General features: G+C 51.4%; 1 protein-coding gene across 1 annotated transcript; it reads left to right on the top strand.

Moving 5' to 3' along the window:
• Positions 1-27,611: 27,611 nt before the first annotated feature.
• Positions 27,612-62,817, top strand: KCNK5 (potassium two pore domain channel subfamily K member 5; the record flags this gene model as incomplete). Its single annotated transcript, XM_079712775.1, has 5 exons — positions 27,612-27,797; positions 57,845-57,956; positions 59,141-59,307; positions 59,618-59,786; positions 61,952-62,817. 5 exons carry the CDS (start codon positions 27,612-27,614, stop codon positions 62,815-62,817), a joined length of 1,500 nt encoding a protein of 499 aa, XP_079568901.1.
• Positions 62,818-70,840: the final 8,023 nt, after the last annotated feature.

Here is a 70,840-nt window from a genome sequence, read left to right as displayed (position 1 = left end):
CAGACCAAGAATGCTGGCTGGGAGAGCCTTTCAGAAGGAAGGAGGAGGCTGGCAAGGGGAGGGCAGGGGCCTGAGAGCCAGCTGAGCCCAGGGCAGGGCACCTTTCACTTCTATCAGTCATCACTGACTGGGAGCCACATGCCAACAGTGCATTTGAATAATAAAAAGAAGTAGCAGTAACATTTGTGTAGCTTCATAATATCCCCAGGGCCCCCCACCTTTATTGAGTCTGTTTTCCAGGCCAGAAACCTGGGAGGCATGCTAGGCTCTTCTCTCTCCTTCACCCACTCAGTCCTCGGCCCCCAAGACCAGTCTACCTTTAGAAGACTCTGTGATTCCTGTCCTTTCCTATCCCCTTGGCCTCTGCCCTTGCCCGGACCACCTTCCCCTCCATCCCCTGGTGTTAACAGTCTCACCTGCCCGGCTCCCATCTCCCTGCCCCCTCACATCTATTCCATTTGCTATGAAATTTATCACAGCACTCTCTTGCCTAAACCCCATTGTCCTCAAGACAAAGCCCCGTATTCTTCCTTTGGCCTTCAAGTATGACCCCTACTCTGCTTTGCAGCCACCTCTGCTCCCCTTCTGCAACTCTACCCTGCAGCTCTGTCATCCTCAAACTCACCCCCATGCCCCAGCCACACACATATACCCGCCAGTGCTCTCTTGCCTCTGGGTCTCCTTTTTTTCTGTTGTGGCGAGCAGGGGCTACTCTTCGTTGCGATTCCCGGGCTTCTCATTGGGTGGCTTCTCTTGCTTCAGAGCACGGGCTCTAGGCGCGCAGGCTTCAGCAGTTGTGGCACTCAGACTCAGTAGTTGTGGCTCACGGGCTCTAGAGCATAGGCTCAGTAGTTGTGGTGCATGGGCTTAGTTCCTCTGCGGCATGTGGAATCTGCCCGGACCAGGGCTCGAACCCGTGTCCCCTGCACTGGCAGGCGGATTCTTAACCACTGCGCCACCAGAGAAGTCCCGGGTGTACTGGTTTTATAAAGGGAAAAGAAAAAGTGAAAAAACAAAAGAAGGAAGGGAGAGAGGGAGAGACACAGAGACAGAGACAGGGAGAAGGAAAGAAAGAAAGAAGAAATAAGGGAGGGAGGGAGGGAGGGAAAGGTTGACTCCTGTCCAAACTGTAAATCAAGCTTTTCACAATTTGGGGCCCTGCCCTGCCCAAGTTTCTTGCCTCACTTCTCTTCACTTCCCTGCACAAACTTTCTGCTCCAGAGAAAATGCAGTTCCCCAAAGCGCATGCTCTTTCCCACCCTTGAGCCTCTGACCCTGCTGGCCCTGCCTGGACCACCTCTGCTGGCCCTGGGGGTCCTGTTCCCTTCAGGACTCAGCTCTCCCGTGTCGGCTCCCTAGCCCTGAGAGATGCTTCCTCCTCAGGGCTCCCGTGACACGGGCACACACCTCCCTGGTGGCACTCACCTTGTTGCATGCTAGCTGTTCACACAGATGCCACATCTTCCTCCCACCAGACTGCGAGCCCCGTGAGAGCTGAGACCAGGTCTTACTCCTCTTGGATCCTAGAGAACCGAGGCTGTGCCTGGCACGGAGCAGGTACTTGGGTGTCTGTTGAACTGAACAGAAAGGCTTTTGACTCAAATTCTGCGCTTTATTCACCAGCACACCATTCTTCCCAGCCCTGCTCCAGCCAATGTGCTGCTCAGGCGAAGTTGGGGGCTGATCATCCAGCCCACATGGCCCCCGTGGGGCTCCCCACGCTTCTCAGACATAATGACTTCCTCTGCCATGATGTCCCCCGTCCCATTTTCTTGTGGGTCCTCAACCCTAGTGCACTGTACACCCTGGACAGGCACAGGAGATTCAGGGTCCGAGCCGAGAAGGGCACAGTCAACACTTCAGAAATCCCTCTCCTGGCTGCCCCCATTTCCACTCTCTCTCCCAGCAGAAGTCACCACAACCTGACACTTAAGACAGTAGATTCATCATTGCTGCGCTAAATCTTTGCATAAAGAATTACATACACCCCTTGTGAATCTGGCTTTGTCAGCACGTTTGTGGGACACACCCAGTTGTGCCATCATTTTTATCATTGTTTGCTATCCCAGTAGAAGGATATTTTGTAACTTATTTATCCTTTCTGCCTTCCATGGATTGTTGGTTGTTTCCAACGATTGACTCTTAGGCATGATGCTGTCATGAACATTTTGGAACAGTCTTGTGGTGAGCAGACATGTGCCTCTCTGTTGGAAAGAAACCTAGGAAAGAAATTGTGTGGTCATAGGATATGCAGGTGGTCAGCTTTAAAGATATCGCCAAAGAGTTTTCTGAAGTGGTTGCACACCATTGATTTTTTTAAATACAAGGGAAAGTCTAAGCTTATATAACCCTCTGCATTGTCCCCCCGCCCATTTCATATACACTGTGTGTGGTTGTGCAGGGGCAATAGTGTTTGAGGGGAAGGAGGGGAACTGGGGGTTTAGAGGACAGGGCTGGAGGAGACAGATGTCCTTCAGCACTCTTTATGCCTTCGGAATTTTGAAGCATGTTAAAGTGTAACCTAGTAACAACCTCTTTAATTAACAAAGAAGAAAGGGGGAAGCCCATGTGCAATTCAGACACCTTCTTGGGGTCTTTGTAACAGCCCCTTGTTTCCACCCAACCCCAGATCCCCGTCTGAGAGTGACACTCCCCACACGACACTCCGCCCTTAACTTTTACCTAAATGCCAAGGGTTATCAGGGAACAGAGAGCCCCTAGTCTGAGGGGGGAGGCACCGTCCCCATCAGGAAGGAGCCCCCAGCACGACATGGGGAGCAGGGATTACAGAGCCCTGGAGGGAACAGAGGAGACAGAACAATGGGTGTGAAGAAACACACAGATTTAATCACGTTCCAGATTTGTTGGAGATAATTGCGAAAGACTTGTTAGCTAGGAAGGGTTGGAAGGGCAGGATGACAGAAGGTAAGGGAAGAAGGGAAATACCACCCAAAAGCCCGTGGAGGGAGGCGGTGGTGAGTATATGTGGACAGTGGGGTGCTGCCTCCCATCTCCTTCCCTCTCAGAAACTTCCACCACCCATCATCTCCCCGCCACACGACCCCCCTGGACACTTCTCATTCAAGGACATCTCCCACGATCTAGTCACTCAGACCCGGGGGAATAAAGAGAGGGTCCCAACCCACCCACCCCAGCCCCCGGGACCAGGGGGGCACCTGAGCCTCTGCCTGCAGCCAAGAGGAAGTGGCTGCTGAGCTGGGCCTGGAGGAAGGAACCAGCACCTTCTGGCTGCATCTCCTCCTCTCCACCCTGCATCCTCTGAGAGGGGCTGAGAGAGGAGAAGCAGAGAGTGGAGTGTTGCTGTGACACCTGGCGGAGTTGGGGGCTGTCACTCGTTCACTCACTCATCCATTCACCCCGTCAGTAAAGTCCTGCTGTGGGCCAGGCTCGGTGTAAGGAGCTGCTGGCAACGGGCTGACGTTGCTCTGCTGAGCTTGTGACTAAGACGGTTCCCTGGCTTGATGTGATGCTAGAGACGGGCAGGAAGATCCCCTCCCACACGGGGCTTTCCCTCTAGTTGGCCTGAAAGCCCACCCATTATTGCTGCTTAATTATAGATCGGCAGTGGATCGAGGGGCCGAAAGCCCCAGGTGGGGAGGGAGCACTCTTAGAAAAATAATTCAAAACGGCAATTTTTACAAAAATATATGGCCCTGGGAGCACATTGCTGGGGTCCATCGCAGCCTGGGAAGCACCCCCATAAACAAGGCAGATGCTGAAGCTGGAGCTTCTTGAGCTTTGCGGTAAACGCAATTCACTGCTTCTTAGAAATGCAGAGATGAGTGAAAGGAACCCATCCTCAGGATAAGGCTCTTGGAAAGGTGCTGGGCACTAAGGGATGGCATTTGGACAGGTCAGGAGGGGCTCCAGGAGGGGCGAGGCCCAGAGAAGATGGGGAAAGGGACGGTGCCGAGGCTCCTCCCACACCCGGCTGACCTCCTCCCACCTCCAGAGGCTCTGAGCACAGTCTCAGCTCCCCAGGGAGAATCTGCCTCCCTGATTGCAGCCAATGGGAGCCTCTCTTCCCCTTCCCAGCAGAGTCGGGGAGAGTGTGCTGTATGCAGAAATGCCGCCCAGTTTGAGTTCCCCTCACCTGGGGGTGCCTTGAGAAGAGAAAGCAATGCCCCCTGCGGGAAGATGGGTGGGCTGGATCTACACCAACCCTGGGTGGACCTTCCGTCTCTGGGTATCAGTCTTCACTCTGCTTCAGTGCAGACGTTGGGATAAATCAGCTTATACCAGCCAAAGGCTTGTGAAAGTGCAAGGTCTCCCAAAATCTTCCTAGCCCGGGACTTTTAAAGGAAATGATGGTGTCTATTCCATCTCCAACTCTTACTATTTTAATACATTAAATAATCATTTTTCTCACCCTGAAGGCCTTTCTAATTATGACACAAAACCTAGAAGTCATAAAATAGAAGCTTGATAAATTCCATTCCAAAAAATTATATATATATATATATATATTTTAAAGTTCTGCATGACAGAAACTACCATAAACAAATCCGGAGGACAAACAACAAACTTGGAATAGTATTCGTGGTTAATGTCATAAACATACAGCTAATTTCCTTCATACACAAGAAGCTCCTACAAATCAATTAAAAAAAGAAAACTTACAATCCTCAATAGAAAAAAGTGAGCAAAGGACATCAACAATCTACAGGGGAAAAAAATTCAAATGACTCTTAAACATTTGAAAAGATGCCAACCTCATCTGCGATAAGAGAATTGCATATTTAAACTAACACTAACATATCACTTCCACCTATCAGATTGGCCAAGATCAAACATTCGTCAGTACCCTGAGTTGGCAAAGATGTGTAGAAACAGCACTCAGATCTTTCTGCTGAGCAAGTAAATTGGAACAAACCCTTTGGAGAACAGTCTGGCAACAGCTATTGAACTTATAAATGCATGTTGAATTTAACCCAGCAATTTCACTTCACCAGGGAAGCCCTCAACCCACTTTTAAATACATTCAATCCCTAATCTAAACATGATATAACTTGTCATTTTGAAGTTGTCCAACAAATCATGCTTTTCCTTAGACATAAGTGGCAGTTCCATTGGAAAAACTCAAAGTTAGTCTTTATACATTATGTTTAATTAAAATGAACGCTATAATATAATCTTTAATAATACATTTCTAACATATATATATTTTTACTGAAAAACACTTAAATAGGGCTTCCCTGGTGGCACAGTGGTTGAGAGTCCGCCTGCCGATGCAGTGGACACGGGTTCGTGCCCCGGTCCGGGAAGATCCCGCATGCCGCGGAGCGGCTGGACCCATGAGCCATGGCCGCTGAGCCTGCACATCCGGAGCCTGAGCTCCGCAACGGGAGAGGCCACAACAGTGAGAGGCCCGTGTACCGCAAAAAAAAAAACAACAACACTTAAATTAAAAAAAGTGCTGAAATGCCCTTTTAAAAAAATGTTGGCAGTTCTCAATACTACATATCAGTGTTGAAAGTGTCAGAAACTTTTGAATAATTGAGAAATGCTATCGAAGCTATGACATTCTTGGCTTATAAGACTTCATAGCCGGACATGTGTTCCCTCAGCATCTGGCACCACAGCTACACAAATGCTGATAAAAGAAACCAGGTGAGAGTTAAACATTTTCTTGTAGATAGTCCCTATTTTCAGCAATTTAAAAGTACTCATGATCTTACTTGAGGCTTGCAAAACTTCTAGTATCTATCTATCTATCTATCCATCCACCTACCTATCTGGTTACTCCCATTTTATAGATGAGGGCATGGAGGCCCAGAGAGGTTTACATCACTTGTCTAAGGTCACATGGATGTGAAAGCCAGGTCTCCAGCTCTCTGACCTGTCACTCAGAATGGCTGTGGCTATAACAACCACCAGCCTCCCCCATCTACCCCTCCCCATTCCCCTTGTATTCTGGGGACAAACCTGGTGCTTTTGTGATAAAGTAACTCAGAGCAATGGTTCCTGGGGGTCTGGGAGGTTGAAGGGTTGTCTAGTGGTGGGGACCTTAGTGGGGGCCTTTGTAGGGGGCCGGGGGCAGAGGGCATTGAAGTCAGCGTCAGCAATTCTGCTCCGTGAACCGCTGAGTGACGCTCAGTGCTCATCAGTGCCTGACGGGGCCAAAGCTCCTGGAAAACCGCCTGACTAGGCTCTGGTAAATGTTTAAGCACTGGGTGGCGGGGGGTGGGTAAGTAGTAAGTCTTGGGGTTTGGGGGCAGGGAGGGTTCAGGGGCAAGAAGCACGGAAACAGAGACTTGTGGGTAGTTGCTCCCACCTCCACTGTGTTCCTCGGAGGCCAAGAAGGGGCTGCCATCCCAAGCAAGGAACCCCTTTCCCCACCAGCAGCCCTAATCAGTCAGTTAAATTGGGACTGGCCACTGAATTGGGGTTTGGCTGCTTCCCTTTTGGGGTCAGACTCTTCGGAGTACGCAGCTGTCTGAGCTCCCTACCCCCATCCCTTTGCCATCTCCTGACAGGGCCAGTCCACAGGCCTCTGCTTTCCCGCTCCACCTCAGATTCTTCCTGGGTATGAAGCCACTGATCCCTGAAAGCCTGAAAGTCCCCTGGCCCAGGCAAGTGGAAAATAGTAAGCGTTCATGTGGCTGAGTCATGGAAGAGAGAATGCAAGCTGGACCCATGAACGAGGCCTGCTCTCCCTTTGGCAAAGGTCATTCATTGGGCTTCCCCAGTGGCCTTGCCGCCGGCTTGGAGCCCTCGCCTTTAACAGCCAGCACCCCTTCCTCACCATCAGTTTCATCACCACCACCATCTGATGGCTGGGCAGGGTATTGTTGCACAGCTGGAGCTTCATTCCACATATTCGGTCTGCCCTGGATTTGAACCAGTTATTTTGGGGCCAGGAGATCTCTTAGCCCTATGTTAAGGCTATTGGTTGCCACTTTCCCTCAGTGGCCCAATGTTCACTACTCTGGTGTTTGCAGCGACTTTATAAAACATAACCAGTGCAAATAATGAAAAGTGTATACAAACATGTCCTAGCTCTGTCTTTTCAGGGGGCCGAGAAGTAACGATACCCCAGTAACAACAGCCCAGTAAACACCCAGATCTCAGTATCTAAATGCTATCCTTCACTAAAAGAAACCAGGGCTCCTTGAGGCAATGGCTGATTCCAGGGTTGGAGCAGGGAAAGTACAAATGAGCCTGGAATATTTTCTTGTGCCAGAAAGTAAGGAAATGCTCAAAGAATGATGAGAACATGTCAAAGGACACAGGAGCCAGCTTGAAAGGGGTCTGTCTGGCCCAATCTGGGACAATTTGATAACCAAAATAAACATAATATTAATGCATTTCCACCAAATAAGTAAAATAAGAATAAATGAGTCCATGCAGATATAAACAAACAAATGGAGAAAGGAAGGTTTTCCTTGTGGTAGAATGCTAACTAAAAATTGGTAGAAGGAATGCTGGAAATAGAAAAATTCCCGTTTGGTAACCACCAAAGTGGTGTCTAATTCAGACAGGAGTTGTCAACAGATGCTAAAGCTGGTGGAGAGAGAGTCAGTAAGGATCAGGATATTGGCGTAATTCCATAATATCTCCCTACAAAGTATGAATTAATTACAAAGGGGGAGATGTTGACTTTGTGATGTCGGAGCCTGGCGGCCAGCAACTTGACCAAATGTTGAAGACACAGAACTATTTCTGTAGTAGTCCTGTCAAGAATGTTTTCATGGACTGGGCTGGTCGGAAGAAAACATCAGATGATCCCAAGTTGAAGGTCATCCTGTAGAATACAAAGTCTGATTTCTTTTTTTTTTTTCGTTTTAATTTTTTTAAATTTTATTTTTTGGCTGCATTGGGTTTTTGTTGCTACGTGCGGGCTTTCTCTGGTTGCAGCAAACAGGGGTCACTACTGTTCATTGCAGTGCACAGGCTTCTCACTGTGGTGGCTTCTCTTGCTGCGGAGCATGGGCTCTAGGCACCTGGGCTTCAGTAGTTGTGGTGCCCGGGCTTAGTTGCTCTGCGGCATGTGGGACTTTCCCGGATCAGGAATCGAACCCATGTCCCCTGCATTGGCAGGTGGATTCTTAACCACTGCGCCACCAGGGAAGTCCTGAATTCTTTTTTTTCTTTTATTGATATAATGTATCTTATTTTATTTTCAAGTTTTATTGAGATATACTTGAAATATAATATTATATTAATTTAAGGTGTACAGCATAATGACTTGATATATGTATATATTATGAAATGATCACCATAGTAAGTTTAGTTAACATCTATCCCCTCACATACTTACAATTTTTTTCTTTTTTTTTTTTTAATTTTATTTATTTAATTAATTTATTTTTGGCTGCGTTGGGTCCTCGCTGCTGCCAACAGGCTTTCTCTAGTTGCGGTGCGCAGGCTCTAGGCGCACAGGTCTCAGCAGCTGTGGCTCTAGAGTGCAGGCTCAGCAGCCATGGCTCACGGGCCCAGTTGCTCTGCGGCATGTGGGATCCTCCCAGACCAGGGCTCGAACCTGTGTCCCCTGCATTGGCAGGTGGATTCCTAACCACTGCACAATCAGGGAAGCTCCAATTTTTTTTTTCTTGTAATGAAAGCTTAAGATCTACTTTCTTAGCAACTTTCAAAAATACAATGTGGGGCTTCCCTGGTGGTGCAGTGGTTGAGAATCCGCCTGCTGATGCAGGGGACACGGGTTCGTGCCCTGGTCTGGGAAGATCCCACATGCCAGGGAGTGGCTGGGCCTGTGAGCCACGGCCGCTGAGCCTGTGCATCCGGAGCCTGTGCTCTGCAATGAGAGGCCACAACAGTGAGAGGCCCGCGTACCGCAAAAAAAAAAAAAAAAAAAAAAAAAAATACAATGCGGTATTAGTAGCTATAGTCACCATGCTGTACATTATGTCCCTAGAACTTATTTCTCTTATAACTGGAAGTTTGTACCTGAACTCTTTAGGACTGCTAAGGATGCAAAAGTCAGAGAAAGATGAAGAAACTTAGATTAAAAAAGATGGATGAGGGGAACTCCTTGGCGGTCCAGTGGTTAGGACTCTGTGCTTTCACTGCTGAGGGCCAGGGTTTGATCCCTGGTCGGGGAACTAAGATCCCGCAAGGTGCAGCACGGCCAAAAAAAAAAAAAAGCTGGATGAGCCATGACAACATATAGCATTGCATGGTCCTGGATTCCATCCTGAACCAGAAGAGGAAAAACACATCATTGGGACAGTGGACATCTGAACAGGGTCTATGAGTTGAATGGTAGGGTCTTACCAATGTCAGTTCCCTACACTGGAGAGCCCTAGAGTGATTCATACAGGAGCTTATTCTTGTATTTTCGGGCAATCATGTCTGCAACTTGCTCTGAAATTCAGAAAAAGATTAATGGGTGTATATTAAAAGAGAGAAGGTGACAAAGGAAATGTAGAGAAATGTTAAAGAATCTGGGTGAAAGAGACAGGGGGGGTCTTAGTACTGTTCTTGCAATGTTTCTGTAAAGTTGAAATGATCTCAAAATGAATTATTTAAAAATTTTAAAACAGAAGTGTACCGGAGTGCTTTGCAACTGGCACAGAAGGTAAGGGGGAGACTGCTGTTATATGATGTGTTAGAATGTGGGATTATTTCCGGAGGGTATGCAGTGTGTGTGTTTGTGGGGGGAGGGGGTGGCAGTGTTGCCCTGGAGTGTGTGCTTATTTATTTTCCATCCCCCCAGATTAACCCCTTCTTCCCCGGGGCAACAGGTGATGCAATCCGTGCTGTGGCCAGGGAAGGGTCACATCTGAGCAAACACCAAGCCCGGGCTCAGCTGGGATGAAGACTGTGCCAAAGTGTTTGTGACTCTTCATGCCTTATCATCCCTTCCTGTCACAACTGAGTGTTTCCCTGCCATCTGTTTATACAGACACTTATAAAACAACACAGCCTCATGCCTTGCTTGCTTAAACCTTGGGAATATCAATATAGTGATGCTGGTTGAAACAACTTGCATCCTGTTTCCCTGGCTGAGTTTTCCCACCCCGTGTGGTCCTCTGTCTTGGATAGGAGAGGGGACTCAGAACAGAGAGTAGGGAACCTCCAACTTAAAGTCACCCAGCAAGGTCATGGCAGGGTGGGGTTGACTGCAATTCAATGCTGTAGGTATTTACCATGGGCCTAAAACGGGCAAGGTCTGCCACCAGGCAATGAACAGGAATTTCTTTATACTGTTCAATCAGGCATAGAGAGGCAAGAGAAAGGAAGGACACCATCATGTCATCATCACCGTCATCATCATTATCACTGTTATGGGTTGTGTCTCTCCAAAAATGTTGAAGTCCTAACTCCTGGTACTCAGAATGTGACCTTATATGGAAATAGCGTCTTTACAGATGATCAAAGAAGATGAGGTCATTAAGATGGGCCCTAATCCAATATGACTGGTGTCCTTATGAAAAGGGGGAATTTGGACACAGACACACAGACTGGGAGAATGCCATGTGAAAGTAGAGATTGGGATAATGGATCTACAAGCCAAAGGATGCCAAAGCTTGCCATCCAACCTAAGAGAGAGGCAGATTCTCCCTCACACTCTCAGAAGGAACCAACCTTGTCCACACCTTGACCTCAGACTTACAGGTACTATGAGACAATAAAGAACAGTGAGACAGGGAATTCCCTGGTGGTTCAGTGGTTAGGACTCTGCGCTTCCACTGCAGGGGGCACAGGTTCAATCCCTGGTCGGGGAACTAAGATCCCACAAGCCATGCAGCACAGCCAAAAAAAAAAAAAGAACAGTGAGACAATAAATTTCTGTTGTTTAAGTCACCCAGTTGTGGTTCTTTGTTAAAGCAGCTCTTGGAAACTATTACGATCTCCATCACCATCAGCAGTGGCATCACCACCAACACTACCATCATCTGCACCAACATCTTCACCAACATCTTCACCACCATCACCACCACCATCACCACCACCATCACCATCACCATCACCGTCATTACCTTTATCACCTAACTGTCCTAGATGGAGCGCAGCATACGCCATCACTGTTCTGAGCACTTTATTTATCTGAGCTCATCTAATCCTTATCATAACACTATGAGGTAGGTCCTATTACTATCCCCACTTTCCATAGAATATGAAACTGAAGCTCAGAAAGGTTAAATCATCTTCCCAAGGCCATACAGCCAGAAAGTGTCTGTGCATTCGTCCCCAGGACTGCTCCTTTCCTCTTACCTCAACTGCCATCTTTCTCCCAAGCCATCAGCTGGTGTGTCTATGTCCCAGGCCCATCATCTCCTGTCAGAAGCCTGCTTTAATCAAACAAATGCTTCTGCCTCATTCCTATGCTTCTCTGACCATTAGGGTCACATAGGAGCACGTGGGGATCATGTATTGGGGTGGTGCCATGCACGGAGTCCTGCCCCCAGTCCTGGTCTACTCTTCGCCCTTAGAGTACCTGTGTCCCCACAGACAAGACTGTCCCAGCCCTGATGCCATCAGCCATCAGCAGGGGCATCAACCTCCTTTGGATGCAGTATTCAAGTGGATTGTAATATGTTTTTATTGCTCCAGTTGATAACCAGGGGCATTAGCCAGGTACACAGTAATCATGACTCAGAAGGAAATCAATCTGTGCTGTGTGCAGGTATTCCCAAGGGCTATCAGAAAGGGCCCAGGGGGAGTTTGAATTTCCATGATCAGTGAGAACACGTAGTTCCCCACACTTCTCATTGTCCCTCGCACCATTCTCAGCACATCAAAATGCCCCCATCAATGTCTGTGGAATTATTTTTGACACATTTTCAACCCACCCAGAGCCTCTAACCTTTATTTATCAAATTTACTTGCCCTTCTCCCATCCCTTCCCATCTTTATCTTAATATGTATTCCTTGTGGAAAGGGTAAGTGGTGACCAGTTTCAAAAGCTCTAATAGCGTTCTCAGGCTTGGGTCTGTAGTTGATACTTTTAGCCTATTGTCCAACTGTTTGCAGAACCTATAGCTGTTTGCAGAGCCTGCAGGCACTTGAAGATTGCAGGTGTTCACAGAGCTTGCCTCCTTTTGCAAAGCCTATAGCTGTTCACACATCCCATAGCTATTTGCAGAGCCTCTGGTCTGTAAGTGTATTTAAATTTTTAAATCACAATTTAAATTTTTAATTGTTTTAAAATATACAGCTGTTAGCAGAGCCTAGAGCTGTTTGTAGAGACTGTAGCTGTTTGTGGAGCTCTCTGTTATTTGCAGATGCTGTTGTGTGCAAAACTTGTTGAAGTTATCACTATGCTTGCTGGATGCTTGGTTTCTGGCTGGGCTTTTCTCCTCAAGCTAAAAATGGGCATGTCTTATAAAGCAGAGACTGTCTGTCCAGTGTGACGCCAAGAGGTTCAAAGTTTACTGAAGTAGGGACTCCCCTGATGGTGCAGTGGTTAAGAATCCTCCCGCCAATGCAGGGCACATGGGTTCGATTCCTGATCCGGGAAGGTCCCACATGCCGTAGAGCAACTAAGCCCGTGCGCCACAACTACTGAGCCTGCGCTCTAGAGCCCACGAGCCACAACTACTGAGCCCATGAGCCACAACTACTGAAACCTGTGCACCTACAGCCCGTGCTCCGCAACAAGAGAAGCCACTGCAATGAGAAGCCTGAGCACCGCAACGAAGAATAGCCCCTGCTCGCCACAACTGGAGAAAGCTCGCACGCAGGAATGAAAACCCAACCCAGCCAGAAATAAATAAAATAAAATAATTAAATGTATTAAAAAAAAAGGTTACTGAAATATAAGGAAAGGCTCCTGGAAGAAGAGGTTTTCTATACAGTTGGGAAAAAATCACGGAACATACATGGACCCCTCAGAACAATTCACAAAGCACATGGAGGATGTGAGCTAACTTGTAGGATCAGCTCTACTGGTCCCCACATACATCTGGAACAGCTACACTTCATGCAGACCCCTCCCATGCTGTACCCCACCCCCACCTCATGCCCACAGCTTTCAAGCTGCACCTCCCAGCCCCCTCCCTCCCCCTGCATCAGACCAAATTACACAACTACCTCTGTCCTTTCCTTCCCTCATTAAAACTCCTTTCCACTCTCAGGGTGCTGATCCTAGCAAACCCTCAAGGAGAAAAGAGAACTGAAAAGCAAATTTGCAACAAGTTCTTAGCTACTGGGATGTGCTACCCTGATGGGACATTTACATTTTGAAATAAGATCTTTGGAGGCTGCCATGCCTTCCCCCCATGGTACACCCCCTGATGGTGAGATCTGGGGCACAGTGACAGGCAGCAGGCATGAACAGGGTGCATGGCAACCTGGCTGCCCAAGGGGAAGGCTTGCCCTGCAAGCACACTCCCCTTTTTGGCCACAGCTGTAGTCAAATTGAATCTTTGTTCATCGAATCCTCTTTTCCCAGTGACTCATATGCCCATTTCAGAGCAAGGACACACTAGGAATGAGAAGTGGTTCCAGTCTAGGCATGAGCTGAAGGATGATTCAGTTGGTCCAAGGCAGTGATTGTGACTGAATAGAAATATCTGCCTCTCTATGTTCCTATGTGCTTGTCTTCTTAAACCTCAACTTGGACTCTGACCCAGTACATGTAATTGATGGCTGTTTGGGTTCTAGTCCTCAGTTCAGAGGCTAGACCAGTTCTCCCCAGTTTCTGCCTCACCCCATGGGATCGGTTTGCATCCTTGTCTCAGCAAAGCTTCCTCTTCCTCTCCAAGAGCTCTGAAGCAAGCCACAGCTGGTAACATTTTGGTTTTCCAGCCTGGGAACAGGAGCAGGGCAATTTGATCCACTTGGGAGAAGACAGCTGCCAACAAACGCCATCTGGGTGCTGTGGGCCCCGAATCTGGCTCTTCAGTTTCCTGAACTCCTAGTCCTTCAACCTCACTGCCCTCCTGGGTTTTTCATCCAGGTGTGCCAAGAGCATCTTACATGTAAAAAGCCCAAGGTGAGCTCATTATCTCTCCCCCTCCACTGTACTCTCTCTGTCTTAGTCCCTACTCTACAATCCACCCAGTTGTCTATGCAAAATGAATTCTTTCTCTCTGTATCCTGCTAATCGTACCTCTGAAAGGTCCCATACTCTCCACCTTCTGCCGATCATGCAGCATCCCCATCTCATCCTTATCGGGGCAAAACAGCAGCCTCCTTCCTGCTGTCACCAGCTCCCATCTCTAATCCAGACCCCAAGGATCAGCATTTGGTCAGTCAACAGTAATGACTGAGCACGTATAATGTGCTCATCATGAGGGACACCACACCTTGCCAACACCAACAGAGAACAAGAAAGACACAGCCATGCTTCAAGGAGTTTGTAGGCAGTAGAGTTTTTCCTTTAGTACTTGTCTGGAAAGAATGCTTCTCTGCTGTTTGGTTTTAATATTTTTAAGACACAAGCAACAGGTGGTCATTGAGAAAGAACTTGAAAATGCACTTAAGTATAACCAAGAAGATAAAAATCACTCTTTTTTTATTGAGACATAATTGTCATATAACGCTGAGCGAGTATAAGGTATACAACCTGTTGATTTGATACATTTATATATTGCAATATGATTACCGCCATAGCATTAGCTAACACCTCCTCCATCACATCACACAATTATCATTACTTTTTTTGTGGTGAGGACATTTAAGATCTAGTCTCTTAGCAACTTTGTAAAACTCACTCTTAAACCCACCACTCTTTCTAACTCCTACTACCTCCCCCCAACCCTCTCCCCCCTCAAAAAAAACATTGTTAACCTTTTGGTGTATTTCTTTCCGGACATTTTTCTTTTTCCTATTTGAATGTTTTAGAATACCACTGATGTCCCTTCCCACCTCAAATGTATTTATTTCTTCAGCAAATATTTATTATTAAGCACCAGGCACAGGGCTGGGTGCTGGGATCACAGAGATAGACAACCTAGTGGGGGAGACAGCAAAGAATCACACACATTAATACATGATTCTCAACTGTGATGCTTCTCATGAAGCCAGGGTGTAGGGAAGCATGAGTGCACATGAGGGGGCCACGAGCTCATCGTGGGGACTTGGGAAAGTCAGAGAAGGCTTCTCCAAGGAAGAGCAGGGCTCGCCAGGATGGAGGTGGAGGAGAGGGTGTTTGGGGAGGTGGAGACTGAATTCGTGACTAGGCTGATTTCTCCGTTAGCTGTCGCCAGTACAGTGTCAGGGACCCACAGCACTAAAAGGAGCCCATGCAAATATTTTAATTTCTTTTAAAACCAGAAGAAAAAAATGGACTTTGGGTTGAAGAAAATGTTTTAAATATAATATTCATGCATTGGTCTTTATATTAATACATTTGTAAAATATAATTTATGAAAGAAGGAACCTCACAAAGGCAAAAGTGCCCTTGAAAGTCACAATGTGGTCCTGGCATGAAGACCATGTGGCTGAAGCAGAGAGAGTGGCCTGAGAAGGTGGTGGGAGATGTGACCAGAGGGGCAGGTACGGGCTGGATCCAGAGGCCACATTAGGAATGTAGGACATTCTCCTCTAGCGATAGGAAAACAGAGAGGTGACAAGATTCTTTGAACATTTTATGTAATCTCTAAAAAGGAAATGTCTTTTAGACATAATGCCATATTATACCTTAAAATTATGCCACAATGCCATATTATACCTTAAAAATGTGAATATCTGGGAATGAATACAGTGATGGTGGCATGACATTGTGTATGTAATACCACTGAATTGTATGCTTAAAAATGGTTAAAGTGGTAAACTTTATGTTATGTATATTTTACCATAATAAAAAAAATAGAAGCAGCAGATAGCCAATGGTCAGGCAAAAAATTAACAAAAACTCCTTAATATCATCAAATGTCCATTTGGTGTTCACATTTTCAATTGTCTCTTTAAAAAAATTTTTTTTAAATTGTAGTCGATGTACAATATTATATAAGTTACAGGTGTACAGTATAGTGATCCACAATTTTGAAGGTTATGCTCCATTTACAGTTATAAAATTTTGGCTATATTCCCTGTGTTGCACAATATACCCTTGCAGCTTTTTTTTTTTTTTTTTCTTTTTTTGCGGTACGCGGGCCTCTCACCGCTGTGGCCTTTCCCGTTGCGGAGCACAGGCTCCGGACGCGCAGGCTCAGCGGCCATGGCTCACGGGCCCAGCCACTCCGCGGCATGTGGGATCTTCCCAGACCGGGGCACGAACCCATGTCCCCTGCATCGGCAGGAGGACTCTCAACCACTGCGCCACCAGGGAAGCCCCTTGCAGCTTATTTTATACAGAATAGTTTGTACTACAATTGTCTCTTAAATGTTACAAATAGTTAAGCTGTTTTGTTTTTGTTTATTACTGTTTCAGTCAAGAACCAAATGTAGTCTATACACGTAATTGATTGCTCTCTTCAAAGTCCCTTGCAATCCATAGGTCTCTGCTCAATCTTCCTCCCTCCCATCTTCTTTCTTTCTTTCCTTTTTTTTTTTTTCTTGTGACTTATTTGTTAAAGAAACCAAGTCATTTGACCTGGATTATGGCAATTTTACCCCTGTGGTGTAGTTTAACGTGTTCCTCTGTCCCCTGTATTTCCTAGGAATGGTAGTAGTATCTAGAGACTTGATCAGATTCAAGCTCAGTTTGGCACAAGTCTATTTCAGGGTGGTGTTGGCTACTTCCCATGGGGGCACTGCTTTGTCTCTCTTCCGGGGAGGTTGACAGCTGCTGACAGTCATTGCCTAGGACATGAGTCTATCAGGGGGTCATGGCCCTGTGGCACCAGGTGAAGAGGGGAGAACAGGATGAAGGCTGGGGTGGTCCCAGTGTCTCCCTGTCCATCAGGGAAGGACTTCCTGGTGAAGGAAGGGGCAGCTATGGTCCCTGGGCTTTTTTCTCTCCACTACCTCTGAGCACCAATAGTCCTAACCCTTGGTAGGGAAGCTTTCCTGTATAGGAATCTGCTCCTGATGAAGGAAGACAATTTCAGATGGGCTTTCCTTGTGCCTAAGGTTTTCAGGTTGTTTTTTATTTTTTTTTCCCCCCCAGGGTGCTTGAATTTTTTATTATGGAAATATTCAAAATATTGAAAAATAGAGAAAATAGTATAATGAACCGTCAGGTACCCCTCATCCAACTTCAACAATTATCAACATTTTGTGAATCTTTTTCACTTCTCTGCTCCTCTCCTTTTCTTGCACTAGAGCTGGGATTGGCCAAAACCATGGGCCAAATCCAACTTGCCTCCTCTTTTCGTAAAAAAAAGTTTTATTGGAATACACCATGCCCATTCGTTTCTGTATTGTCTATACCTGCTTTTGCATCACACCGGCAAGGGTGAGTAGTTGTGACAGAAATCATGTGGGCCACATGCTTAAAATATTTGCTATCTGGCCTTTGACAGAAAAAATTTGCTGACCCTACGGTAAAGTATTTTAAAGCAAATATTAGTCAGCATATCATTTCATCTGTAAATGCTTCAATGTGAACCTCTAACAGATAAGAGCTTTGTTAAAGCCATATCTGCAGGTTTTCAGTTTTAAAATAGGCAGCAGAGCCACCACTGCTGTGGCCCAGCAGGTAAAAGCCTGGCTTTGGAGGAACATGGGACTGGATGCTGGAGGAGCTAAGCTCACTTGGGTCCCACCTTGTTTAAGTACTCAGAGGTCTTTGCCATCAGACCCCCCTGGGTCTCAATCCTGGCTTCCCCACTGACTGGACTGGGCAAGTTACTTCCCCTCCCTGAGCAGCAGTTTCCTCGCAGGTAAAATGGGAATAATTGCCAGGCTTACCTTAGAGGGTCCTTGTAAGGTTAAATGCAGTGATGTATTTAAGTGCTGAGTTCAGAGCCTGGTACATGAGAAGCACACAGTGCCCGTGACTCATATCATGGCATCACTTAGACTAGTCCCCTCCTTGCCCTGACAGTAAGGTGGTAAGAGGAAAGGGGCTAGATTGTTCACCCCAATATGTTCACCTTCAGTAAGGTCCCAATCAGTGGCTTTTCCAGACCAAGCCAGCTTGGGTCGCTGACACAAGAATAGGAAGATTTCGGTGGCTGGTGATAGGACCGGGGTGTTTTATGACCAGGACAGGGATCCGGTCTCTTACGACATTAAATGAATAGTTGCTTACGTGTTACAAGTCCCATGATAAGGTTTGGGCTCCAGTGCCTGGTGAGCCATCACCCGGAAACACATCTCAGGACTCCAGGGCTGAAGTCCAGCGTGCACCCAAGTTCTGTTTATTGCCTGGCTCGCTCTTGACACTGGCTCAGAAAGCAGAAATTCCAGGAATCCTGGTTCCTCCTTCCCCTTGGCATCCTCCTCATCCTCCTCCCTGCCCCGCCCCCTTCTCCACCAATCCTCAGGCCCCTCTCCCATCTGGTGGACAAGTGGCCAGTTGTCTCTGGGATCTTTATGTCTCTCTCGGGGGCAGCCACGTTGGGGCCGGATGGGGCTGTCGTGGGCATGAAACAGTGAGTTTGAGCAAAGCCTTCTGGGGTTCCTTAGAGCGGCCAGAGGGTGAGGGACGTTGGGGAGGCAGGCTAGGAGAGAGGCTCCTATGCAAGCCAAGGACTCAGGCAGTGGGGGATGAGAGGCAGAGTATCCTGGGTGCCAAACTCTGGGATGCTGCAGGGCTCGCCTACAGCAGCGTAAATTAGGGGAGCTCCGAAGACAGTGATGAGACCCCAGAGCTTCTTAGCATCTCCTGAAGCATCCCTGCCTCCCACTGCCCCTGTTCCTACCTTCCTTCTGGGGCCCACAGTCTCACGCCTGCACTGTTGCCAACGCCTCCTAAAGGACACAGCTGCCTGGGTGAGCTCTTGAAAATGCTGCAGTGATCAGGACACTGGCCTGCTTGAAGCCCTTCCAGGCAGAGTGCTTCAACTGATTTTTGTTTCACACACTCCTCTAGCTGCCTGGTGAGGCCTGTGGACTTCATCCTAGTAAAATGTTTTTAAATGCCTAAAATAAAATGTGCCGTGTTCCAAAGGCAACCAATTATATCAAAACACAATTGTCAAAATCGTTCTTAAAAATGACATCTGTGTATAGTAATATATGTAGTTTTTAATTAACGTGTTGTATTACAAGTTATAGCAGTGGGTCTAATAACTGATATACTTTGTTTTTGTAACAATATTTTGAGATATCTGCCACCATTTTCTTGTGATAGCCAAAGAACCATGCTATCTGTGAGTGACCGAGTCTCAGAGGCTGTTAACGCTACTGCGATTTGTTACTGAAGTGGATGCTAAGTTTCAGATAATGGTGAGTGCAAGTAAAGATGGAAAATATTTCTGCGTTCAAGTTCATGGAGTCCAACTCACGTCCTCGCCTTCTGCCTTCATGATTTATTTCACACTGCCGCCCTCACCCAGTGCATCTGGTGAATGCTTACCTAGCTTCCAAAATGAATGTCAAGGTCAGCCTCTCTTTGAAGTCACTTGACTCTACCAGATACAGTCCACCACCTTTATGCTCCCTGCCCCCAATCCTGGATAGACTTTTACTGCTGCTTTGTCTCCTGGTCTTTCAAAGGACCTTTGGGACAAGGACAGTGCGTTACTATGTTATATCCCCAGTGCTGGGCACAGAGTCTGGCATATAGCAGTTGCTTAAAAAAAAAAAAAAATTGAAGGAATGAATGAGTCAATACACAAATATATGAATATGAGGCATTGTAAACAGTCACCTAAAGACACCGGCAGAGTCAGTATGGTACCGTCATCCTACACAGAAAAAACAATTCTTCCACTGACCATCCATACTTCTTACCTCTAAAACCCCTATCTGTGTTAAGGGTGACCAGCAAAGGGAGCAGGCTGGAAGAGAACAGCGGGGACAGGCCACCATCTCCAAAAGAGGCACAACAGGCTACAGAGGAAGTTGCTTACTGATGGATAGAAGGACAAGAGACATTCCCACAGGGCTGCCAGGCACACCCAGTCACCCCAGCAATGTGTAGGGGAAGACCTGAGCCAACAGGGCAAGGATTCTCAGCACAGAAGGAAACCAGGAGGCTGCAGAGGAGTTGGAGGAGGCCATGGGAAAAGGGATGGTGACGACACATGCCCAGGTCCACGAGGAGAGCCACACACTCTGGGCTCAGGTCACCCTGAGCAAGTTACCTTGAGCAAGTTACTTCACCTCCCTGAAGCTCAGCTTCCGCATGTGTAAAATGGGCTAATAACCCCCCATGGTGTCATTGCAACCATGAAATGAGGAAAGAATAATGACTAAATGCTCTATTTACCTGCATTATCTCATTTAGTGTTTATTAAATTTCTAGCACATAGTGAACACTTAAAAGCTACCTAATTGTTATTGCTACAGGCAAATTTGAAAATACAAATTAGCTCCCTGGTCCCCCACCCTCTCCACTCACCTTTTCCTCTTCTATTCTCCTTCTCAACTAGCTCCACTCAATCACCCCTAACCTCCCTGCCCAAGGTGCTTACAGAGTCACCCAGCCAGGAACAACTTTGGTGGGCGGTGAGGGTGGTGTGTTCCTGTGAACCATCAGAACTCGTAAAAAATTTTTTCGGTTTGTGCATGAGTGCATTTTTCCGAGAAAATGTCTTATAAATACTCAAAGTTTTGACCAAAACAAACAAAAAGGTTAAGATCCACAGAAGTAAAGTGATAGGGTCTTAAGGCCCTACTCCTTCCCTGAGTTTGAAAAGAGATCTTAGCGGGTAGGACAATGTTTAACACAAAGGAATGACTCTCAAATGGTAGAATTTCAAGGGTCAATGATAGTTGGAGAGAAAGGTTTGTGGGTAGGTCCCATAACTGACGTCCTGCTGTGTTACTCTAAAAATGACCTTGTCTAAGGAATAGCTTCGGGTGACCTCTGAATTGGTCAGAGTGGGAGCCTCTCTTGCTACTGAGTTGTTTTGGGGACAGAAGAAATTTTAGATGTTGCCACAGAGCAATGAAATTCTGATATTATCATGTTCCACTTTTAAAGGAAAAGGCATTGAAATGGCAATAGAGACCTATCTGAAATCTTCAAAAACAAATAATTCAGAATCAGTGCTCAAGCTCTACCCTGAACTCATAAGGACACGTTTCTCCACAGCTTAATTGGTTCTCAGAGCGAAGGACACGTAGCTTCTGTATTAAGAGTAACGGAAATCCTGCCAAGAAAACCCTTATCTGACTTCATTATTGTCACTTAGCCATGTCTCTCTCCACAATACCTGGCTAATTTTTGTCCCTTCAAATATCTAACATTGGATTTACAAGTTCAACTTTTCACTACTTGTTTTTATTGTGTTTTTCCCTTAAGCCTTATACATAACATTTATCATCTTAACCACGTTGAGGTGGACAGCGCAGTAGAGTTAACTATGTGTTATGTGTACCTTGTTGGGCACCAGATTCCTAGGGCTTTTTTTTTTTTTTGGCTGCATTGGGTCTTTGTTGCTGCTCGCGGGCTTACTCTAGTTGTGGCGAGCTGGGGCTACTCTTCATTGCAGTGTGCAGTCTTCTCTTTGTGGTGGGTTCTCTTGCTGTGGAGCACAGGCTCTAGGCATGTGGGCTTAAGTAGTTATAGCTTGCGGGTTCAGTAGTTGTAGCTCTCGGGCTCTAGAGCGTAGGCTCAGTAGTTGTGGCGCACGGGCTTAGTTGCTCCATGGCATGTGGGATCTTCCCGGACCAAGAATTGAACTCGTGTCCCCTGCATTGGCAGGTGGATTCTCAATCACTGCGCCACCAGGGAAGTCCCCTAGAACTTTTTTATCTCACAAAATTGAAGCCCAGTGAATAATTCTTTTTTCCACTCACCCCAGCCTTGGCAATTACTATTCCACTTTCTTTTTCCAAGAGTTTGACCACTTTAGATACCTCATATAAGTGGAAGCATGCAATATTTGTCTTTTTTGTAACTAGATTATTTTATTTAGTGTTATGTCCTCAATGTTCATCCATGTTGTAGCATATGACAGGCTTTCCTTCTCTTTTAAGGCTGAATAATATTCCATTATATGTGTATACCATTTTCATTACTTTTTTTTTTTTTACTGCAACTATATGGCTCTGAGATTTCATTTTGCACAGTGATTTTATTTTATTTTATTTTTCCTGGTATAAAACATGAAGGTAACCTTATCACGTACCTTGAATTTACTACTCAGAAACCTTTCTAATTGAATTAGCAGAGGATTTGTAGACATGAAAATTTAACAGATACTTTCCCCAGGTTTCCAAATGATCCATTAGAAACAAAGCAAGTTTATAAATTAACTGATAATCTTTTGTAATGCAAGCTATTTTATAAGACATTTAAAACTGTCTCTCTTCCAAGCAATATGAAAAGAACAAAAATGAAAATATAATCTTTTGACCTTTTGAGTTGAGAGCTATAAAGGTTTTGTTTTGTTTTGTTTTGTTTTTTTTTTAAGGAAACAAGGTTTTCAGGTGATGTTGAACCACTTTATTCTTTTAAAAGGCTTTTTATATGCCTCCTTAGATCAGCCATGAATTTTAGAGGGGGATTATTCCCTTTGAAATTCCTGAACAGAATACAACAGAAATAATCTTAAGCAGAAATAAAACAGTAAATGTCTTAACATTATGAAAGGATCATCAAGCCATTCATTCACCAAGAGGATAAACCCTTCACCTAATTGAACAGAGGAAGAAATGACGAAAGTGGGTAAGGATCCTTTTGCGGCCAGAGCTTGGGAGCATGGCCTTGGAGAAAATAACTCATCTGCTGTGCCAGTCTCTCACCTGGGACCCAGCTGAGTCTAGTGATGTGTTGCTACCAAGGTGAAACTCATTCTTAAAGCTGATTGCCTTTCAAAAGATGGCGTTCCAGAGTGATTACCATCCATAAGCATAATAATAAAGCCATTGGAATGTATTTATTAGCCGCTTAAGAGAATACACCCCCTCCCGCAATACACCTTTTTCCTTTTCTGTCCCTGAGGCTCAGATTGTCCAGTCGTTCATTTGTTTCGGTACAGTTTATATTTCCCAAAGCCCCCACTGACTGCTGTGCAGAGAATGGGCACATCTCCTGATCTCCATCGGAAATTGTTGATCCAAAAGTGTGGATAGGGCCAGGGAGTGAGGGAAAGGGCGGAGGAGGGGAGGAGAACAGTCAACGCAGAAGGAGCCAAAGGAAAGCAGGAGAGGCAGGAGCAGGGAGAACGGAGAGCTGGGATAAGGGGGTTGGGAAAATGTGGGAAGGGAAGGAATGGGGCCACAGAAGGAGAGGGTGAGGAGAATGAGCGTGACATTGAGGGGGCAAAAAGAGGAAGGGGTCAGGGAATGGAGAAGTAGGCAATGTGGAAAGATAAAGCTGAAATTATAAAAACTTCAAATAAAAACCAATTCATCCCAAAGTCTCCTGCAGTGTTTCTGTGAGACAGTGAGACTGAAATAGGAAGAGGCCCTTTATTTTCTTAGGAAGAGAACGCAGACTGGAGGTAGGAGAGGAATGGGAGAGAACTTTGCAAACAAAGAGAGCCTGTGGCCTCTCAAACTGCCCCCACCCCATGCTGGATGAACTGTTCACACCACAGTCCCTGACTATCCAGAGAGGGGGGTCTGGGACCGAAGCCTCATCTCCCTACAGGCTGAGGGCTGGAGAGTCACAGTGCAGAGTTGTAGGAGGTGGGCAGGGCTTAAGGAAGAGGGCCCTGAATTCTTCAGGGATGCAGAATTAGGAAACTTAGGGCTTCCCACCTTCCTGCCCCAGGCTCCAGGGGACACATGTGGTGCCATAAAGGAGAGACAGAAACATCTACAAACCCAGATCTTTCCTTCAAACCTGCATCCCTAGTCCCTGGGCTCCAGCCTGATTTGGAGATACCACAGATACCACCCCCCAGCCCCCTAGGAAGACTCCCCATCCCGCAATGGGAAAAAAAAAAAGACAAGGCCTTGGCCAGGGGTCAGTGCACAGCCCGCTGCTCTACCTGCCCAGACAGAGGCACCAGGGTCAGGGCCAGCCTTTGATACGAGTGCTGGAGGGAGTGTGCCCCCTCCCCAACTTCTGGCTGTTGCTGGTTGAGAGACTTTGGACAAACTAACCCACCCAAGCTTCATTTCCTCACTGCAAAGTGGATGCAATGACAGGCCCAGCTTAAGATGCATGGAAAGGATGTATTGTGGCCTCAGGTTTATGAACCCTTGATAGCAAGGTGAGTGAGAAATATCCCAGGTGAGTGTTTTTTGTTTTGTTTTATTGTTTGTGTTTTTAAAAGATAAATTTGGTTAATTTTTAAATTCAGGTATAATTGACATATAACATATTCATTTCAGGTGTACAACACAATGATTTGATATTTGTATGTGTTGCAAAATGATCACCACAATAAGTCCAGTTGACATGTGTCATACACAGTTACAACAATTTTTTTCTTCTTGTGATGAAGACTTTTAAGATTTCCTCTCTTAGCAACTTTCAAATATGCAGTACAGTATTATTTAATTATAGTCACCATGCTGTCTGTACATTACATCCCCAGAACTTATTTATTTTATAGTTGAAAGTTTGTACTTTCTAACCCCCTACACCCAGCCCTCAACCCCCATCCCTGGCAACCCCCAACCTGTTCTCTGTATTTATGAGTTTATTAGTTGTTTTTTTTTAATTCTACATATAAGTGAGATCATATGGTATTTGTCTTCTCTGTCTGACTTATTTCACTTAGCATAATACCCTCAAAGTCCATCCATATTGTCGCAAATGGCAAGATTTCTTTCTTTTTTTTGTATTTCTTCCTCTTTTATGTATTCAATTTTAGTATTCCATTGTATATATATATACCACAATTTTTTAATCCATTCATTCATCAGTGGACACTTAGGTTGTTTCCATGTCTTGGCTATTGTAAATAATGCTGCAATGAACATGGGGATGCATGTATGTTTTCGAGTTATTATTTTCATTTTCTTTGGATAAATACTCAGAAATTGAATTGCTAGATCATATGGTAGCTCTATTTTTAACTTTTTGAGGAGCAGCCATACTGTCTTCCACAGTGGCTGCATCAATTTACATTCCTATCAACAGTGCACTGGGTTCCCTTTTATCCACATACTGGCCAACACTTGTTATTTGTTGACTTTTTGATGATAGCCACTCTGACAGGTGTGAGGTGATATCTCACTGTGGTTTTGATTTGTATTTCTCTAATGATTAGTGATGTTAAGCATCTTTTCATGTACCTGTTGGCCATCTGTATGTCTTCTTTGGAATAATGCCTATTCAGATGCTCTGTCCACTTTTTAATTGAATTGTTTGTTTTTGTTGATATTGAATTGTATGAGTTCTTTATATATTTTGGATATTAACTCCAAATCAGATACATGATTTGCAAACATTTTCTTGATTCAAAAATTTGCCTTTTCATTGTTGATGATCTCCTTTGCTGTGCAGAAACATTTTAGTTTGATGCAGTCCCACTTGTTTATTTTTGCTTTTGCTGCCTTGGCTTTTGGAGTCAGATCCAAAAAATTATGACCTGATGTCAAGGAGTTTACCACCTATGTTTTCTTCTAGGAGTTTTACGGTTTCAGGTCTTATATTCAAATCTTTAATCTATTTTGAGTTCATCTTTGTGTATGGTATAAGATAGCAGTCTAGTTTCATTCTTTTGCATGTGGCTGTCCAGTTTCCCCAACACCATTTATTGAAGAGACTATCCTTTCCCCATTGTATATTCTTGACTCCTTTGTTGTAAATTAATTGACCATGTTAATTTTGTGAGTTTATTTCTGGGCTCTCTTTTCTGTTCCATTGATTCATAAGTTGTTTGTAATGCCAATACTTTACTCTTTTGATTAGTATAGCTTTGTAATATAGTTTGAAATCAGGAAGTGTGTTGCCTCCAGCTTTGTTCTTCTTTCTTAAGATTTCTTTGCCTATTCTGGGTCTTTTGTGGTTACATACAAATTTTAGGATTGTTCTATTTCTGTGGAAAATGCCATTGGAATTTCAGTAAGGATTGCATTGAATCTGGAGATTGCTTTCAGTACTATGGAAATTTTAACAATATTAATTGTTCCAATCCATGAGCATAGGATATCCTTCCATTTAATTGTGTCTTCTTCAGTTTCTTTAATCAATGTCTTACAGTTTTCAGTGTACATGTCTTTCACCCTATTGGTTAAGTTTATTCCTAGGTATTTTATTCTTTTTGATGCAATAAATAGACCTGTTTTCTTTATTTCCCTTTCTGATAGTTCATTATTAGTGTATGGAAACACAACATATTTTGTATATTGATTTTGTATCCTGCAACCTTACTAAATTTGTTAATTAGTTCTAGCAGTTTTTTGGTGGAATCTTTAGGGTTTTCTATATATAATATCATGTCATCAGCAAATAGTGACAATTTTACTTCTTTTTTTTTCCAGTTTGGGTGTCTTTTATTTCTTTTTCTTGCCTAAGTGCTCTGGCTAGAACTTCCATTGGGTGTGTGCTTTTGACAAATATGTTTTTGACAAATTCATAAATTTATTCACTCCATTGCACAAATGTTTGAGTGTTTGCTATATAACCAGCACTGGGGATGTCATCAAACAATCCAGACTCCACCCCCCAGCTGTCATCATTTTAGTGTTTTATATTAGAGGGAATTTATTGCCAGGAGGAAAATAAGACCAACAATGGGGATAAGGAGTGTGTGTATGTGAGTGTGTGTGTTTATGTGTCTGGGGCAGGGTGTTTGCAATTTTAAATATGCTTGGGAGTATGAAAGACATCAAGTGTTTCCTGTAGAATTGTAGTGCGTTTGTGGGGAGGGATATGAACAGTGCTGCCTCTGACTGCTCTTTCTCAGATGTTCACCAGGGCAGGTGAGACTGGGGTGAGAGGAAGGAGTCACATCTTTGTGACTGGTTTAGTTCCTGATATCCTCTGACTTTCTCCAGTCCCTTTCTAATGTCCTTTCCCCAGTCTTACAGGAAGGTGTGTGAGACAGAAAGACTGAGAATCAAGCTTTCTTGGCAGAAACATCAATAAATGAAAACTGGCTTATAATGAAAATAACAATAGCAATAACTTCCTGACCCCGGTCATTAGGTACACACTCATTTTAGTTAATACACCAGCACTAGTAAGAAACGTGAGTCCAAGAGACCACAACCCCTCCAGGCATGCGGGGCGCGTAGCCTACCCTGGCGGCGGCCCTGGGGAGCGAACATGGTCCGCAACTGGTTCCAGCGCGCACCTAGCGGCAACTCTGGGCCCAGCCGCGGGGCCTGCACGGGGCGGGGCCTGCACGGGGGCGGGCCCTCAGCGGGCCCCTCCTCCACGGGCAGAGCGCACAGGCCCGGGTTAAAGAGGCGCGCGGAGGCGGGCGCGGCGCACACTGCTGTGGCGCGCGGAGAAGCGGCGCACGTGTCTCCGGGAGTTCGGCCTTGGGTTCACCCAGCTGCTTTAGCCCCCGCGGTCCAGGGTGCCCCCTCGGCCCCCTTGGTGTCCGCCCACCTCTGGCCCGCGTGAGGAGGTCTCGCACAGTTCCCTGCGCTCGTTGGGCCAACTTGCAGGAGCTACTGTGTCGGTGGAGCGGCGCCGGGTTGAACCGGGCACTGCGCATGCGGAGCTCCAAATTCAAACAGCTGTTTCCAGAGGCTGGAGGGCGGGTGGGACCGGGAGCCGCTGGGGTTAGCTGAGGCATTCTCATTCTCCAGGAGGTGGCCTCTTGGGAGCCATGGTGGACCGGGGCCCTCTGCTCACCTCGGCCATCATCTTCTACCTGGCCATCGGGGCGGCGATCTTCGAGGTGCTGGAGGAGCCGCATTGGAAAGAAGCCAAGAAAAACTACTATACGCAGAAACTGCATCTGCTCAAGGAGTTCCCGTGCCTGGGCCAGGAGGGCCTGGACAAGATTCTGCAGGTGAGCTGGAGGTTTAGGAGTGCTGAAGGGGAGCGCCTCGCAGCTCTGGATGACCCTCACTCCCTGTGGGTGGTCCCGGGGTGACCGGAGAGAATGTCTCCCCATGAGCCTGACTGCTGGAATCTGCCGTTCACCCGTGGGCGCAGGAGTCTCCCACGCGCGTGGAGACTTTGGAACCCAGTTTGTTCGGAGGGAAGAACTTGACCCCCGGGTGAACCAGGGCCCGCAGTGGCTCGGTGTGGGTGTGCGGGTACCTCCTTGGTTGGAGGAGGCTGTGGGGCGGATAAAGGCGTTTGTCTTTCCTTGGAGACGCTCCCAGAGTTCGGGAGACCCTCCGGGTGCCGCCTCCTCGCGTCTCTACCACCCAGCTCCGGGGCGAAGTGCGGCACCCGGCCGGCTTTTTTCGGCGTTTCTTCACCAGCCCGGCGGAGTGGCGCGAGGCTCCCCCGCCCCCGCAGGGCTCGAGAGCGGGGGTGGGGGGGGGGGTCCGGGGCTCTTTCGGGCCTGAGCCCCCGGGATGCGGGGTGGTGGCTGGAATGCTGGGGACGCGCGCAGGCTTCCGGGAAAGCTTATCTCGCGGAGACATCCCCGAAGGGCTTGGAGTTCAGCTTTGTGAAAGTAACAGGTTGAACAAAAGAACAACACCCGGAGAGTCCCTTTTCGGGGGACGGGGCGGGATGGGGGTGGGGCGGCGGGCAGAGAAGTTGTATAGAATGGGAAGTGGTGGGAGAGTTTCTCCTCCATGTTGGCATTGGTTCATATGCCCTATGCATGACATTGATCTCACGTGGATAAACTGTGGGGCTTGTTTGGGGATCGAAGACTTCTACCCCAGTTTCTCGAAGGTTCTTGGCCTCAACCATTCACGCTTCTTGGCCTGCAGTGATGGCCTCCCTCCAGTGGAACGACCAGACCTGGGTAAGAGCCCGTGAAGGCTCTAGGTTGTGAGGTGGAGTAGAGATATTGTCCAAGGTGTTACATTTCTCTTGGGGTAAAAGATGCCAGAAAGGAAGTTTGGTGAGAAGCAATATTTAAACTACTGCGGCTCCCCAATCCTTTATGGCTGTGTAGTTGTCTCTCATTTTTCTGGCCTCAACAGCCCGTATGTAAAATGGGAACAAATGTGAAGATATCTTGCCTGGGGTACCCCCTTTTTGTCCCCAAATCGACGGACATTCCCACAGGTGAGCATATAGGTGCCTGCTAGCAGCCGGGCAAATAAAGACTTGTTCTCTTAGGAGCCAGTGGAAGGGGAGGTTTAGGCCAGAAGGTTGGGTGTTGGATTTTAGTGGAGACTCTCCTGTCCGGGAGCAGTTCCCAGGGCGGGGGGCCGTTGGTAGGTGAGGCTGGTGGGAGTATGAGCTTCAGAAGGGAGTGGGGTGTTTTAGCTCCTGATAGCAGGAGTTCTGGGCAGCTCCGCCTTCCTTGAGATGGGTGTCTGCCCTGTGTGTGTGTGTTGGGGAGGGAGGGTCACTTTATAATTTCCCTTGAGGAAACAATTCCTCTGGAGAACGCGTTGTTGTTTACTTGGCTCCAGGGCTTTGTTTAGAGGGGGAAGAAGGCAGGCGGGGATGATAAAGAATCGAGCTGCCCTCGAAGTGTTTGCCTCTTTGCTGCTTCTCCGCTACTGCAGGGGAAGGAAGGAAAGAATTCAAGGCTGAATGTGGGAAAATAAACTTCAAAACATGAAGAGAAGGGAAAAGGAGAGGGGGGGTCGGGGTGAGGCAGCCGGGTGCAGCTGGTGGTTATAGCTTTGGAGGTTAGGCAGCTTTCTTAAGGTGTCTTAAGCTTTCTTAAGGAGCAAGCAAGATGCCTGGTATTTTGAGGTCCTTTTAAACCCCCCAGCGATAACCCTCCAAAAGCCGGCAGGTAGCTTTAGGAAAAGGATTTGGGGATCAGGCCAGTCTGATTTGGAGGTGATTATGGACAGGCCTGTCCCCATCCCCAGCCAACCTCTCAAGCCATCTGCAACTTGGCGAATCCCCTCCCTTCATAGGAAGAACCCCAGAAATGAGAATGAACCAGTGGAAGCATTTCGCTAGCATCACTTTCGGTCTGCAGAAACCTGCCTGGCTTCGCTTGCTGATCTGGGACTTGGGGCACTGCTGCAGGCCACAGGAAATTGGTTTAAGGAAAAATGAAAACTCAAAAATCTTCTTTCCCATCTGGCTGCTCCTGCATTTTCCACTGAGTTCTGTGTTTTATCAGGTTCTGAATAATCACCTTTGTAATCCTAAAAAAAGTCCCTCAGTTGGGAATTCCTGGGGTAGGGGCCCACCCCCCGGGAAAGGCTGTTGGAAGGGGGTGGGGTGCAGCCTGGGTTGGGGTTTTTCTTAGAGTGGAAATTGTGTGTGTACTTTCAAAGGCGTGAGAAAGAGAGTTAAGGCACCTTTCTTTAGATCTCTGGAAATAGTCCCTGAGTTGTCAGGTGCTTCCTCCCTGTTCACGCTGTGGTTGAACTGAGGCGGAGGCTGACTTTCAAAGGCTCAGCGCCCCATTGGCCTCGGACCACGTGGCCGCCCCTCCTTCCTGCCTTCAGAACCATCCTGAACCCTTTTGCTCTCAAGCCTGCTCCTCCAGGTGCCGGTGACCCGCTCCCCCAGCCTCGTCCTAAATTGCAGAGGCTCCCATAAGTGGATTTGGCATTGACCAAGCGCCTAGCGTGTTGGGCGCTGTAGGGGTAATTGGCATTTTATGAGAGGGCACAGGCTGGTTTTGCCATCCGGCTTGGCTATTTACCCATCAGACCTTTTAACTTTGCCTCTCTTTCCTCATCTGCAAAATGGGGGTCTGGTGAGGGTCAAGTAAAGTGGAAGCATTAGGCGTTGGGTGTGTATAGATGAAACTGAGGAGTGCGAGCCTCCCTCTGCTGCACACATTGAGGACACGTTGACTAGGGCAACTTGCTAGGTGCTTTACCTGCATTAGTCAGGTACTCTTTACAGCACCCTTACGTGTTCAGATAAGGAAACTGAAGCTCAGGGGAGTTACCAGGAGGGCACAGGCTGGGGTGGGACCCAGGCAGTCTGCCTCCAGAGCCTGCTTCTCGTACACCCTTGCCCTCCCCCTTAGGCATATGAAGCTGTTGAATGGTTGGTCAGTGAGCTTAGTAAATTGGTTCAGCTGGACTCTGGTCTGCTGGGAAATTCTATTTTCTCTTTCCCCTAGAACAGGAATGGGCACGCAGGCATCTCCTGTGTTGTGCCTGGCTGAGCCACACCTCCTCCCTTACTGAAATAAGCAGCAGTCCACCCCACCCCACTTCTCCTTTGGGGGTGCGGTAGGGGTCGCCCCAAGCCCTGCCTTTCGCTGGCACACCCCATCCCTAATTGGGTTTTCTTAAACTGCTCATGCAGCTGACCTGTTCCCGGAAGCCTCTTGGATCCTGCTGGCCTCTAACCTGCATTGTCCTATTCTGAGGTTTTCCATGTGTGCCAGACCTCTCTCCTTTTATTTCCTGGGCCCTTCGTACTCCCCTACACATGTTCCAGTCCATAATAATAAGGCTAATTCCAATTTTGAGGTTCTGACATCCTGTTATTAACACCAATCCTCCTCCTAAAATTTTAAAAAATATAACTATGGATCATGTAGTAAAATTACATCTGACCAAAATGCTCATACTGGGCACATGACTTGAATTTTGGGGGGAACCGAGGGTTAACATGAAAACCTCTTTTGTTTCAAACCTTGCTGGAAATTGGAAAGCGCACTGGTCCACTTAACTGCCTTTGTATGTAAAGGGAACACAATAGATCTTTTGATTATCCAGAATCACGGAGGCCTCTGGGTCATTCATTTGAAATTGAACTCTCACTGTCTAAGACTGCAGAAATGGAAAGTGGAGAAGTTGGGTTTTTGAAAGGAAATAGAAGAAAGAAGTTCCTTCCTAAAGGCTCATTTTCTTATTTATGTTCCGCTCAAAGCTGAGGGCAGCCAAAACAAGAAAATTCTCAAATCAATAAATCTGCTTTAGTTAACTACTCTGGTTAGTTTTAACAGTTAAGGTGAATTTTTATTGAATCGTTTTGAGAGTTTTACTAGAGTCCTTAGGATGATTACAGATGGCACAGTAATAGAGGCTTATTGAGGGTAGAGATTAGCAAGTGTTGAAATGTTCTAGTGGGGGTGGGGGAGTCCTATGGGGGGTGGTGTAAGGGAGGTGATGACTGCTGCTTCTAAGTATTTTCCTCAGGTTTTGCTCTATTTATAGTCTGGCATTTAAAAGAAACACAATCCTCTGGTTTTGGATGCTGTGCTTGGCTGGCTCTGACCTCAGGCCAAGAGCTTTCATCTTGAACTTGGTTGTTTGCTGTTAGATTGGCCTCAGCCTCTGAACTCTTTATGTCTGTGGGGTGGGGGGGAGTGGGGGGCAGGGAGGTACCAGGCTTTGGAGAACAGAGAAGCCGGGCTCCTGAGACAGAACCCCCAAGAGAGTCTTTGTACAAATTGAGATGCTTCATCTGAGTGGTCCCTCAGGAACCACTTGATTGGCCTGAACTGGGGTGATAGAGAGAGGTTGGATGAAGTAGGCATGTGAAACAGGTTCACCTCCTGATGTTCCTTTTGGGGAATGGAGAACGTAGAGGTGAATCCCCTTGGAGATTTTGCTGAGAGTCCCTCTGGACCCCTGGAATAAGTGGAGGAGCCCTGAGCTGTCGATCCTCCCCACAAGGGTGGGTTGACATGGATAAAAGGACATGCTGCCCTCCGCAGGGATCTTTGTCCACGTGCCACTCGCCTCACTACTGCAGGCCCCTTCCTGTTGCTGAAAGAGTCACCATCCAAGCACTGGGTCATGCCGTCACATCACCCTCATAGGTTGCTTAGAACAGTGCTTGGCACATAGCAAGGCTCATCACGCGTTAGCGGCTGCTGCTACTCACCTCCTAGATGCCCCTACTATGTGATGGGGCCATCCACGCACAAGCGTAGTGAGCATAGAGTCAGGAAGACCTTAGTGTAGGAGAAAGGTCAACTGACTTTTTGTTTTTATTATAGTGAAAAATACATAACAAAGTTTACCCTCCTCACCTTTTTTGAGTGCTGTTCAGTAGTGTCACGTATATTCACATTATTGTGAAGCAGGTCTCCAGAATTTTCTCAACTTGCAAAACCGAAGCTCTAGTCCTGTTAAACAACCTCCCTTTTCCCCTCTCCCCGGGCCCCGGTAACTACCATTCTGCTTTCTGTTTCTGTGAAGTTGACTACGTTAAGTATCTTATAAGTGCAATCGTACAGTATTTGTCTTTTTGTGTAAAATGGTGCATCCACTAAGGAAGACCATATAGAGGTTCCTTAAAAAAATTAAAAATAGAACTACCATATGATCCAGCAGTTCCATTTCTAGGTATATATCAGCCACCTTTTTCAAAAGCTAGAGAGAGAAGGGAGGATAGGCTGGTGGATCTTTCTTCACCGCAGCCCTCAGGGAGGTGTAACACTGCATGATGGTCCTGTACTGCAGCCAGGGGGCAGAGGGGTGAGGGCCAGATGACGAAGCTCTCTGGGCTTAGCCAAAGAATTTGAACTCACCAAATTTTTGCAATTTTCAAGGAGGGGAGTGAACAGCATTTCAGAAAGTTTCCTCTTCCTTCACAGCAGTTTGCAACTTAAAAGAAGTGGAGTATTCTACTCTAAATTATCGCCTGTTTCTGTGGGCTGATCCTTTCACCCTATGGGTGTTCTGATAAGGACGCCTCCTCCCTTTCTCCTTCCAATGTGTTGGAGTGTGGGTCTTTCCCCCAAAGCCCACAGAGCTCACAGCACCTCCCCCAAAAGAGCCCACCCACACTCCCTCACACCCAGCTTGCCGTTAGGGTACCTCTGTCTTCCTTCCATGAACCCCTTGGGAGGTCCAGGTCTGGGTCCCCTCCATTTGATGACCTTCCCAGATTATACCTTCTTTGCTCCTTTAGGTAACAGTGCGGGTAGCGTGCTCCAGCTCTGTACAGCTCTGCCTGAGGCATCTCGGCTTTCTGTGAGCAGTTAATCTGGCCCCCGAACCTCAGAGACCTGGGCAAAGTTAGGGGATCACAGAGGGGTCCCTCCCTGCCAGCTGTCACTTCTGTGTGCACTGAAGCCTCAGAAACCAGGTCGGGCTTTAGCCCTCGGGAGCTCAATCTAGCTGGGGAGAGAAACAGGGCCACAGTGGTGAAATGAGGAAAAATGTAGCCCTGGTGCCCAGTGATGGGTTGCATATGGTGAGGCTGGAGAGATGGACGAGGGTCAGAGGGCCTCAGAGGATTCGGTTCCTGTGTCCTGAGGCCTGTAGAACCCTGTGGCCTGTGGGGCATCTGGCTCTGAACAAAACATAGCCCCTGCCCTCAGAGAGCCCCTACTCTAGAGAAAGACAGGTGAGGAGCTTGTTACCTGACATTGGTAGGTACACCTGGAGGTTCCAAGCATGTACTGTTGAGAGATTAATTTCTGCTCTTGAACTTAAAGAAGGGGGACTTTGAGGCAGCCAGGAGGGATGAATGGTGTGAGCTGCAGCCCCTGGGAGCTCTCTGCTGAGTACCTCCCATGTGCCAGGCTGGTTCTTTACCTGTATCTCGTTGAACCTGTCCTGTGGGTAAGGTGTTAACTTCTCTGCCCATTGTCTAGGAAACCCGAGGCCAAGGGGTTTGCCCAGGGCTACATGGCTAGCCAGAGGCTAAAATTCACCCTTCCTTGCTGACTGCAGAGCCTTGGGGCCTGACCAGGAGTGGAGGTAGAGCCAGGAGGTAGAAGTGATGGGAGTGGGCAGGGATTGGGGGCCGGAGGTGGGGGTGATTCCAGCTAACGGTTACTGAGCACTTGCTTCACCACAGGCAGTGGGAACTGTTTATGTGCATCGTCTCATAATCCTCACAACAACCCTTTGCTGGAGGTACTCTTACCAGCACCACCTCAGGGCAGAATGGATAGTTCAAGTTCACTCATTTGCCCGAGGCTGTACTGCTAAGAAGTAGAAGATTGTGGATTTGAACCCAGAGCCCACACTCTGAACCATTCTGCTCGATGTGAGCCGGAAAGGTGGCAAAAACAAGGAGCAAAGGCCTAGAGGTGGGAAAGTGGTGTCTTCAGAGCCCTAGGGTGCATTGGGCGGTTCTCTGTGTGACTGGCTGATTACTTAGCCTCGGGGCCTTGAGCAAGTCAGTCTCCTAGTCTGTGAAATGGGACAATAGTTCAGTATTGCCCTCATGCCTGCAGAATCCACATAAACACTATTTGACTGAGTGCCTGACACATGCAACTAGTGATTTGCTATGTGTTAGCTGTTCTCTGACACCCTGTCTCTCTAGCGTTGGGGGTGGGGTGGTGCTGTTCCTGATGCCCAGTTCAAGCCCCACAGTATATTGAGCTCCCAATTTGGAGATGGAGACACAGATGATAAAACCCACCAAAACTCCTGGTGGAGTCCCCACCATTTTCCATTTCCTGCAGGTTCACCCACCCCCTCCCTCAGTGGAAGGTGTATTTCCTCTTCCCTTCCAGCAGAGCCCTGCTCCCTCCTCTACAGAAAGGGGACAAGGCTTTCTCTGCTCAGTCCCGGCTTATCCCAGGCGTTTGTTAAACCTCTTCCCTTCCGGAGGATTCCTGGGTCCAGATGGCCTCATGGGTGTCATCCCTGGAGGGTGGTCACACAGGATGTGGGGTCAGAGTTGTGCTCTCCCTGGGGCCAGACACCACCCATCTCCCCTCTCAATAGGCCCTTGCTGGCCAGGTCCCTTGGATTGGCTTTGAAGTGTCCATTCTGTTTTTCCCCTCCTAGCTAAATATTTGGGTTTCCTGCCGAACTATTTAGGCAGTATTGTGTACTTCTGGCTGTTGTCACCTCCCATGGCCACTGTAATCTGGCTAAGGTTGCCTAGCTGACACCTCCCATTAGGGAGAGGCTTGCCCCCAGGCTAGGCTAGAAGCTGTGTGGGGGAGGGGCTTACCTGGGGGATAGGGCCAGCTTGGCTGTTCCTGTAGCCTGGTGGCTGGCCCTGTGGGTTGCCAGGGGTCTTGTAGGCCACAGCAGCTGGGGAGGACACAGGGGAGCCCCTCCCTTTGTCTGTGTGGCCAGTGCTTGGGGCTGGAGCTGGGGCCGGGAAACCCTTATCTGAACCACTGTGCAGGGAAAAGCTGATTCTAACGTGGATTCTGATTCTCCCCACAGTACTGGTTTGTGCTGTGTGACCCTGGTCAGATTTCACTTCTCTGGACTCTGCTTCTTGGGAGTAAGTTCAGCCTTTCATTCAAGAAGGCTTGGAGAGCCTGTTAAATTAGGCCCAGCTAGACTGCAGGAGCCCTGTGTGGGCAGGGCCATGTCTCCCTACCCAGTTCCTAGCTCAGTAAGTGACTTGCTCAGAATGTGTCTGTTGGGCCCCCCGGGTGCCCAGTGGTGTGCCTGGCTCAGACGGGGAAGCCAAGAGTCATGTGGACCTTTGGGTTGGAGTCTAGTCATGAGGGGCCCAGCCTCCTGCAAGGTCAAGGTGGTTACCTGGGTGAATTGAGCCAGGCCGGGCTCTGGCCCCAGAGAACAGAAGGGGAGCGGCTTTATCAAAATTTACGCCCATTTCCTCCTTCTAGCCTTCCAGCCGCATGAGGCGGTGCCAAGTTGCCTGGTGGTCAGCCGCAGGCTTTAAAGTCACACCGCCTTTGCAAGCTGCACCCTGAGCCCCTGGCTTCATCAGAAAGTAGGAGTGATGGTATCTGTCTCTCTGGGCGCGAAACCACTGGAGAACCCAAGAGGAAGGCGCACTACGAGTTCACCTTTAAGACCAGCTCAAGGTTATCTTCTCCCGTTTGAGGGACTTTATAGAACAAACAGCTCTGCCTCTCTGGGTCTGTTCATCTCCAGGAGGCCCCTTACGCCTTTCCCCTGGGATGAACAAGGCCTGTCTGCGTGAGCATGCCGAGCAGGCCTGTCCTCCCCAGGGTAGGTGGTTTCTGCTTTCAAGGAACTTGAGAAAGAGCAGAGACCCAGTCCTTTGTGCAGATATTTACCAAGCACATACCATGTGCCCAGGCCTGTTTTGAGACCTGCTGTAAAGAGGATGAGCCGTCCCTGCCTGTCAGGGAATGTCCTCAGACCGCGTACGGTGCGTACGGCAGAAACCGCGAGGGCACGCGGGGGTGGGGGTGGGGGAGCAGGAGGAAGGCCAGGCTGTTTGTAGGGGAGAAGGGTGTGTTCCTAGCCCTTGGGCATGACTGCAGCCTGCGGGCATTAGGCCTTTTCTACCCCATGGTGCACCCCTTGGGGCAGAGCTGACTAGGGACGTTGGCACCAGGGGATGGAGCAGGAGTGGTGCCTGCGGCACCTGGGTGACCTCTAAGGAGCATGCAGACACCCAGGCTTTGTGCCCTCCCCACATCCCCACCCTTGGCCTTACCATGGGTCTCTGCAGACCCACTCACCTCAAGTGCCTTCCTGTGCCCTCTGTGAGGTCTGGCAGTGAAATGTCATCCCTTTTGCTATATGGGAAAACTGAGGCCTGGTGAGAAGCTGGGCCAGACCGTCTCTAGAACCAAGCTTAGGTGAAACTAGCTCTGCTTGCCCAGGTCCAGAGCCTTTCTTGGCCAAGCTGTTTGTTACCCGCCCTCTAATGCCCTTTTGAACAGCCTTTAAATCAAAATCTTGCTGTGTGTTAGGGCGCAGAGCGCTTCTTTCACTTACACTAAACTGGCCTGGTTTCCTAAACTGCCCCAGCACACCCTTTCCTTGAGTGCCAGCTTTCCCACCCACTAGTGAGTTTTTCTGAAATAAGAGGCAAAGGTTGAAGTTGTGGTCAACCATAGGCTCAGAAAAAAGGATTTTTTCTAGGCCCTTCAGAGCCTGTGGCAGAAGTAGTCTGATGTCTCCCCAGGGAGTTTCCCCATCACAGGACCCTGCTCCGCAAGTGTCTGAGCCCAAGGAGCTGTTGTTGGCTGGTTTCTTGGAGGCTGGCAGGGATGGGGGAGGAGGGTCAGGCTCTGGGTGCCACTCCTGGCAGCAAATCATAAAATGTGAGGCTGAAGGGAGCATGGTGGTTATCTAACTAGCCTCCCTTTACAGCCCTGGAGCCAAGGCCTAGACCTCGGGAAGTTATGTAACTTTCCAAGGTTGCTGTGCTCACCAGGGCGGGGAAAGTACATTAAAGGAGTTGGTAGAGCTAAGTGGGGCAGTTAGGGAAGGCTTCCTGGAAGCAGAGGCCACAGGAGGTGAAAGGTAGTCAATTACTGCCACGGCAGTCAGGGATCCTGATAGAGCGAGATTGGGACTCTTGACTCAGAAAACCCTCCATGGCTTCTCCCCCAGACTCAGAGCCAAAGTCCTTGCAGCAGCCCAAGTGATTTGGACTCTGTTCCCTGTGTGGTCTTGCCTCTGTCTGGAGCCCTACCCTTGATCCTGGCTACAGACAGGAGGCCATGCCCTGAGGGTGGGGAGGCATTCTAAAACCCTGCACACTCACAGCAGGTTTCAACTTTTACCAAGAATTCAGGTCTATGTCCACTGATAACATAAGTCACCCTGCAGGTGGAGCAGAGGGAGGTGCTCCAGCAGTCAGACCACAGCAGTGACTGCAGCTGGCACTTGGTGAAGGAAAGGCAGGTGGGGGCCATCCCACACCCCGGGGACTCCCAGGAAACTCATTTTGCAGATAAGGCAACTGAGGCGAATAAGTTATTCAAGGTCACACAGCTAGTTAGTGGCCTGGACCCAGGCCTTCTGGGTCCAGAGCCAGAGCCCTGCCCCACTTAGACCCCCATGGTGTCCTAAATCAGCACTTGCTTTCCCCTGTGCTGGGCCACCAGCCCCTCTTAGAGACTGAGTTTTCTCCTCGGGTCCTATTGGCTCCAGCTCCCCGGGAGCGGGCTGTGCATGCTTACTGACCGTTTGCTGAGAACTGCTCTCTTCAGCTTTTGTGGATTCTGACACTGGTCACTGTTCTGACCACATTGACCATATATAGGTTTGTTTGCTATTCTCAGCGTGAAAAGTTTTAAAGCAGGACAAACGTACGTTAGGTAAGTAGGTGCCGCAGCTCAGGGTGGAGGCCATCAGCTCCATCCCTGCCCTCCAGCCTGTTCCCCTGGCATCCTTATGGACCTGTCAGGCTCTGACCCTTCACTGCAGGGTTTGTGGGTCAGGGGACCCAGAGACCGAGCTCTCGAGAAAGAATCAAAGACCTGGAGTAGTGAGGTGCAGTTTAGTTTGCCTCTCGGCTCTAGGGTTCCTGTCTGAGTCCCCACATTACCTGCTACCGCCCCAGCAGCTAAACCCACACTTGTGACACGTCCCTGACTTGGCTTCCCCAGGGCTAACCCCTAGCAGCGCTGTGGTCTGCACCTTGGGAGGGAACAGCTTTCGTCTTGCCTTTCTCCTGGGGTGTAAGCGCTGCTCAGATCTGCCTGCATGACTGGGGACAGACTGGCTATTTTGTAGCATGCTGAGGACCCTGGGGCAGGCCCTTCACGGACTTGAATGTTGATTTTTGGCTTGGGTGCTCCTTGAGTCTAATGCAAGGTTCTTGTTCCTGCCATGCCCCCGGGTACAGGATGGCACCTGTTCAGACCCACTGGAGGAGAAAGAACGGCAGCCCCATCCCCTCCCCATAGCTCCTGTTCAAATAAAACTCTTGCCTCCCGGGGCGAGGAATGCATCCTGACAGTGTTGGCTTTGGAAGGGTGCCCTCCCCTCCTCAGCGTCCCGCCCCCTTTGGAGCAGCGGGTGGAAGGGCTGCCTGTGGAAGGGCTGCCTCTGGCTGAGGGATAGTGCTGAGTGCAGAGCACGCTGATGCAGTAATGTCTTGTCAGCACCCCCCGGGGAGCAGGAAAAGGGAGGGTGTCCTGATTATCAGCTTTTCAACACCCCATCCCCCAGACTCCAGCCGCAGCCCTGAGATCTACTGATGAGTGGCCCAGGGACTGGGAATTGGAAGACAGAGCCAGGTCCTGGGCCTGGCTCAGCTGACTTGCTGTGTGACTAGACCAGGTCACTGCCCCTCTCTGAGCCAGGGACTTGTTCACTAAGGCCAATTAGACTCTTAGCGCCAGCTGCAGGCCCAGTGCTGGTTCAAGGTTGTGGGAATTATGAGACGTATCAGACGTTATCCTTATCTTTGAGGTTGGGGCCGGGCCCTGCGGTGTGTATGAAGGATTATTAAATAGGGGTGCAGCATGTTGTAGGGGACTCGTGTGCTCCAAGGTAGAAACGTTGCCATAGGCTGGGGCCGCCAGGGAAGGCTCCCCTGACCCTGGAGGTGGCCTTCTTTTGAGCCCCATCATTCTCTGGGCTCCTCCTTCTCCCCCACGTCAGAACACATTGCACTGGGGGTTGTGCCTTGTCTGCACTCCTTCCCCCTCCCATGAGGCCCTCGACTGTGCCCCATTGGATCCCAAACCTCACACTGTGTACGAGGGTAATGATTAATGAACATCCGAACCGTGAAGCTGTGTCTCTTTCTCCTTTGGCCTCTGTCCCACCAGCCCCCAAAACTCAAAGGTAGGACTACCAGCGCCCACCTCCAATCTGAAAAACTCCTGCCCCGGGCCCTTCCCACGGGGGCCACGCCTGGCCAGATTCTACCCCAACCCAGCAAGCACTCTGGGAAGGCCCCCCACCCTGCTGCCCGTCACATGCACGGGGCACATGAGTGGGGACGCTCCGTCCTCTGTTGGGACAGGTCGATAGGTTGCCTAGGGAGGTGCGTCAGCATCCCCCCTACCCTCCCACACCCCTGCCCCGGGCGTGCACCTGTCTGGACCCAGGGCTGGCTCCCCAGGGCTGGGGCAAGGCAACTTCCGAGTCATGAGGGGACACTTTGGGTCCTGCTCTAGGAAGTTTCTGTCTCCACGATGCCAGGGCTTCAGAGTTCGTAGGTCTCAGTCTTGGCACGCCCTCTCTTTTTGGAATGCCCCAGGGCTGAAGGCTGCCTGTGGCCAGACCCCCCATCTCTTCCACCAGCTCTGTGTTGGGGTCACTGTGTACGTGTCTTAAAATTTTCACTTGCCAGAGCCGGTGTCTATCTGTGTACACACTCTCCACTCCCAGCCACCACTGCACTGCACACAAGTTGATCCCTGCTTATTGAGTGACCTGGTAGGCTCTGGCCTGTGGAGTAGGAGACCCTCAGACAGACCAGCAGGGGCACCTACTGGGGCCCTGGGGGCAGGGGTGGGTTCACAGGGCTTCGATTTGGTGTTTTCAGTGGGGCTGAGCTATGAGCCAGACTTCAAGTGAGACAAAGACAAGACAGGGGTGAGGGCAGCAGGAGACTCTAGTTTCATGCATGGTGCTGTGTTAGCGTTGAATAATTGAAACTCGACGTGAAAACAGAAGGCGGGCAGCGCTGAGCTGGAGGCAGGGTTATTGATGCCTTTTCTTTCTCTGCTTCCCTAGTTTTCCGAAATGCTGTTGTATTGCTTTTAAAGCAAAGAAATCGAATTTTCTGAAAGGGTAAGATGCATGCATATAGCGTCAGCCACTCCTACACTGGCTTTTTTTTTTTTTTTAGGAGTTTATTAATTTATTTTTGCTGTGTTGGGTCTTCGCTTCTTTGCGAGGGCTTTCTCTAGTTGCGGCAAGTGGGGGCCACTCTTCATCGCGGTGCGCGGGCCTCTCGCTATCGCAGCCTCTCTTGTTGCAGAGCACAGGCTCCAGACGCGCAGGCTCAGTAGTTGTGGCACACGGGCCTAGTTGCTCCGCGGCATGTGGGATCCTCCCAGACCAGGGCTCGAACCCGTGTCCCCGCATTAGCAGGCAGATTCTCAACCACTGCGCCACCAGGGAAGCCCTACACTGGCTATTTTTAATGTACGAGGTACACAAAGCACAAATAAACATGGTTCTAATGGCGCATACTCCGAAAACTAGTGTCGCTTCTGAAATTGCTAAACAACGTGTTATTTTTCAGTTTAGCTGCCAGAGGGGTGGCTTCCTGGGCAGCAGTGCTGTTGAACACTTTTGAGGGGAAGGGTCTCAAAGACTGGGGAAACCAGGTGGGCTTTCGGGCTGCAGACCAAGAAGTTTGAGATTGGACACGATCTGATGGTCACCAAGAAGACAGTGTGGTTCCCCGGGAGAGGCCTGGCAGAGCTGGGGGAGTCCCAGGGGCTGTCCCCAGTGTTGGAGTCAGTGTCCCCTACAAGGGAGGGGATCCTCCAGAGGCCCACGGACAAGTATTGTCTTAGCCTCTGTGTATATCCAGGTCTTCCGACTCCTGTGGGGGCCCATGGAGACTTTGCCCTCCTTGCCTTTTGGATTGACAAAAGACACAAACACAGGAAAGATTTGGGACAGCCCAGGACCATGCATGTAATTCAGAGCCCAGAGCATGCTGCAGACCACGGCCAAGGCTTGGGTGAATCCAGGGGTCCAGGGTAAGGCAGACCCTGCCTAGGTAGGATGTGTTGTGTTTGACTGCATCCGTATGGTAATTACCACCCACAGGTCCCTAATTAATTTTATTTTAACATGATATGTCTAACTATTGTGGCTGTTTAATTTTTAATTAAAATTAATAAAGTTTGAATTTAGCTCCTCTATGACACTGGCCACAGTCCAAGGGCTCAGTAGCCACATGGGACTGCTCAGATAGTGTCCCATCAGCACAGAGAGTTCTCTTGGGCGGTGCTAGAATGCTGATGGAATCCGTTGAGGTTCCTAAGGGCACACTGGCTTCTCTTGGTGCCTAGTTAGATTCCATCCTGCTCTGGGGTGGGCGAGGTCAGAGCTGGCCGGCAGCCTTGGAGTGGGGAGGGTGATGTGCCGAGAACCCGAAGTGGGGGTTGCCCCGTCCCACCCCCCGGGAAACTTGCAAGCTCCTCTGAGGTGAGCATCCCCACCCGTCTGGTTCACAGAAAGCGCGGCTTGGCCGGGGTCTGCTGACCGCCCTGCCCGCTCTGTCCCATCAGGCTCAGATGAGTGTGTATTTAGCAAGGACTGTCCTGGCCTTGCCTTGGCTTGTCTGCTGCTTTCTTGTGCTGACTTCCTCTGTCACTGTAACTCCTCCCATCTGCCTGCCTGTCTCGTTAGACCCAAGGCCCTCCTGGGCAGGGCCTATGTCTTGCTCTTCCCTTATTTTGCCCACATCAGGGCACAGGACTGGTGCCCGGCAAATTCTTAAGGAATCATTCGACATGACTTTGAGCTGCGTAATGTGAGGAAAGCTTGCCCAGGACCCTGGTCCCATCTTTCCTTGGGTTAACGTAGGTGGGAAGATCTGTACAGGGGTGTTGGGGGGCTGGTGTCTAGCCAGATGTGGCATGTGTATCAGGCAGGAATGGCTCCAAAGAGGGGAATGCCCAGAGCCTCGAGGTGGGAGGGAAGGTGAAGGGAACCCTGTTCCCATCTTGTCCTCTTGTCCCCCTGCTCTTCCTGGGAGGTGACCCATGGGGCAGAGGGCAGGCCATATCCTAGAAGCCCACTGCTAGATCTTTGGTTTAGCCCACAGTAGCCCAGGCCTGGTGGCCGTCTTCAGCAGATGCGAGGGCAAATGGACCTCCCTGGACAAGCCTGAGAAGTGGCCACTCCAGCTGCCACTCAAAGTGTTTCGTGGGAAACTGGGTTTTGCAGGGGGACAGGATGCAGCCACTTGAGGAACGGGTCTCGCTCCCCTGCTGACCCTTGCATGACTTAGAAATCTGGTGGCGTTTGCTTTCCTGTCTCTGAGCCTCCGCTGGCCACGCACAATGCACCGGGAGGCTGGGGGAAAGCCTACCCCCAACGGCAGTGGGTGTTTAGAAACTAGGAGTTCAAAGTCAGGGGCATCTCTAGCTTTGCTGGTGCACCTACTTCACGCTCTTCACGTTCACATCTGCTGAGCCTTTGGACCCATGGCCGTGTGAATTGGTGGGGAGACAGCATTACTCCCGTTTGATCAGTAAAGAAACTGAGGTCATGACTTGTAGGGCTGAGGAATAGCTAACGCTGTGCAGGCATGGGTGTCAAATGTTCCTGCACGCTCCTAGGAAGGTTGAGGGCTGCCAGAGCCTGGGTGGGTGTTAGGGTGCTAAGCAGCCTTAGACAATGCTCTTGTGTAAAATCGCAGCCCGGCTGAAGGGGAGCGAGAGAATGTGTGTGTTGAAGGCCTGGTCCTGGTCCTTTCTGCCTCCCGTGTTTCACAATGGGGCCGCCTCAGAGTCAGGACTCTCGTGATGCGCCATCGGGAGAGTTTCCATTTCCTGTGGCCCAGCCTGTCCCTGGTCCTGGGCCCCAGGGTGGAGGATGGGAGGTTTTCCTAACCCCCCCACCCCCACCCCAGCACTCCTCACCTCAGCCCAGCCTCTCTGTGCGAGGAGGGCTCACTCTACTTTTCCATACCTTCAGCACAAAACAGCTCTGTGTTGCTTCACCCTGGTTATGCCCCAGTCAGCCGGGGATGGGAGATGGGTGGGGGACTGTCCCCGCAGGGTGGAAAAGCTGAGGCGGCTGTGCCTTTTTTTTTTTTTTTTTCGGTACACGGGCTTCTCACTGTTGTGGCCTCTCCTGTTGCGGAGCACAGGCTCCGGACGCGCAGGTTCAGTGGCCATGGCTCACGGGCCCAGCCGCTCCGCGGCACGTGGGATCTTCCCGGACCGGGGCACGAACTCGTGTCCCCTGCATCGGCAGGCGGACTCTCAACCACTGCGCCACCAGGGAAGCCCTGGCTGTGCCTTTGTGCTTTTGTGACAGCGAAGGCAGGGGAGGCGGGTGGGGGGCACCGGTTGCATGTATCAGGCTCTGTTCCTTTCCCACTGTATTTGGGGATCCCCTTTGTATCTCATCCCTGTGATCTCCAGATAGGGGCCTTGGTGGCCAGAGCCCCTGGTGCAACTGGTGTGGTGAGAGATCTGGGTCCGGCTCTCTGGGGCTTGGGGAGTCTGCACTTTAGGGCACAACCCCCCTTGCATCTGGCCGAGTGACATTCACAGTTGTCACCATCGTGGTCTGTCTTGGCTCTTGTCTCTAGCTGTGACTCAGTCTTCCAGTGGTGAGATTTGATCTGGGATTTGATCTGCCATTGAGGTAGAAGGCTCCCCACCCTGCAAACAGTACCATCCACCCCAAAATGCCTGTGCCAGTTCGCTGGTCGTTTCTTGTACAATTTATTCCAGAGACGATGGAGACCAGCTGTCGTCCGTCTCCAGCTGGAGACTGAACCAAAGGAAATGGGCTTGGACTGCAGCCGGGGGTATTTAGGTTAGAGTCAGACAATAAGGAAGGGTTTTGTGACAGGTGGTTGGCCCTCAGGAGGATCCTGCAGGGGGCTTTGTGGAGAGGCATGGGGCTTGGGTCATGCTTGGAGGCAGCAGGGCCAGGTTTGCGGGGTAAGCCGTGGTTTGTAATAAACAGGCCGGGAGGGTTACTTCATAGGCATGGCGAGACTCCGCTGCCACCTCTCATGCAGGATTAACACCACCACCTAGTATCCCCCTGGCCTGTTTTCTTTTCTTTTTTTCTTTCTTTCTTTTTTTCCCCCCCCCATTAGTGAAGAGGTTTACAGTTTAACCATTTGGTCGTCTTAAACAAATTATAATAAATGGGTAGACTTAATAATCCCTTATCATCAGAACCCTAACCTTCAAGGATGGGCAGTTATTACCCGAAGCTGCCAGCCACAGGTGAAGGGAGAGGGGAAGGAGCAGGGGGAGGGGTCCCTTCTTGGGGCCGCTGGGTGGAGACAGTTTGACGGTGGTCTGGGGTGCGGTCCTCTGCTGGGTAAGAGGTGAGGGTATTGGCCACATCCTTCTCCCAAGGGCGTGGGTGTACCCGGATGGGGTGAATGTGGTGAGGCTGCGGGCAGCTTTCATCCCGTGGAGGGGGAATCTGGGGGTGTCAGTTGCTGGAGAGCCTTGTCCTCAGGAACCCAGCAAGGGGGCCCAGGGGAGGCGTCTGTGTCCAGAGGAACAGGGCTGGCTGCTCCCAGGGCTCAGGAGAGCTTTATGGAACAGAGCGTCGTTTTTCCCCTCTGCTGGAGGAGCCACGAAGCAGCGGCATGCATGGGGCCCGGGGTGTGGGGCGGACCTGTGGCCCTCAACCCTGACACCCATCCTGGGCACCCTCTCTCACCGCCTGCCGGCCTCCTTCCTCAGGAATCCTGATGGTTCCAAAGTCTGCCGTGCAGCTGACTCACCAGGGCTAGGACCTCTGGTGACTCTGGCCTGGCAGACAGGTAGGGTGGGGTGAGGTGAGGAAAAGGCACTGGGCAGAGAAATACAAAGCCATCACCCCGGGTGGCCACACCTGCCAGGACTGCCCACCTCATCCAGCCAGAACCCATGTTAAATATAGCACCAGCACCCACCTTCACCCATCTTCGTGCCCCGGAAGGCGTGGTTGTGGAAGGCATACACCTCAGAGACTGAGTCGTCATTTGGCAAATATCGAGTACCTACTGGTGCCAGGTTCTGTTCTGGGAATGAGGGATGAGTGAAATCTCTGCCTTCAGAGCCCGTAGTCTATTCGGGGGAGATAAATAGTAGACCAGATAGCAGATACCTAATAGAATGTCATGGGGCGATAAGTACTGTCCCAAGCCCTGATCTTCCAGGTGGTGGTCGCCAGGAAGGAGGGCATTGCAGGTGACAACTGGCCAGCTCTGTATTCACAGCTCTGGATGCCCTGTGCCCGGGCATAAACCCTCAGAGTGGAGGTGGCCTCCCCACCTCCCTGTTCTTCCCAGTTTACTTTTCCACCCAGTGCGCATCCTGTATGCCCAGCACCAAGCTGTGCATTGTTTCACGTAATCTGCGCCCCAACCCGAGGAAGTCTTGGTACCCCCGCTTTCCAGAGATGGAAGGAGAAGCTCAGATGGTGAGAGGACATGCCCTGGGTGACCTGCTGGTGGGCAATGGAGCCAGGAGTTGAACCCATGTGTGTCTGCTCCAAAGTCCAGGCCTTTCCCCCCTCTGCCCCCATGCTGCCTGCAGAGGGTCCCAAACTTCTGACGTGTGTGATTTTGCGGTGGATCAGCAGCTTGTGTCGTCCAGGCTAATGTGTGGGCGGGGGCTCTGGAGAATGGGAAGCAAGGTGGCACAGACAGGGTGGGGCTACTGAGCTGTTGATGAATCTCCTTCAGGTCCTCAGCCCAGGATGGGGAGATGGCAGGTGAGCAGTTCCTGCGACCGTCTTTGTGGCCTGCTTGAGGGCTGTTTTTAGAAACCTTGAGGGGCTGGTGACTTCCCGTGTTTGCTCCTTCCACCCCACTATCAGGTTGGGGTAAACCTAAGGCATCTCTGGGTGAGAGGGGAGCACAGGCATACGCTCATCCGAAATCATCTCAGGATTAGATCCACGGATGTGACTGCACGCCCTTTTATAGCTCTCCATCACCTGTCACCCGTGTCTGCCTCTCTCCCGTCACTCACCTCCCCTGATCCACTTTGGCATTTCTGAGCCCTGTCCCAGGAGGGGGGATGGGTGACTTGCTTGTTTGGTGCAAAGGGCCCTCAACTGAGAGTCAGGGGGCTTCCGGCTGGTTCTTCTCTGTGCTTTGTCATCAGCTTGCTGTGTGAGCTCTTCTGGGTCACTAGCCCTCTCTGATCAGTTTCCTCAGTTACAAAATGGGAATAACAATATCCATTTTGCTTGCCTTGCCCACAGGGTCTTGAGTCTCAAATGAAATTTGGGCCAGAGGAGTGGTGGGTATGAAAGGTGCCTGATGAATGGGGTTTTGGCCAGGAGGAGGGAGCTGCTGGCTTTGCCCTCCTCAGCCTTGTTACAGAGGAGCTGAACAGGACCCAGAGAGGTTTGCCGGCTTGCCTGGAAAGGACAAGCCAGGAGCCGAATCCCCTGCATGAACCTCTCACTCCCTAGTGACCCATACCCCTATGGGGAAGGAGGGGGGTAATCTGCACACCTGGCATGTTTGAGGTGTCCTGGCTGAGTAATGTCCTGCCCTCGAGTTGTTGACCCACTGGTAGGAAGATGTCTGTTGGCATCAGTCAACGTAGAAAGATGTCAGATACTCCCAGGATCTGGATTCTGGGGGCAGAGGAGGGGCCAGGTCATGAATCCAGGCCAAGCATCCCAGATAGGGAAGAGATACTAGCACAAGGCCACGGGTCGGGCCACAGCCACCCAGAGCAGGGCAGTGGTTGTGAATTGGGGGTAGGGAAGCTGCAGGTGGGTGAAAGGTGCCCCTCTTGTCATTTAAGCCTCACTGCACGTTCCCCCTGCCCCAAGTACTTAAGAAGATGAAGCAGGGAGTGGATTTTCAGAACGTGGCTCCAGGGGGTTATCTGGTGTGTGTGTTTGGGTGGGAGGGGGCTCTTTCCTACTCCCCAGTGCCAGCTCTCAGGCAGCAGGACTGTGGAACCGGGCCTGGGTCCTTGAGGTCCCCTGGGTCTGCACACAGGGATTTCCAGTCTCACTCATCAGCTCAGCCCTCCAGGTGCCTGAAAACACTTGCTGACGTCCCATCCTGAGCTCAGGCCCCACCAGCCCTTGTCTGTTTGTTTTAGCCAAACCCCGCTGCCCACCCGCCGGGGCAGCCAGTCCCTGCACTGCTCTGCCCTGGCCTCAGCTCTCATGGGAGGGGCGCCCAGCTGCCCCGGGGGAGGGGGGAGTGTTACCGTCCCAGCCTGAGAACAATGGGGGCAGGGTCACCTGCCTTGTTTTCATTGTCCCTCCTGAGTGCAGGCAGGGCTCCCGGGCCTGAGAAAGTCGGAAACCCAGAGGTTTCTGCTGAAAACGCTCTCACCTCTGGCACGGGCTTTCCCCATGAGCGTGGGACCTCGCAGCACCTCTGAGCTCTGCAGAGGCTGCTGAGAGATGGCCCAGGAGGGGAAGCCCAAGGGTGGACTGGAGGACAGTCATCCATCATGGCTGCTGTGCTGACCCCTGGGGCGGGGCTGGACTAGGCCTTCCCCCTAACAAGGAGTGAGGGTAGTTCGGGTCCGGGTCAGTGGTTTTGAAATCGGCTGTACATAATATTAGAGTCACCTGGGGCAGCTTTTAAGCATCCAAGTTCCCAGTCCACAACCCAGGCCATTTCTGTCTGAATCTGCGGGTAAGACCCAGGCATGAGTATTTCCCCAGGCTCCCCCTGGGTGATCCCCACGTGCAACCAAGTTAAGAAGCAGTACTGTAGGGACCCCTCAAGCGTGCGTTGAGGCTGAGGGTGGGATACCACTTTCCACCTTGCCTGATGAGGGTGTGTGGGTTTCTGGGGTTGGGGGGATTGTATTTTGAACACCAGGCGCGTCCTCTGGCTGGCTGCTTCCTCCCTGGGCTGAGGGAGGGCAGCCTGGCCAGCACCGGGCAGGTTACTTTAGGGACCAAGGCGAAGTGAGGCGCCTTCCTCATCCTGCAGTGGGATCTGGGAGGGGATGAGGAATAGGGCTCGCTTCTGACTCGGGCAGCCCGGCTTGCGGGGGCTCAGGAAGAGCTGGAGCTGGTGGCCAGTGAGCTGAGTCCTGAGAATGAAAATGTATTTTCTCGAATGTGCTGTGGATTTTCCTGGAGCTTGGGAGGTGCTGAACTGGGCCCTGAAGTCGTGGTTCTAGGCAGAGGAAAATGTGAATTGTCCCCAGACAGGGGGACCCCTGTAGTCATAGGCCAACCTCCTCATTTTACAGAGAAGTCATGTTGGCAGATGTCAAGGGTACCTGGAGAGTCTCGGTAAGCAACCTGAGCTGAACCAGCGTCTTCCTAGTTGTACATTGACTTCCTAGCGTACCAACCAAGGCTCCAACAATTTGTCTTTCCTTCGTTCAGCTAAAAACATTATAAATATCCGGGTAGGCATTGGAGCAAAACTGAAAATGCAGATAAGCAAAACAGAAGTCTGCAAAGTCCACATTACAAGAGCCCAGGTCTGATTGTAACTGAGATGAGGTGTGGCCCTGCCCCCAGGTCCCTGCACCTGACCCGCAGACACCTGCTCCCCGCCTGGGAGAGACAGGGCCCGGGTGAGCCAGGCCTGCAGCTGGTGTAGGTGTCAGGGTGGCACCATTGGGCCCTCGCCAGTGCCCTGCTCGTAAACTGGGCCTGCCCTCCGAGCCACACCTGGTCACCTGGGCTGCAGGGAGAGGGCGGGAGGAATACCGAGGATGCCTTCTCCCTGCCCGCGCATCTGCATCCTCCCTCCTGGACGGGGAGCTGGAAGGCCGAGCCCGGCACCCACACCCATCACCCCCATTTAGGCAGCGGTGAGTGGATGAATCACCTGTGGAGCTTGTTAGCCACTCGGCGCCCAGGTCCACTGCACAGAGTAGCTGCGAGTGAGGCCCAGGCATTGTATTTATTTAAACTCCCAGGTGGTTCCATTGGGCAGCTGGGAATGAGGGCGGCTGCCTCAGGGACTGGGTGGTATCCAAGGTCTCTGAGCCTCAGTTTAGCATCTGGAAACAATTCCGATGCCCCTCCCCCGCCCCCACTTTAGGAAGGTTTGAGAAGCTGAGTCAGCGTGAGAGAGGGAGAGTGAGAGGAGTGAAGATAATTGAGGGCTTAGATAATAGTCTTCAGTCCTCGAATTTGTCTTGGGAATAAGAGAGGTAACAGGTGCTCACCTTCTTGCCAAGGCACTTTGGGTCTGCCAACAGTCCCCGAAAGACGGTCAGAGGGAGGGCTGCCCAAACAGCTGGACAAGTTAGCTCTACCCACTAGCCCCCTGCCTGCCCATTCCCCCTCCTTACACTGCGGCAGGGAGCCCCAGTACATGGGATCTGGGGCCCTCCCCTGCCCCCTTTATCTGTTCATCAGTTCGTGGTGTTAAAGAACGTCAAAAACATTGTTCTGAACAAGCCCAAGCTCTAAATATATTTGCCTGAAAAGTGCCTGCGTTAGGTTTACTAATCTCCACTTCTGTCTGTTCTGTTCAGAAGCGCCCCCAACTCTCTTGGCCCCCTACCCTGAGGAGGTTCTTTGTTAGATAACAGATGGACGTACAGACAGATGTGGACACACAGGAAGGAAGAGCCCAGCCCAGAGAGCAGGGGGGTGGATGGGCATTTGGCTGCCTTGTGAAGCTGGGGGCAGCTTGGCGGGGGCTTCAGGACTGGGGTTCAGAGAAGCCACCACGCCTGGCCTCGGCCTCACCTGGAAAGCGCAGCGTGAGGACCGGCGTGTGGCCTTTCTCCCTCCGCAGCCGGCCTGCCTTGCTTGGCTGTGCGGGAAACCGGCCAGGGTGGCGGGGAGCCTCTGGCGGGCAGAGGTCCGGAGAGATGGGCCTTCTGACGGATGGGGTGGCACATCCTGGGTGTGCCTCTGCCACCTCAGGGGGAGCCTTAACACACCCCCCCAACCCTAAGGTCCCCCAACTAGCTGTCTGGGGGCCCAGGAGCACCTACCTGCTGAGCCTCGGTGTCCCTGTTCTCACCCAGGCTTGTCCTGCAGGTGCAGAGAAGTAAACCCCTCGACCTTTGATTTACCTTTGGGGACAAGCGGTCTTACCCCCCCGGGGTGTCGAGTCACCACTGGGTCTGGTTTCCTCATGACACTGACTGCAGGTGCGTTCATTCAGCGCTTCCAGCGTCCTAGGTGCTTTTCATATGTTTGGGGTAGGTGCTCTTTTTGGCAGATGGAGCAGCTAAGGCTGATAGGCTGTTATTTACCCAGAGACTTGGTGCCAGCAATTGAGAGAGGACCGCCCCCCGCCCAAGTCACACCCAGGTCAGCCCCACATTTCCGTGAGTTTCTCCCAGGAGAGGGCCAGGTCTGGTTCGACAGAGAGGCCTGTCGCTCCCCTTTATATTCCTTTCCCTGCTCTCCACACGTCCACAGCCCCTTAGGAGAGTTTCTGGAGGGGGCAGGCCTCCCCTTCCTGCAGGAAGGACAGTCCCTCCAGTCACCCCAGGGACTCTCCCAGCCCCACTGCCACCCGCTCTGCCCTCTTGGACGAGGGGGCTTTTGTTTGCCTGCCTCACCTCACCCCTTCCCAGCCTCTGACCCCCAGGACCTTCAGCCCCCTGCCCTCTGTTCTTGCAGCCTGCTGACCACACCCTTGCCTCCCCGCCGACACGTTGGATGCTGTTGGTTCCAGCAGCCCTGCACTCACCCCCTGACCCGGCCAGCCACACTCTTACTGGGGTCTGACTTTGCTTCCCGCCCTCTTGCTGCTTGTTGCTGCCCCTTGTTGCTGATGAATTTATTAATCAGTTCGTTTACTCACTTCTTTAACAAATGTTTGTTGAGCATCTACTATGTGCCAGGCCGTGTCCTCGGCTCTGGGGATACCGCAGATAAAAGTCCTGCGCTCGTGGAGCTTACCTTCTGGGGGGTAGTCTCTGCATTCCCATGGATGTTTCCCTTGCGTTTGCCTGGTTGTGTTCTAGAGACCCGGCTTCACTTCTGTAGCTGAGAAGCCCACCCTGCACCCCCTGTCCCCTCTCCCCAGCTGTGGACAGCACAGGGGTTAAGAGCCAGACTGCCTGGGTTCACACTCTGGCTCCACCACTGCCTAGCAAGTTACTTAGTTAGCCTCTGTGCCTCATTTTCCTCAGCTGTAAGTGGAGGTGAGAGTACCTACATTACAAGGTTGTAAAGACTCAACAAGCTGAGTGACTTTTCTGGTTTTGTTTTTGTTTTTTTTTGCGGTACGCGGGCCTCTCACTGTTGTGGCCTCTCCCGTTGCGGAGCACAGGCCCTGGACGCTCAGGCTCAGCGGCCATGGCTCACAGGCCCAGCCGCTCCGCGGCATGTGGGATCTTCCTGGACTGGGGCACGAACCTGTGTCCCCTGCATCGGCAGGCAGACTCTCAACCACTGCGCCACCAGGGAAGCCCAAGCTGAATGATTTAAAGTGCTCTGATTGGTGCCTGTCATAAAATAGGTGCTCAAATATCAGCTACCATTCAAATAGAAACTATCATCTATGAAATGAGGAGTAATCAACGATGCCCTGCCCACCTCCCAAGGTGGCTGGGAGGGTCAGGTGAGAGGGACATTAAAGGTTCTTCCTACTCCGCCAAGCACTGTGCACACATGACATTGGTCTCATTCCCCTTCCAGCCCGGAGGGACCAAGTGAGCGGAGGTGGAATGAATTAGGGATGGATGTAGCCAAGGATGGTGAGGGACGTCCGCTTGTGTACCTTGACGCAGCGCGGATCCTGTGGAGGCTGGCATCCAGGGCATCCTTGAGGCCGATCCTACATGAAGGGGCCCTTGTGACCTGAGCGTGAGGTCTGCCGCGAGAGCTGGAGGCAGGCAGGGCGGTGGCCCTGTGGGTGCCCCTAGCTGCTGTCCACAGTCAGGGTGCCACCTGGACTTGTTTTCCCCACTGGCCTGATGAAGGCAAAGGCCCGACCTCAGCCCCACTGCCCGTGTCTGCAGGTGGGCACCAGGTACGGGATGTACCCTCCCTGCAACACTGCAGAATGAATCTCCAGGATGGGGAGGCCTGGCACTGCCTCTGCACAGGAAACCCCGGACCCCTGGGGGATGAGGCGCCGTGGGGAACCCAGATTGCATGGACAACGAGATTCTGGGAGGGTGGTGTCTGGGGCAGCATGTTGCCTGAAGCCACAGGCAGGGGCGGGAGTGTCTCCTCCCGGAGGGCTCAGGTCCGAGTGGATTGGGCTGGTTTTAGGGCACTGTTTTTCCAGGTGGTGCGAAGGGGTGGAGGTATGCACTGGCCTCCTTCCTGTGGCCTGTGTGGGACAGGGGTGGGGCACCCGCGGCCAGGGCCCAGGTGGGGCAGCTCTACTCTTGGCTTCCTTGCTTTTAGCGTCCCGACCTTAGGCTACTTTCTTACCTTCTCAGCCTTAAATCCTCGTTTGCAAAATGGAAAAGACTATGGTGTCTTCCCAGCAGGATTCTTTGCTCCTTAAAGATGAGCTGAAGGCACATAAAGTGCTCAGCGCGTTGGGTGCATAGTAACCTCTCCGTAAATCACAGCCGCTTTATTGTGAGGGTGGCAGGCGGGGAGCAGAGCTCTATTCCATCCTCAAACCAGAGCCGGGCCTGGGCTGTGTGCGGCATCCCCCCACTCCCATCACTCTCCAGGGATGCGTGGAAAATGAAGATATTGTCTTGTGTGCGTTTGGAAGCCAAGTTAAAGAATCCTGTGAGTGAACAGGGGCCGTCTCCTCCTGAGAAAGCCCGGGGGACGGGATGCTGTGTCCCATGGCTCCCCCTCACCCAGGGATGGCCTCAGTCCTGAGTCAAGCCCCTGTGTTCTGGGGGACCTCTCTACCGGCCAGTGGGACCCTGACCCTGACCGTAACCAGCGAGGTGTTCCGACTGAAGCCACAGCAACCCGGGGTGGGAGCAGGGAGCAGGCAGCCCAAGTTCACATGCAGACCTCTGCTCCCCGAGCCTAGCTTTCCTCCTTTGTCAAGTGATGCCTGGCAGAACCGCAGGAAGAGCCCGTTAGGGAATATATAGAAAAGCCCCAACAAGAGGCGTCTGACGCACAGCAGCACTAAAATCCTGCCTGTCTCCCCAGCATTGGGATGGAGCCAAGCTGATTCCCAGGCCAGCTGCTTGGGACCCGTGGGCAGAGAGAAGGCAACAACAGGGGTGCTGGGGGTGTCCACGGACGGGGAGAGCAGCGAGGGGAGAGAGGTGGGGAGCCGGGCTGACTTGCAAGAGACAGTCTAGAACCTGGCCCAGTTCTGCCAGTTAACCTCTCAGCCACAGTCTCCTGACCTCACCAGTGGATATAACTACCGCCACTGGCCTGTTGTAAGGGTGAGTGGTGCTTCTGGCCCTGGAGGGCTTAGGGCCCTTCAGAATGTCCCCTTTGCCTGCCCCCCCTCTGGGTGACCATGGAGAGATAACGGAGGTCAGGGGGACAGCTCATGGGGCTGTGGCTCCCTGATAATCCAGGGCAGAGGCTGGGTCGGAGGGCTGTGCCCCAAAGGACACACCATTGGTGGGGTGAAGAGCAGGAAGCCAGCTTTTCTACTGCAAAGCTCCCAACCATAATGCCCTCTTCGGTTACCCTGTTTTGCCAGTTCTTAACGTTTGTTGTCTCCTTAGCCCTTACTAAGTGATTCCCAAGTCGCAGATCACCTTTGGCAATCCATCCGGTGTTATCTCAGTGGGGGCAGCGTGGACGTGGCGTGTGGGGCTGTCCTGTGGGTGGCAGGGCATCTCACCTCTCTGGTCCCTGCTCCCCTCATGTCAGGAGCACCCCCAGCATCCACTAGAGTAGATGTGTGGGAGGACAGGGATTTCGTCCCTTCACTGCTCTCTCTCTCGTGCCCAGAACAGTGCCTGGCACATACAAGGCACATACTCAGGCAGCATTTCCAAACACTTCCAGAGGGTGCTACCACCCCAGTTGAGAACCCCTGTTCCAGTCACACCTTCACCATCGCTGATGTGTGCTGGTCTCCCTGCGTCTAAACACTTTCCATTATCGGAAATGGATGACTGCCAAGGGCAGTCCATCCTGAGGTAGCTCGTTATCCAAAAAAGCCACCCCCGTTCCCTTGGGCACCTTGGCCCACTGGTTAACATATCATGAAGTCCGACACCCAAGAATGGAACAGAGTGCCCCCCATGTGGCCTGACCTGCAGAGGACAATGGGCTCGTTGCCTCCCAGCCCTGAAAAGATAAGGTATTGACACTGCCTGAGATTGTATTTACTTTTCTTTTGGCAGCCATACCAGTGTTTGTTGGCTTGTGGTCAGCTGAAACCCAAGGACTTTCCCCTTCAACCCTGTATGGGTCAGTGCCTTCTCACCCAAAGTGTAAGACATGAAAAATTTAAAAGACAGCCCTGTCTTGTTAGTTTGGGCCCATTTTTCCAGTCCAGATGATTCTGAGTCCCAAACTGCCGTTGGCAGTGTGTTAGCTATCTTCCCATCCCAGCCTTGTCCCAGTTTTGCATCCTTTGCAGATTAAACTGGTCGGCCATCTTTGTCCTTACTGTGTTGTAGATTAAAAGACTGAAGAGGCCTGGCCTTTGGCATGATAATGGAGACCTCAGGCCAGGTGGATAATGATCAGTACTTCTTGGGGTTGTTTATCTGCCTTTACGTGGACCCGGATTAACCCCGGTTCCTCCCTACATTTCTCTGTCTTGTCCACCTGAAATATCTTTAAGCCCATCTGTTCAGTTGCCTTGCTGCTATCCAGATTGACTGCATTCCACTGAACTTCAAGGCTTTGCAGCCTCTTTGGAATGGGAGATGCACTTAGCTGAGCATGACTTGCTCTGGTGAACCTGTGCTAAGTAGCTTCCAGTGCCCACCACTTCCTCTTTGAATATGCCAAATGTTCTACTGTTTCCAAAGAAGAGTCAGCAAGAGTTCAGGTTTGAGTTTCTAGAATCCACCCTTTTCGTTCGTATGAGAAGGCGGGGGTAGGGTGGCGGGGGGCAACTTGTCTTCTGACATCTTTCCTGTTCCTCCGGGATTCCATGGGGATGACCAGGGGTGGTGCCCCAGTCCCATGATTTCCTGGTCAGTTGTCATCCGTCTTGGGCTGTGCTTCCTGACAATGCTGCACTAACCCCCCCCATCCCCACCCCCCCGAAGATGGATATCTGAGATAACAAAGGCTGCGGCCAAAGGGAGCTGAGCAGTTCTGCTTTCCCTGCCATCTGTTTAACATTAACATCCAGGGCCCTGGGACTTTTCATTCTCCTGTTTCGAACGTGGATTTCATGGTTTAGAAAACCTTTTGGGTGGACCTCCAACAGGATAGACCTGTTGGCCTCTTTGTATCTGAACGTCCTGGTGCTTTTGCGTGGAAGTGGCCCGGCCAGCTTGGCGGCCGCTCTCTGAGGGCAGGTGAAGGCAGCCGTCCGCACTTCCCACTTTGCAGAGAGATGCTCAGGAAATAGCAGGGGGAGGCAGGGCGGTGAGCCCTGTGGTTTGACGGCCTGTCAGATGAGCACGTCATCATGGAAAATTCCTTACAAAGTCTGCAGATCCATTTACACAGGCCTGCCGCTGCAAACTGCACATTCCTTCAGGACAACCCACCCTTCCCTCTTTTCTCACCAAACTTCAGTCGTGCCGCAGGGAGAATTCCGCTTTTTCCATCTCCCTCCTGCTTCCATCCTTCACTCCTCTGTCTTTTCTCGGTCCTAGGCTTGATTTTTAGAGGGAATTTGGCTGAGTTTCTGGTTTCTGAGCTGGTCCATCCTGGGGCTCTCCTAGGGGGCAGGGGCAGGACCCCAAATGGAGAGTGGATCCTGGCCCCTCCTCGGGAGCCGCCTTCTGAGGTCCGGGTCCTGCCCGTGGTGGGCGTGGGTGAAGGGAGGTCGCACTGGAGGATGGGGTACAGGCAGGGCCTGGGCGGCGAGCAGGTTTGGCCGCTGTCTGTGTTCCTGGAACAAATAAGGAAGGCCTCTCTGGGGGCCTCCCAGTGCACTTCCCCAGGTGACCTCTCACCTGCTGCCCCCCACAGTTGCCGGGAGCTCCGTGGGGACTGATAGCATGAATTTGAGTCACCCTGAAAAGTACACACCACCTTCTGCTGACCTGTTCTGGCCCAAACCTTGAAGTTGCTCAGCCCAGGGCAGAGAGAAAGGGATCCAGACAAGGGAGGGAAGGGGGAGCTTGTAGGGGGAAGAGGACAGTCCCAGGCATGGGAGAAAGGAGGCCAGCTGATGTGTCCGCCCTCGGAGGACAGACCCAAGAGCTTACCGGGCTGACCTTAGCAGGTGTCCTGACAGTGGGGGTGAAAGGCGTGTCGGGTGTGGAGGGCGGTCCCTCCCAGGCCAACCCTGCAGTAGAATGCTTTTCCGGAGGTCCTCCCGTTTGTCTGCATCACATCTGCCTTCTTTCAGAGGCAGAAGAGTCTGCTGCGGTTCTCAAACTGTGGTCCCGGGACCACAACATCAGCATCACCTGGAACCTTGTTAGAAATGCACATTCTCTGACTCCCTCCCAGACCTACTGAATCAACATCTGGAGGTGGGGCCCAGCAGGCTATACTTAAGAAGTCCTCCAGATGATTCTAGTAAGTTTGAGAAGCACTGGCTCAGTGAGAGAAGGCACTTTGGAGCCGGATTGCCGGGGTTCATATTCTTACCAGCTGTGTGACCTTGGGCAAATCACTTAACCTCTCTGATCCTCTATAAAATGTTTCACCACCTATAAACTGGAGACAGTAACTGTCACTTTGTTATTGTGATACTTAAATAAGAACGCTTATAAGGAGGTTCATAAAGTGCCGACCTCTTCTCTGACCTTCATTGTGTCTCTCTTTTTAGATAGTATCTGATGCTGCAGGACAGGGCGTGGCCATCACAGGGAACCAGACCTTCAACAACTGGAACTGGCCCAACGCAATGATTTTTGCAGCCACGGTCATTACCACCATCGGTAAGTCTTCTGGGACCTTCAGGATACCTACTTCCACGTCCGAGCTTCCTGGAATCTTGTAAGAGTCCAGCTCTGGTCACATGGCCTTGTCAAGGTTAAAATCAGGCCAGTTGCACTCTGTCATTTTGACACGTCCCTGGAGATTTAGTAAGTCCTTGGTGACTGGCCATGCTTAGGAGACTGTTTTCTAGAAGTCCTGACCTGGACTCTCGGAGTAGAGACAGCACAGCTTGACAGCCAGAGGTCGAGCAGATTGCTCACTGCACAAATGCACTCCGTGCTTATTCACCAGTCTGGGTGTCTGTTCTGGTCATCTATGACTGCATCACCAACCACCTCAGAAGTTAGTGGCTTAAAACACAACTTATTATTATTGTCGGCCATTCTGTGAGTTGACGGGGTTTGGCTGGTTGGTTCTTGCTTGAGGTCTCTGATGCCGTGGTAGTTGCAGTGGCTGGGGCCGTGGTCATCCAAAAGCCCAGTTGGCTGGAAGTCCAAGATGGCTTCTTCTATCCCATGTTTGGTAGTTGATGCTGGCTGTTGCTGGGGAGCTTAGCTGGGGATGATTGGGCATCTCACCGTATGGCAGCTGGGTTTCAAGAGGGACACTCCCCAAAGTGAGCATTTCAGGAGATCAAGGGGAGAAGCAACAAGGCTTCTGATAAGGACTTAACTGACTCAGGGTCCCTTCTGCCACATTCCACGAACAGGTCACTAAAGCCCAGATTCAGAGGGAGGGGAATTAGAGGCCAGCTTGATGTGAGCATAAGAAGAGACGGAATTACGAATCGCCGTCTTTGGAGACCTTCTACCACAGTGCTTCTGGGGTGTCTACCCAGAGAAACTACTAACTTGTGCCTTGTAACTTGCGCAAGGGTGCCATACGGACTCGTGGAGGACTTGCTAATGGTGGAGGCTTAGTCCGCCTTCAGAGAGCTCCCAGTCTGATGGAGGAGACATAGCCCATACCATCATAATTGCTATAAATGATCATGATCATAGCGTGGTCAAGGGAAATTTCATTTCTGAAGCATAGATATTAATCAGTGTCAAGTGATCTTAGGGAATGGGCTTTCCTCAGGCTGGGTGTGGGGCGGGGGCGATGGAGGCAGGTGCCACTCCGAGTCTGGGTCCATCAGAGCCTGCTGTGGCTCTGTTGGCCTCACTCTCTTCTTTTTCCTCAGGCTATGGCAACGTGGCCCCCAAGACCCCCGCCGGGCGCCTCTTCTGTGTCTTCTATGGTCTCTTTGGGGTGCCGCTCTGTCTGACATGGATCAGTGCCCTGGGCAAGTTCTTCGGGGGACGTGCCAAGAGGCTGGGCCAGTTCCTCACCAAGAGAGGCGTGAGCCTGGTATGTCCCCAACCCTAGGTCCTGGGCAGAGACGGGGGGGACCCTGGCAGGTGATGGGGGGGTGGGAAGGATCCAAGAATTGGACATAAGTGTCAGGACAGATGGCAAGCGAGCAGTTTCAGAGCCCGCTGCCCTCCCGGGTGAGGCTGGGAGCATCAGCACCACGCCCCTCCCCTGGGCAGTGAGCTTCCCAGGCCTGGCGCCCAACCGGCCTTGCCTCTGGCTGCCTCCTCGGCCCTCTGGGTGCTCTGCTGGGTTCCCCCCGGTCTCCACCGCCGTCTGACTTGGTCTCCCTACCCTTCGCCCTCAGCGCAAGGCGCAGATCACATGCACGGCCATCTTCATCCTGTGGGGCGTGCTGGTCCACCTGGTGGTCCCACCCTTCGTGTTCATGGTGACAGAGGAGTGGGACTACATCGAGGGCCTCTACTACTCCTTCATCACCATCTCCACCATCGGTTTCGGCGACTTCGTGGCCGGTGAGTCCTGCCCCTTGCCTCTGCCTCCACACCCTGTCTTTCTCTGCTTCTCCTCCAAGTTCAATTCAGCTGACCTTTACTGGGGGCCCTGGTAGGCGTCCAGTGTCCTGGGCCTCCACCCAGTGGGATCCTGCCGGTTGCAAGAGGAAACCAAGGCACAGAGTAATTGCAGACGTTTTCTATTTCTCTTTCTTGGAACGTGGCTTTTCCCTCCTTCTTCTCTGTTCGTGTTTGGCGTCTGGTCTCTTCTTCTCTTCTCCCGCCGTCTCCTGAGCTTAGGTGCTTAGGTGCACTGGGGGCAGAGCCTTCTGCCTGCAGGGTCCACGTCACAGCTGCCTCCTCCCATCACTCCCGGGCGCTGAGGGGGCTGTGCTGGATGCTTGGCTCAGAGGCCAGAAACTTTGCTCTTGCCACTGGCAGCTTAAAGACCAGAGAGGCCTTTCCCCAAAGCTGTTCTGCTCCCTCCGCCCCGGACCCTCCCTCCCTCCCACTCCTCCCCTACTTAATCCAGACGAGCGATAAGACTCTTTGGCCCCTTTGTCTGTCGGCTCCAGCCACTCATGTCCTTGCGCCTGTGGCCTGCACAGCATCTTGGTTCTTAATCTTCCTGACACCCCGTTTGGCTGCACTGGCCCAGTGGCTGCTCCCTCAGTGCCTGCTGCCCTGCCCAGCTGACCTCCACCTCTGCTCCAGGACCTCCGATCTCTCCCCTCCCCCTTCCTAGGGCCAGGGCCAGGTCACTACCCTCCTGCCCCATTGTGAGGGGAGACTCGGAATGCTGGGAGGGGGCGGCTGAGTGGGTGGGAGAGGCAGGAAAGAGAGGCCTGAACACTCCACTGACCCTGGCAGATCTGAGCCTGCTGTCTTGGGAGATAAATTTAGACGGAGGCACAACCCTGCCATTGTCTAGCTGTTGGGGCCCAGAGCAGGCTAAGGAGGAGCCTTCGTATCATGGAAGCACAGAAGGGTGTTTAATCATACTTTCTCAGCTCCAGCAAGACACCAAACCACTGCCTCAGTTTCCCCATCTGTAAAATTGGTTTAAAAAAAAAGTAACGGTGCATACCTCACAGGGTTTTGGACAATCAAATGAGTTGCTATTCATGAGTGCAGTGGGTAGGGCCCGGCTATATTAGTGTGCCCTGGTTGTCATCATAACCTGCTTATGACCGGAGTCCTGAGCAAGATTGACAGCACCTCCTGGCTGCAAGGGAGACAGCCCCTGCCTTCAGACTCCCTCCAGTCTGATGAGGGGGTTATAGTCCTTGCTCTGGAAGTGGCCCCCTTCCTCCTGTTCCTTTTCCAAGTTTCTCCCAGTCTCAGGGCAGGAAGGGGGGACACAGGATACGTAATAATATGGATCAACATGCCTGGAAGTGTAAAGTGAAATCTCCATGATCCTGGAGGGTAGGGGAGTGACCAGAGATGTGCAGGGTGACCTGGGAGGGCTCCCTGGAGCAGGTGTCTGGAGCCTGGCCACGGAAGTGGGGGTGTGGAGAGGGCAGAGCCCTCCAGGCCATAGGAGGAACCAGTAGGAGGAGGGTAGATACAGGAAGTCAGGAGGCAGGCCAGACGTCACCAGAAGGAGAATCAAGGCTGTCCAGGATATTTCCTGCCAGGACCAGTGCTCTTGGACATCCCAGGCTCAACTATCAGCCTCACTTATATTAAATTAGTGAGTCCATCCCCAGCAGGAGGGTGCCAGCTGCCCTGTCACTTAATTTCTATCCAGGTTTTAACTGAACTGTAACACGTACACCCAAAAAGTACACAAAGCAGCCAAGTGTCAGTGTTCGTGAATCATTGAAAGGCCAACATTCATGGCTTAGTTCCTGACCTGAGTGCTGGCTCCATCACTAGCCTCCCCAGAGCCCCTCCCCCTTGAAGCTCCCACACCCCAGGGAGCCACTCTCCTGACATTTGATAGTTGAGGAAGCTCAGCCTGGGGTCTGGGACAGGCACATGAGTGACCAGGCCAGGGTTCTCAGGACGATGGGGTGTCCGGCTTCTAGCACAGGCCTCCTTTCTTTCTTGGTGCTTCCGCATCGGTGTTCTGTGTTCTTGCGCTGTGTCCACTTTCAGGTGACACGGCTCTTGGCCTTTGTGTGTTTCCGGGTCCCCGCTGGCCCTTTCCTGACCCTCTGGGCTTCCTGACCCGTCCTCAGGTGTGAACCCCAGCGCCAACTACCACGCCCTGTACCGCTACTTCGTGGAGCTCTGGATCTACCTGGGGCTGGCCTGGCTCTCCCTCTTTGTCAACTGGAAGGTGAGCATGTTTGTGGAGGTGCACAAGGCCATTAAGAAGCGGCGGCGGCGCCGGAAGGAGTCCTTCGAGAGCTCCCCACACTCCAGGAAGGCCCTGCAGGTGGCAGGGGGTGCAGCGTCCAAGGACGTCAACATCTTCAGTTTTCTGTCGAAAAAGGAGGAGACTTACAACGATCTCATCAAGCAGATCGGGAAGAAGGCAATGAAGACGGGCGGGGGCGGGGAGCGGGTCCCAGGGCCGGGCCTGGGGCCCCAGGGGGGTGGGCTGACAGCCCTGCCCACCTCCCTGACCCCCTTGGTGGTCTACTCCAAGAACCGGGTGCCCAGCTTGGAAGAGGTGTCCCAGACGCTGAGGAGCAAAGGCCATGTGTCTCGGCCGCCTGGCGAGGAGGCCGGGGCGGGGCCCCCCGAGGAGGGCTCCCCGACCTCTGAGGTGTTCATTAACCAGCTGGACCGCATTAGCGAGGAGGGCGAGCCGTGGGACGCCCAGGACTACCACCCGCTCATCTTCCAGAATGTCAGCATCACCTTTGTGAACGAGGAGGCCGGCCTCTCGGACGAGGACACCTCCAAGTCCTCACTGGAGGACAACCTAGCTGGGGAGGAGAGGCCCCAGGAGGGGGCCGCGGCCGAGGTGCCCCTGAACCTGGGCGAGTTCCCCTCGTCGGATGAGTCCACCTTCACCAGCACTGAGTCAGAACTCTCTGTGCCTTACGAACAGCTTATGAACGAGTACAACAAGGCAAACTGCCCCAAAGGCACGTGAGGTGGGGCCGGCTCCCCACCCCACCTTCCATGGCTTCTCTTCTCCTCAACCTGGGGTGTCCTACTGTGGCTGGGCCCCTGGCCCCTGGTGGGGGGGGGTGGCCCTGGAACTGGGAGTAGGGGGCCAGGGGCCTTCCTCACCTTCATCCCCTGCAGCTAGATGCTACCGGTCAGACATGGTGCACCCAGGACAGGGCCTCTGTTCATCAGCGGAATGGGCACCCTGGCAGCGGGAGGCATCTGTCCTGAGCATGGTTGGGGGATCTGGCGGTTCATGGACACGTGGGCTGGCAGGACTGATCCTGGGGAGGCCTGCACCTGCGTGGGTCGTTGACCAGTCATTCGGTTAAGACTGTCTCACAGTTCCTAGGTCGGGGGCCTCGGCCGTTTGAGTTCACCAGTATTAACAGGTTCCTGTGCACCCAGCACTGAGCCAGGCATTTCAGAGAGAGGGTGAGGGTGGTGTAAGACCCTGGTGGGGTTGGGGGCTGGGCACTTCAGCACCTCAGCAGTAGTGAGGCCCCACCTGGGGCACGTGTTTAACCGTCCCCCAGTCCCACCTCGTCCGCCTGGCTGTCGCCCGTACTGCAGACCTCAGTAGGGTGGAGGCCATCTGGGGAAGGGGAGCTAACGGGCAGGTGCTGAAACACTCCCGTTACGGGGGACCCAGAGTAAGTCTCAGGTGTGGCCCAGCATCCCAGCCCTTCTGTGGACTTACTGGGATGGAGCCCAGCCCAGAGTCCGGTTCCCTGTCCCAGACACCCTTTGGCCAAGCAATGGCAGGCGCGGGCTTCTGCCTCCCAGGAAGCGGTGGCAGAACGAGAGGCTGGGGCTCCTGGAGCTGGCAGCCGGGGAGCTGCAGGAGTGGGCTCAGGTCCGGCTCATCCTGCCTCCACCCTTCCGTCCCGTGACCTCACCGCTCCCCAGATCACTCTTGGCTCACAACTGGGGAATGTCCAAATATGTGAATCAACCTCCTCCCTCCAGCTGCTGTTTGGTGTGTGTGTGTGTCTATGTCCGTCTGTCTGTCTGTGTAAGAAAGAAAGGATTTGCAATGGGAGGAGCAAAAGATAATGTGAAACTGCAGACGGACTGTTTCTGGTGAGGGGCTGGCAGAGTTCTTGGGTGCTTCGTCAGGTGCACCCTTGGGCCAGCCCACTCTGCCCTGCATGTTTTGTTTTGTTATTTTTTAAATGAATTGCTGTTGTTGTTGTTTTTTTATCTCATTGGCTTCAGAGCCAGAGGGGAGAAAAGGTGCAAGAGTGGGGTCGCAAGGATCGGGATGTCCAGTGTTCACTCTTCTATCCCCCAATCCAGTTGGGCCTTTCTCGGTGACTTCAGCCAAGGTCATGGTGTCAGAGTTGGGGAGGGGCATTGGTCGCAGGCGACTGGATGCTGGGCAGGAGGTGCCACCCAGACACGCTCCCTGCCTCTCAACCCCCTCCCCAATACGCAGGACCAAAGAGGGCCAGAACCCCACCCATCCCCACTTAGCCTATAACCCAGGGGTGTGATGGCCCAGCATCAGGGTGGGAAGGAGCGGCCTTCTGTTTTTCTGTGAAATGTTTTAACGAGCTCGTCTTAGTTTTCCTGACCCCACTTGGCTGGGGTGTTGCTGACTGTCCTGGAATCACACACACTGTATGTACATACTGGCAATGATGTCAAATGTAATTTATTTTAACATTTTTACAATAAAACATGAGATGGACAAGCCAGTCTGATGCGTGCTATTGCGGGGTGGGGGTAGAGGGGCTGGGGGGCAAGATGGGGGGGCAGTCTGGGAGGACTGAGGACAGCCTGAGAGTCAAGGGGAGAACTGGGGTGGTCTGGAAGGGACAAAAAAAATGAAAGAGGTGGGGAGGTGGAGAAGGGGCCGGCTACATAAGATGCGGTCAGGGCGGGCTTCTAGGAGGAGGTGACAGTTAACAGGTTGGAATGAGGACAGGGGAGAGGAGTGGGGGGACCGTGGCTAGCAGCTCATGTTGCCAGTCTGCCAGACCCCGTTCTACACGCTTTATGCTCAATAATATGTGAATGGACTCATTTGATCTTGCAATAGCCCTGTGAGGTGGGTATTACATCCCCGTTTTATAGACGGGGAAACGGGCACAGAGAGGTGACTTGGCAAGACCTCCATAGATTGTGAGCCTGGGTTCAAACCCACGCAGCCCCCATGACCAGCTAACAATCACCTGCTCTGTTGTGGCACGTCTGGCGTCCCCTGAAAGGGCCTCTGTGTTCAGGAAGGTGGGCCAGGGAAGGACCCCGGAGATCAGGCCTTCTGAGCTCGAGGGGTGGGCACTGTGGGCTGGAAAGGACGTGAAAGAAGAGTGGACAGGCTCAGCTGGGCCCATATGCATCCATTTAACAGGAGGATTTGTCAGACTTTGTGGTCTCAACGGTTTAGAGATTGGCCTCTTCCACAGCAGTGTCAGGGTCCCCTTCCCACACCACACAGGACATTGGTTAAAATCTTCAGGCTGCTGGGAAAAATTTACAGTTCTGTGATTTCAGGAATGAAGCACATTTTTCATGAGGGTGTGGCTGCGTTTATAAAGGATCATATGTGTTTAAAATATCAACGGGTTCTGTAATGACTTGATACCATCCATCCCTTTGCCAAAACATCTCTCCACTTTCTCTCTCTCTCTCTCTCTCTCTCTCTCTCTCTCTCTCTCTCTCTCTCACACACACACACACACACACACACACACACACACAGAGGTTCAAACTTATCTGGTTTTGCTTTAGCCCCTTCCAACCTCAAGGTAACAATTCTATTTACTACCTACCGTGGCACTTGGCCTTCTCACAAAGCCCTCTGACAGGCGGCTCGGAGCACCCCCCGTGGCACAGGGCTTTTGGCCCCCTTTACTGTGAAGGAGATGAAAGCTCAGAGAGTACAACTTGACCAGGCACAGCTTCGCAGAGTTGCTCATAGATGATAGAAATAGGGAAGGCTGGGGTTAAGGTGTGGTTTTGGTCCACTGCGGCTAAGGTAAGTGGTGAGCTTTCTGAGTGAAAGGTCTGGAAACAGGGTGGGACAGCAGCTGGAGCAGAGGGTGGAGCCCAGGAGGGATTCCTGAGGGATCAAGAGCAGAGGAGGGGTACCGTGTGTGGAGGGGCGTGGATCCTCCTGTCACTGTCACTGTGCCCATGAGCTGTTGGGGGGTGGCAGGTGGAGGAAGTGATTTAGAAGTCGAGGGAGAGGACCCTGGCAGGGAAATCCTGCTGTTGACACCAGATTCATAACCCGGTCAGAACTATGGGGGTGTATTGTTGAACCCCCAGCGCTTCATGAGTTCTGAGGCAGACACGCCTACTCCCAGCAGCCCTCCAGGCCTGGGCCCTCCACTGCCCCCTCCTGGAAGCCTTCCCGCCCTGGTGGTGAGTTGGCACCCTGCTCTCCACCATCGCCACCTGTACTCTCCATTCATTCCTTCATCTAATGTTCACCGAGCACCTACCATGGACCAGGCTCTGTCCCAGGCACCTGGAAAACTACAGCGTGTAACATGAACAGAAATCCTGTTCATGGAGCCTACAGTTTGGTTCCCTTTGCTCTCGTTTCCCGCTGTTTTTCATGGTCTGTGCTTGGTATTTCTGTCCTGTCCATACCCCCCAAGGCTCTTTTTTTTTTTTTTTTTTTTTTTTGCGGTACACGGGCCTCTCACTGTTGTGGCCTCTCCTGTTGCGGAGCACAGGCTCCAGACACGCAGGCTCAGCGGTCATGGCTCACGGGCCCAGCTGCTCCGCGGCATGTGGGATCTTCCCGGACCGGGGCACGAACCCGTGTCCCCTGCATCGGCAGGTGGACTCTCAACCACTACGCCACCAGGGAAGCCCCCACCAAGGCTCTTTTAATGTATCTTCTATCTTATGTCTTTTAATCCTCACAACAGGTCATGTTATCATTAACCCCATTTTCCAAATGAGGAGACTGAGGCAAATACAGGATTTTTCACAAATTCAAACAGCTATTAAATGGCAGCAAAACAGCTTCCCTGACTTGCATTTCCGTTCTTCCTTCTACCCTCCGGAAAGCTCCTGATCTGTTGGGGGAGACACCCTCAGAAAACCCACAGTCAGATGGTGGAGGCAGTTCCTATGCCCAAAGAGCCTGCACTCTGAGAGGGAGAGGAGCACAGAAATAGGAAATAAGTACAAACTCTGGGTCCCAGCTGGGCCTCTGGCTCCTGTGTGATCCTTCAGGAGTCACTTAGGAAAAGAAACCGGGGTGTTTCACCCCCTTGCTGGAAAGGTTATCCTCAGCCACCATTGTGGGGAAGCTTTCTGGAGCCTGGGGCAAAGGCAGGGGGAGAAAGGAGGCAGGCTGGGCCGTGCTGCTCTGGGTGGGTCTCCAGGAATGGCTGCCTCTCTGGGGGCCCCTGAGGCTTGGGCTCAGCCCTGCCAATCAGCTGTCCACCCCTGAAATAACAGGTCCCCAGTTTCCAAATTCATACACAGCTGGTCCAGGAACCAGATGCCAGTTTGGGAATTGCCAGGATGTGTTTGTGTAACACAGTGAGAGAGCCTCCCCAGAATCTCTGCCCCTTCTCTCCATCCTGGCCACCATCCAGGCCACTACAGCCTCTCACCTGGACCCCCGCAGCAGCACAGGGCCTGATGCCTGGTTGAGCCCTTGTTGAATGAGTGAATGAGCCCCTGAGCTGGTCTCCACCTGGCCATCACTGCAACCAGCAGGCTGGAGCCCAGACTCAAATCTGACCCCCTTTATCTCCTGCTTTAAACTCCTCTGGGGCTCCCACTGCTCTCCTGGCGCTGTCTCCCTCTTCAGCCTCATCTGCCCCCTACCTCTACTCCCCCACCTCTCTGGGCTCCAGACACAGTGAAGTTTCCCAAGTGAGCCAGGCCGCCCATGCTGTTTCCTTCACCTGGGATGCCCTTCCTCTCTCCTAGCTGAGTTCTAAGACCTGTTGGGGTTAAAGGTGGACATCAGCTTCTCCGGGAAGAGTTCCACAGTTACTGGCCTCCCCCACCTCCCGGATTCTGGGTCAGATGTCCCTCACCAGGCCCAGAGCCCATCCCTCAGCAAGCTGGCTGCTTCGATGCTATTCAAGTCTGCTGTCTCTGGGTCTGGAGCCTCTGAGAGAGCAGGGAGTGGCCTGTTCACCTTGGATCCAGACCACAAGCTGGCCAGCGTGGAAAAGGGCTCCGCTTTTCAATGTTTACTGAATGGAGGGCAAGTGAACCAGAATCCTGGACCCTCCCATTGTAATTCAGTCCCTCTCCTCCCGGGAAGAGGCCAAATCAGGAGGTGAAGTTTATTCCACGAGCACTAGTCCCTGCAAAACTGGGTGGATGATCTTGAGGGACCTTGTCACAGGCTGTGTTGGCCCGGTGGGTCACCTGATTGCGCCGAGTCACCTGAATCTGGTAGGCAGGGCAGGGACGCAGCACTCCTTTCTTCTGCACACTCCAGGAAGCCCCTCTGTCCGCACCCTCTTTCCCGTTTGCCCACACCTCTCTGTCCTCACCTCTCATCGCCTCCAAGGCGGCAGCGTTCCTTCTGGTCACCACACCCTGATGACAGGGGCCTGGGTGTCCCACCCCTGCAGCCCCCAAGTCCCTGTGCTTCCCTCTGGAATACCTCTGCTCACAGTGACCACTCACCTCGGTTTCGGGGCCGCCCAGTTTACAAAGCCCTTTCACCTCCATGCCTGTGGGATTACTCATCAGCCCGGGAGCCAGGTGCAATATTTTATAGCCTGATTTAAGGGTTTTTTTTCCAAATGAGGAAACTGAGTGTTTTGGTTTGGTTGCCCAGGAGAGCAAGGCCTAAGACCAGATCTGGGAGATGGCTGGAGGAAGTAGCAGAGAGGTAGAGGGAGATAAAGATGGGGAAAGAGCACAAGGCAATTAAGGGGGCATTGCTGAGCTGGTTCCACTGTGGGCAGTTGGGGCTCAATCCTGCTGGGACCCCTCTGAAGAGCCTGCTGAATACACCTCAGAATTGTCCCTTTGAAGGACAGGAGACCTGCGTTTATCCACCAGTTCCCCCCCTCGTTGGTGAAGGATGGCCCCACGGACATTAATCCCCACCTCCCCCCTATACAGGCTGGATGTGGCAGACTGTACTGTCCAAAGACGCCACCATCCCACACTCTCCTTGGCAAAGTGACCTTGCCACTCCCCGTACAAGAGGTGGAGTCCATTCCCTTGCACATGGGCTGGCCCTGGGCCCGTTTTGATCAATAGAATACCCTGGAAGTGACCTTCTGTGTTAAGAGGCCTGGCAGCTTCCTCTTTTGTGTTCTCGGGGAAGCCAGCTGCAAGGTAAGAAATCCAAGTACCTGGAGACTCATGCCCTTGAGGGGATCTGCCCAGCCGAGGAGCCATCTGGGACATTCCAGCCCCAGCTGAGGCCACATGAAGAGCCCAGCCATCCCCCGAATCTCAGAATCATGAGCAAATACATGATTGGTGTTATTCTAAGCCTCTAAGTTTTGGGGTGGTTTGTTATGCAATGATAGCTGACGGGAACACTGGCTGGGCTTGCCCTGGGGCTAGGAGACCTTTTGCCGGGTTTTGGAGAAAGTTCTGGGGTGCAAACGCAGAGAGGCACCCCTGGGGAGGTGCTTGGGCAGCATGTACAGGACTGTCCGCTATAGCCGCACTGGCACCTGAAGCGGGCTGAGGGATTGGGACATGGACGCAAACAGCACCTACTGCCCCGAGACTCAACCTCTTTGAAGGTGCAGAAACTCCTTACCAGGAGCTCCCTACCTTAAGCAAGATCAGAGTTTTTTACCTTAAGATATCAAAGTCTCTTCTACTTGGGGGTCTCTGGTCCTCTCTGCTATGTCTGAACAGTACTGGTAGGCCTGGGGTCTGCTACCATCTAGACCTGTGCCTTAAATAAGCCACCTCAGCCATTTACAGGATGCTTACTGCCCATGACCTCAGATCTCATTTAATCCTCACCACACTGTGAAGTCAGTATTATTATCGCCCTTTGGAAGCTGAGGCACAGAGTGGGTATGTTAACTTGCCCAAAGTCACACAGCTAGAAGCAGAGCCTAGGTTCAAACCTGAGACCCCAGAGCCTGTGCTAGTAACTACCACACAAGCCTGCCAGAGCAGGGCTTTCCTGCTCCAGGGCCAGGGGGCCCAAAGAGGGTGCCCTGGCTGCAGCTCCCAGCTACCTGTCCTCTGCAGGACCAGTGAGGTGAACCAATCAGCGAGCGGATCCCAGCCCTGTGGTGACTACCCAGCAGTCACCAGGGGATTCCTGAGCTCTGTTCTCAAGAGATTCTGACTTAGCAGACCTGGGGTAAAATCCAGAAATACCCAGGTTCTGGAAATGCCTGGCTGGAGATCTCAGAGGGCAGTTCTGTTCTGTGTTTCTGGCATCTTCTGCCAATCCCTCCCTGCCTGTGTTTATATTCTGCGTTGAAATCTGTTTACCTCCAGTTATGGAAAACTTTCTTCTCATTCTTAGATTCCTTCACCTGTGGCTCTGGCCAGCTGAGCTGCTCAGCCTGGGGTGGCGACATCATACTGTATTCAATTCAAACAACATGTACTTTTTTTTTTTTTTTAATGCTGCACCATGGGGCTTGCAGGATCTTAGTTCCCCAACCAGGTATTGAAACCACACCCCCTGCAATGGAAGCACGGAGTCTTAACCACTGGACTGCCAGGGAAGTCCCCGACATGTACTTGTTGAGTCTCTCGTAGGCCGCCTAGAACACCTGATGCTGGTGACTGAGGAGGAAGGGAAATGAGGAGCAGACAATTACCCACCAGGCAGTCAGGCAGTCAGGCCCTCTCTCTATCTCTCTACCTGCTCACATTCCCCCCCTCAACAGTTCACTCCAGGGGAAAGGTTCTGACCCAGGGGTCTGGAGCCCGTTCGTCCCGCTCGTGAGAGCCAGTGGTTAAAGTTTCAGAAATTTTACAAGCTGACTATATTAAAAATTAAATTATATAACCATACGCTTAAATTGTATGAAGAGCGAAGGTAAAACATACTCAAAACTCATCATATCCTAATTACT

The sequence above is a fragment of the Hyperoodon ampullatus genome (assembly GCF_949752795.1).
Source record: "Hyperoodon ampullatus genome assembly, chromosome: 10".
Taxonomy (NCBI): domain Eukaryota; kingdom Metazoa; phylum Chordata; class Mammalia; order Artiodactyla; family Ziphiidae; genus Hyperoodon; species Hyperoodon ampullatus.
Note: the sequence above shows the minus strand (reverse complement) of the source record. Positions and strands in the feature narration are given on the sequence as shown.